This window comes from Dioscorea cayenensis, chromosome 6 (assembly GCF_009730915.1).
Source record: "Dioscorea cayenensis subsp. rotundata cultivar TDr96_F1 chromosome 6, TDr96_F1_v2_PseudoChromosome.rev07_lg8_w22 25.fasta, whole genome shotgun sequence".
Classification (NCBI taxonomy): domain Eukaryota; kingdom Viridiplantae; phylum Streptophyta; class Magnoliopsida; order Dioscoreales; family Dioscoreaceae; genus Dioscorea; species Dioscorea cayenensis.
In genome coordinates, this window is record NC_052476.1 from 1701753 (window position 1) to 1762910 (window position 61158).

General features: G+C 34.5%; 5 protein-coding genes across 5 annotated transcripts; 2 read left to right on the forward strand and 3 right to left on the reverse strand.

The window, feature by feature from the left end:
- Window positions 1-1874: 1874 nt before the first annotated feature.
- Window positions 1875-2704, forward strand: LOC120263958. The gene is made up of 3 exons (XM_039271937.1): window positions 1875-1895; window positions 1961-2033; window positions 2108-2704. The coding sequence occupies exons 2-3, from the start codon at window positions 2009-2011 to the stop codon at window positions 2662-2664; spliced, it is 582 nt and encodes a 193-aa protein (XP_039127871.1). The 5' UTR covers window positions 1875-1895; window positions 1961-2008; the 3' UTR covers window positions 2665-2704.
- A 287-nt stretch (window positions 2705-2991) lies between these two features.
- Window positions 2992-4020, reverse strand: LOC120263641. Its single transcript, XM_039271608.1, has 2 exons — window positions 3724-4020; window positions 2992-3570 (listed from the first exon to the last, which is right to left on the reverse strand). The coding sequence occupies exons 1-2, from the start codon at window positions 4018-4020 to the stop codon at window positions 2992-2994; spliced, it is 876 nt and encodes a 291-aa protein (XP_039127542.1).
- A 7065-nt stretch (window positions 4021-11085) lies between these two features.
- On the forward strand, window positions 11086-13643 carry LOC120263039. The gene is made up of 6 exons (XM_039270962.1): window positions 11086-11222; window positions 11365-11482; window positions 12351-12468; window positions 12909-12979; window positions 13068-13154; window positions 13243-13643. Exons 2-6 carry the CDS (start codon window positions 11378-11380, stop codon window positions 13483-13485), a joined length of 624 nt encoding a protein of 207 aa, XP_039126896.1. The 5' UTR covers window positions 11086-11222; window positions 11365-11377; the 3' UTR covers window positions 13486-13643.
- A 191-nt stretch (window positions 13644-13834) lies between these two features.
- On the reverse strand, window positions 13835-17140 carry LOC120264009 (mRNA turnover protein 4 homolog). Its single transcript, XM_039272000.1, has 8 exons — window positions 17050-17140; window positions 16794-16959; window positions 16524-16614; window positions 16373-16431; window positions 15435-15495; window positions 14666-14756; window positions 14467-14543; window positions 13835-14207 (listed from the first exon to the last, which is right to left on the reverse strand). Exons 1-8 carry the CDS (start codon window positions 17075-17077, stop codon window positions 14091-14093), a joined length of 690 nt encoding a protein of 229 aa, XP_039127934.1. The 5' UTR covers window positions 17078-17140; the 3' UTR covers window positions 13835-14090.
- Window positions 17141-40510: 23370 nt separating this feature from the next.
- On the reverse strand, window positions 40511-44389 carry LOC120263910 (transcription factor TGA2.3-like). Its single transcript, XM_039271887.1, has 11 exons — window positions 44085-44389; window positions 43921-43997; window positions 43729-43811; window positions 43465-43638; window positions 43310-43366; window positions 43159-43218; window positions 42069-42146; window positions 41910-41967; window positions 41483-41754; window positions 41156-41404; window positions 40511-41062 (listed from the first exon to the last, which is right to left on the reverse strand). The coding sequence occupies exons 1-11, from the start codon at window positions 44108-44110 to the stop codon at window positions 40916-40918; spliced, it is 1281 nt and encodes a 426-aa protein (XP_039127821.1). The 5' UTR covers window positions 44111-44389; the 3' UTR covers window positions 40511-40915.
- Window positions 44390-61158: the final 16769 nt, after the last annotated feature.

Genomic DNA, 61158 nt, shown 5'->3' on the forward strand with positions numbered 1-61158 from the left:
GCGGCGAAACCGGAGAGGTATGCTGATCTTTTGTTTCAGATTTGTTTCTTTCTTCTCTGTTTAATGGTTTGTACTTCTCATCCTTGATTTTCTCTAAATATTCCTTTTTTCATTGATTTTGTATAATTTCTATTGTGATTTGCTACCTTTTATGTTACTGTGAGGTTTTTTCATTGATTTTGTATATCCAAAAATACCAGTTTTTATCTAAACACGATCAAATGTCGAATTAATAGTTTTGAGGTGTATGGGTTTGTTTCAGATGCAGTTGCTAAGCACTGTTATCTTTACGTTTTATGTACAGTAATTTCTATACTATAGGTCTTCCATCCATTGCCATATGCTAAATCATTGTCAGTCTATCCTTTTGTTTTGTTCATTTGATTGAAGCCTTGGCAAATGAGATGTGTAGTTGTCTTCTAAAATATGTTGTTTTGTGGAAATATAGAAGAGTTATTTGCAATATTAAGGATTTGATGGCCTGTTTCTACCTTTGTTTTACATTTTATTTTACAGAAGAAGAAAGTTGTTTCTTACTTGATTTCATATCGGCAATTAGTTAAAACTTGCTCTTTTTTTTTCCTGAAAGCTTTGGGAATCTGTTTTATGGTTCTAATTCCACGTCACGCTGAGCCAACTCCTGATAATAAATCGGCTTTATGGATCCAAACATTTACCAAATGAATTAAATTTTTTAGCTTCTTGAAGTACATGCGCAACAATTGTGCTTCTTAAACTCAAAACTTTAATTTTAGATTTGTTTTGCATAAATTTGTGTACCATAAACTCATGTGGTTAACCTTTGCTTGTTGCTAGGTACATCAAGGATTTAGCTATCTTTCAATGGAACTTTCATTACTTTTTATTTTGTTTATTCTTTATCTCTGCTATTCATTGTTTATAACTAGACAGAGGTCGTCTAGTAGTGGTCATCTTATAGTTCATGATTTGCTAAATACTAAATTAATCAGTTAAACTCCGGCTTTTTAGTTGCTTTCGCCTTATGCTAGCTTAAAAAATATGTTTAATTAATCAATATCATGTTGGTATGCATTTAAACTGATGCACTGATAATTTGCTGCAGTTATATACTTCTTTAAAGATGAAGACAATACCTTTTATCCCACAGTTCAAGTCCTTTATCTTAATGAACTCTTCCATGCTTATAATATTAACTTAGTAACATGTTTGCATGTGAGCAGTGTTGTAGCTCCATAAAATTATCTTTTTCTTATCTTAATGAACTCTTCCATGCTTATAATATAAACTGCATAAATTTATTGGCTGCAGGTGATGCAGCCACAAATTTATCTTTTTCTTATCTTTGAACTTGTCCAAGGAGACTGGGAGAATATGCTATCATTGAATTATTATAAGTTATTTTGGACATTGATGTACTTGAATTTTCACAACTCTTTCATATCAGTGACAACAAGGAGCTACAGATAATTTTCATTAGTACATTGTATGCCATTTGAATTCATAAATCAATCATATAGCAACCATATGCAATTTCACAATTTCATTTTTCTCTTTACAGTGCTTGATCAGTTATGGCAAGTGAAGGTGTGGCAAGTGAAGGAAGACATGAAGCTAGGGCACAGTGGAATGAAATTCACAAGGCTCACCTAGTAAAGTTATTAGGTGAGTATAATACTCCTGCATACCGTTCACAAAATGGATGGACCAAAGAAGCATGGAACAAGATGGTACGTGACATGATAGCCAAGTTTTCCAATCCAAGCATCACCACAAGCCAAGTCAAAACATTAGAGCAAGAGTTGAAAAAAACATACAAGCTTCCAAAAGGGTTTTCTGAATTAAGTGGGTTCGGATGGGATTATGAAAGACATATTGTGTCCGTTCTTGATGATGTCTGGGCACCACTACTAGAGGTATGTACATACATAATGACTAGTTTCATTAATTACAACCATCTGATTTGAAAAGAATCAAACAGAGGAATAGAGATGCAAGGAAGTGGCATACTAGACCGTTTCCATATTTTATGGCATTGCAGGAGGTTTATGAGGGTAAGCATATATTTTCTAATATTTTACATTTATAAACTTGTACTTCACTAACAACTTATATATTTAAAATGTAGGGAGATATGCTGAAGGCAAACGATCTCGTGGTATAGAAGATTATGAAGATATCTCCCAATCACCAGTGCACACCCCAACTCCAAGTGTTTTTACTCCAAACGATTCAAGGCAACAATCACCTACACACGAGACTGAGGATGATGATATCATGCAAGTGGAACCGCCTAGTTCTCAACCACGGAATCCTCACACTCAAAGTTCAAGCAATGAAATTCTACGGGGACTAAGAGATCAAGATGGACACAGAAGAAAAAGGGAACGAAAAGGGAAAAAGCCGCAAGATTCATCATTCAATATGGATAAATACATTGCATTTCGAGAGCGCGAGAACAAAGAATATCTTGAAGTTCTCAAGGGCACTCAAGTTGTGGAGAAACACACAATAGAAGATTGCATGAAGGTGTTTAATGAAATGAGTGGCATTTTCACTGAAGAAGAAATGTTCAAAGCTACCCAAATTTTCATTAAAGATAAGAGTTATCGTGAACTCTTCTTATGTCTTCAAGAAGATCATAAAGTGCCATGGCTCAAAATGATGTTCTCTAAAATTGAGTAGAAGATGATTATGAACTTGTTATCCTGAACTTGAATGTTTTCATAAGCACAATTTTTTTCACATGAACTTGTTTTGATTATGAACTTGTAATCTTGAACTTGTTAAAGTTGTTATGGAGAGCTTTTGATTATGTGTAATTTTGATTGTAGGTCTTTTTTTTTTTTGTTTGGCATGAATTTGTTAGTAAATATCCTTTTGTCTTGTAATATACTCTATAATGCTATTTCATTATAGGCAATGGTTTCGAACAAGACACAAGATTCATTAATCCAAAGTGCTCTGCGATACAATAGATAAGAAACAATTTTATGAAAAACACACCTATGGTCAAGCTCGGCGGTAGCTACAATAATCATTCCACATTTGCATTGCTATTTCATCTCTTTTACGAGCACCTGCAGTTCGCTCAAAGTTCATGGTTTCAACATCCTCTCCGTATGACTCATCTCCATTAGGAACAATAGTTTCTTCGGCTTCATTATCGAAATCCTCAACAGCATCTGTACCGTTATGTATACGGATGAAGTTATGCAACATACAAGCAGCAACCACTATATCAGTTTGAGATTCTATTTGGTGGAAAGTTGCTACTTTAAGGATTGGGAACCTCATCTTCAAAATGCCGATAATGCGTTCAACATGATTCTGTAATGACGCATGTCGCAAATTAAATAGTTCTTTATAATTGCTCGGTCTAGTTTGCGCTCGACCTTGTTCCTGCAAATGATAACGGACACCTCTATATGGAGCAATAAAGTTCGGAGTATTAGCATATCCAGCGTCTACTAGATAATATTTACCCCGTGGGACTTCAAAACCTTGTTCAATCGAACGTTGGAGAATCCTAGCGTCGGAAGCAGAACCTTCCCAACCATAACATTCTGTGATAACGTTTGCTTCCTGTTTCTGTAAGGATCTTGCTTATCCAAAGAAATCGTGATTGGAATATGTGTTCCATCAATAGCACCAACACAATCCTAAAAAATAAACAAACATATAAACATTTATAAAGTCGAAAAAAAGTTCACAATAAACTTCATAATATTTAGATTTGTCTACCTTGAAATATGGGAAAAATTTTCGGGTATTCTGAATAACCGGTGATGTCAGTGTCGATGGAGGTTCTATATATTCACGAGCAAGTCGATTAACAGCTTTAAGTACTTTACTAAAATATCGACTAACCGTTTCTGCAGAATGTTGAAATCGCTCTTGCACATCACGGTTACTAGCATTATGAGCTAGAGTATACATGAACATTGCTAGTTGCTCCTCGACTGTTGTCCGTTTTGAGTTGCAGAGGAGGGATTTTTCTCTTAAACGATTAACCAGTGCTTGAAATATATAAGGCTCCATACGAAATTCTCTTTTGCAACGTTCCTCATGACCTTGAAGAATTTCTTGTACATATGCATCACCTGTAAGAATGGATGTGTGATGTTCTACATTTCTGGAAGGTGCTGGACATTCTCTTGACCAATTGTTGAGCATGAGTAGATCATCTTCTTCATTTCTTTTCCTCCAAAGATTTAAGGAATCCATGGTGAAACAATGGTTACAACACTGAATTTTTTTTTTCAGTTATGTGTATAATGCAAAGGAATCATGTTGTGTATAAATAGGGAAAAATGATAACGGCTATAATTATAACGACTATATTTACAACGGCTATATTTACAACGGTTATTTTTCAAAATTTAATTACCAACGGTTATAATCCAATGGTTATATTTATTATGTAATAATTATTTATTATGCAAAACAAACACTCATTATATAAGAAAAAAATATGTAATAATTTTTGTAATATTTTTTTATTTTGTTACCCAAACACCCATTCTGTAGGAATAAAATATGTCATAATTTCTGTAGTAATCACTTGCATTTCCTGCATAATAAAATTATGCCATATTTTTTTATTTTGCATCCAAACAGACCCTAAGTGATGATTTTCCGTCTCTGTCCTCATTGGGAAATCAAGGAGGTGGAAGCCCTCGTCTCAGTCCATTGGGATCCCCACCTCTCCCCAACTTTGTTGTTATTCTTTAAAAAATTCTAATAATCTAAATATACATACCAAGCTAAATAGAACAAAAAGTGATACTTATCAATAATTAATTGTTAGATATAATGGCAATGCTTTGTTGTTTTTCCTTGTTAAGTTCTTAACCCATATATTTTATATGTACATATACCATAAATTATATATATATATATATATATATATATATATGCTATTTAAAACAAATATTTTAGTGTAGGGACTTTTCTCCACCATGCCCATCTCCATTCCCACCCCATGCCCATCCCTATATATGGCCAAGGTATTGGTATGTTGAAACTTTGAATTCAGGGTTTAGCTAAGAAAGAACTTGTATCAATAATAAAATATAAAAAATATATATTACAATGATTAATAACGACAATTTCTTTCAAAATATAATCAAAATATTATAAAAAGCATAATAAATTAAATTTGTTATTTAAATTTGTACCATATTCTAATAAATATATACTAATTAAAACAAAATTTTCAAAAATGCATAGTTAACTGAACATCATAATTATTTAAGCATTCATATAGCCCTAACATGATTTAAAAAAAAAAAAAAAAAACTATTTTACCTTTTCATTCTAAGACTCTGTTTGATGGACATAATAGAATATGGGTAGATAGGATAAATGAACTGGATAGAAGTCGAAAAGGATATGGGCATGATAAGCTTAATTATATCCCATCCTATGTTTAATGTGCACCATATAGGCTATTGAATAGCATTTTGTTATCCTATTTTACGTTTGAAGTTGACTAGATAATATATGATATGAATTGTATATAAATAGACAAAACAACCCTTTATAATGACCTTAATCTCTACATGTAGCAAAATAAATAAATCATATCGAAATCAATTAGATTAAAAAAAATCGTCTGATTAGAGAAACTAAAGATAAAACATGATTGAAGAAGAGATTTAGATGAAAAGCAACCTGTTCAAGAACGAGATAGACGAATAAACCCGCTTCGAATGTGAGAAGACCTACTTAAAATAGTGAAATTAGGGCTTTATCTAATTGTTGACAAGTTTCTTGTCTTAATCCTCGGGTTCAAAGATGAAAGGGATATAATGAAATCCTATGTAAGGGGGAATCAAATAAAAAGACAAAAAGGATAAATTTAATTTTTTATTCTATCCTACCCGTTTTCATCTTGACTCTCCTATGATAGGATAAAGCGGATTTATAGGATAAGACTATCATATCCTATTGGCTCACCAAACAAAAGATAATGGCAAAATGCAGTAGTTTATCTTTTATAATATCTTTATCCTCTCCACCAAATGCGCCTTAAAAAATCAAATAAATAAATAAATATCATAATTATTTTTGTATCTTCCCATTATGATTAGATTTGTGTAAACATTAATTCCACAAGCTATATATATATATATTTTTTTTTGCCAATGATGTTGTGCTACCATCACTTTTAATGGTTTTAATTTTGAGCGAAATGTTCGGTGAGACAAATGCCTCAAAGTTATCTACAAATTTGACCATGTCAAATAAATTCTCAAACTTTATTAAAATTAAAAAAAAGTTTTTATTCAAGTTGAGCAAAATTTTGGTTTAATATTACCTAATATATATATAATCTCAAATTGTTTGATTGGGAGAATAGTATTTATCACAGCCCTAGAGTTTTTATTCACAAATTAAATAAGGAGTTAATATGTTTTTTTAATCTTTCACGAAGCTCGGTGACCATAGTAACTCATCAAGGAGTGAGCTCACCTCTCATGAGTTCAAGGGTGGGATTAAAGCAAGTCTACCCAATGTTTTGAAAATTGGACCGGAGAGCGAACTGGTCTTGTATTTGGGCTAGAGGTCAATCGGTTCGATCGGATGATACATTCTGGTCGGACCGGATGATGTCATTATATATATATAATATACATGAACAACTTTTGTTTCTTTGTTTCAACATAACAAAACATTATAATAACATCATACTAAGAAAACATATAAAAAAAAATACATCTTATAATAAATGTTTTAAAAATAAGAAAACTTAACTACAACAATATAGTAACAAAACATATAAAAAAATACATCTAATAAATGCTTTGAGAAAAAAAGAAAACTTAACAACAACATAGTAATAAAATATAGGTATAATTACCAAAATAGTCCCTGTACTTTTCTCTTTCTTCCCTTTTGGTCCCTCTACTCAGAAATGCTCCCGACTAGTTCCTCTACTTTTGAAAATGTGCCCATTTAGTTTTCAAAACATTGAGTCTACGTAGCCCATTAAGCTCATTTGGTTCAATTGTCACCCTTATAAAAAAAAGTGACTCTAAGTCACATCATGGGCAAGCTGTGTTCTACGAGGATAAGAAGTTTGCTCGTAGCGAAGGTGAACTCAATCTTGCAATCTATCTCTGCCAATGGTAAGGTAAAACTTTAAAAAAATAATTATAAACAATCACGAGAGACTTTAATGTAGTTAAAATTTCAAAGAGCTTTGCAGTCAAGTGCAACTCTCTTAACTAGTAAGGACTCATTTCATACTTGTGTTATGCTCGTACTATGCACTTGAGAAATAAATGCCATAGATGATGCTAATTAATGGTTTGAAACCCAATTTGACTTAATTCAACTAGGCCCGATCATGTCACTGGGTCAGTACATGTGAAAGCCTGGCACAAGGAATTGATACGATTGAACCTGGTTTGACGGTCAAGTCAAACCGGGTACTTATGTATAATTTTTTTTATTTTTAAATGTTATGTTTTTGCTTGAATTTTTATTTTAAATTATATTAGACCATCGTAAGAGGCTATGGTATTTTACTTATATATATTAATTTTTATACTATTGTTTTTTTAAAAATTATATTAATTTATAATGCATCTTGTATATTTATATACAATTAAAATTATAAATATATATATATATATATATATATATATATATTATATTTATGATAGGGTCAACCATTGCTTTACATTGACTTGTGATTGAAGAAACTTCCCGAGTTGCACCTGGGCGGGGCTGGTTTCAAAATGTTAACATTAACAATAATACTCACGCAAGAAAGAAAATTGTCTTTAGTGCTTTTGATAATAATGTTTTAAAAGAACAAATGTAATTTAAAATTTGAAAAGTTGTCTATTGATTCTTCCATTATTATTGAGATATATGGAAGGATTTTCCTACTTTGATGACCAAATTAAAAGTTTGAAAATTAAAAAATAATTCTTATTCTATGGAAATTTTATATTCCTACAATTATTTATTAGATCATGTCTTATCTCAAGCCCAAATTAGGCAAGCTAGACCAAGTAAGCTCAAACCAAGACATGATTAAACCCTATGGTACAAGGTGTAAGAGAATTTTTTTTAATTTGTTGGAAGAATAATACTTACTTATAACAACACAAGGTGTAATAGTAAGCCCAAATTAGGCCACAAAATTAACCATACTAGCTCATTACTATGATTAAACCCTATGGCAGGTAAGCTCACCCTTCCCTGAGCTCCAATGGCCACAAAGCAATATGAGTAGATTAAAACACAAAAAAAAACTCTTACATCTTCGGTGATTGGAAGTAAGTACTATTCTTCCAACAAAACAATTTAGAATATTTTTTTTTATATACTTTCATAAAAATTTAACTGGTAATTACCAAAAAACCCATATAAGTTTGCTTAATGCACAGTTGGTCCCTCAAATTTTTGGTTTCCCCAAAAGACCCTTCCATTTCAAATTTTCCCTTTTTTAAACCATTCAAGCAATGATGGGACAGGAACAGAGTTAATTTGGTGTGTGAATTGATGATAATGCCCTTGCCTTGGAAATGATTGACAACTACCCCATGTGAGAAATGATAAGCATACCCATAGAGTAACCAATTAAGGGGTTCGGCTGAAAAACCAGAAAATAAATTGCGTATTTCCTGTGTAATCCCGAGAAAACTCAATAATTTGGTGTGTGAATTGACGATAATGCCCTTCATCTGTTCAAGAGAGCATCCGAGACTGTTTCCCTTATCCTTGAAGCGTCTGAATCCTAGACAACATCTGTTCGGTGAGTTGTCCATTCGACCATATCTCTACAGGAGAACTTCCGCCTCACAACGGCGTACAAGTTTGAAGAGTCATCTTAGTCCATTTAAGGTAGGGATGCAAGTTGGGAAGAGACAAAGAAGATCAGCAGATCTATTTTCTTTTTATTTTGGGTAGCATGTCCATTTAATTTGTGAAAGTAACCACATACTCAAAAGATTTTTCGACTTGTGGTTTAATTTTGGTTGTTTCCCTATCTTTTAGGTTTAGGTTTTTGTTTCCCCAATGTATGTTCCGTACAAAGAAAGAAAATGATGGGTTAAAGAAGAGCCTTTCTTTGGCTATGTCTGTTGTTCTACAATTTATGTGTGTATGTGTGTTCGATGGTGTTGTCTAACGGGAATATTGATGTTCTTTTCACATTAATTTGGCATGGTTGTTGTACATGTGTGTTATATGTGTCTGGTTTGCTAGGTTTGAGTCAATTATAGACTTTTCCCACCAGAAAAGACACGCATCAGCTAATTAAACTTTTCTTGTTTAGTATTATGTGTTTCCGCTTAACAAGATAATTTATTATTTAAGATGATTGAATTTTTCTTAATTTCTTCTTATTTTTGTAGGCCTTTCAAATGGCTGTCAACCTGGTTAACATAAGATGCTACCTAGTATCGATAGTGGAAACTATGTTCGAATTGAAGCATCACATAAATAGCAGACACAAGGAAATCATTCGATTAATACCATTGCAGCACTTCCAGAGATAGAACTAGTATTGCAAGAGAAATGATTGCTTGACGCCATGTTACAAGGGTACGACAAGCGCTCCCAAAAATTTAGGATTGGGGAAAGGCTATTGAGTTTTAGGCCGAAAGATGTGGATATCATTCTTGGGTTGCGATGTGATGGAGATGAGGTTGTCTTTCAGAAGAAAAAACCATAAACCATTTTTTAAGAAGAATATTTTTTGAAAACCTATAAATGACACAGAGACTCCATAAAAAAACCTTCTCCAAATTGTTCATAAGAGGGGCGAAGAAGATAATTTTGCAATGGTGCTTATGATGTACCTCATGGGTAATATCCTCTTCCCAAACACATCATACTCAGTACTGAATTGGCTTGTTGATGTGGATGATCTACCTGCATTGCCGCACTACGCATGGGCGCTGGCGACACACAAGTGGCATATGGAAGATATTCCTTAAATGGAGCTCGAGTGCAAGCAAGATGCGCTGGTAAGAAGACGAACACATGCTATCTAAAAGGCTGAGTAGTTACACTAAACATTTGGTTCTATGAGCTCACCGGCACTGGGAACATATTGCGCTCGGCAAGATCCCAAGGATACTATGTTATGGGGCATTGTTTTCATCAATCAAAGGAAATGAGGTAATAAGTCATTGAGAAGTTATGTTATTATGTAACTGAAATGTTTAATTATAGTCATTTTCATTTGTTAGGACTTGTTTTTGTTTAATAAAACCTATTTATATTTAACTAAACAAGTTTTCGTGTAGTAGAATCAGTTTCTATTTAATATCACAAGTTTATGTTTTAAATATCTAGTTTAAATTTTGTAATCAGTTTCTGTTTAATATCACAAGAAGATTTTGTCAAGGCCGCCCACAGCGGTGGTGTCATTGCTCTCTCCCCACCGTCTAGTGTCAACAATGAGAAACCGACCTCCTCAAAGCGGGGTTAATGCCGCTTTCCATCCAGTAGCCCTCCTCCAGCACGTTCTTCTTGATGTCGTTCAAGCCCTCTCACCCATACCCCCTCCCCGAAGAGCAACAAACGATGACATATCCATGCATTTGTTGCAAGCATGCGATATGTTGATAAGAGAGTTTCCCTGGCTTATTGCCTGTGTTAATGCTCTTAAGAGCCAGAATAAGACTGATACAACATCACCACCAAGTAGGGCTGCAAACGAACCAAGCTGGCTGCTCGAGGCTTGGCTCGAAAAAAACTCATTTATTAACCAAACAAACCGAGCTCGAGCTCGATTTTCAAGCTCGAGTAAATAATCAAGCCGAGCTCAAGCCTTAAACAGCTCGGCTCGTTAAGGCTCGTGAGAAGCTCGGTACTATACCATAAATATATTTTTTTTTATTAAATAATAAATATTAAATATATCTTTATTTAAAATTTAAGTCAGGAACATATAGATGTAGACTGCACTAACAATCTCAACAACACTTTAACTCACGTTCAATATTTTTTAAAATATTAAATACTGAGTAAATTAAATAAGTAAAAATAACGTTAAACTTGGCATAGTAACTATGTTATATTTTCTATTTGTAGGGGTACATATGCAATAAAACCCCTTGTCTTTGTTTAAATCTCATTGAACTGAAGATAACTAGTACGAAGCGAAGAGACCTTGTCTCTTCTATCCTCTCACGGCATCGCCGCCATCCCTGCCCTTCTTCTCCTTGAACCGCTCATCGCCGCATCTCGGATCGCCCGCTGCCGGAGAAGTTCCGGTAGGTCATCTCTCCCTTTCACTATCCTGATCTTTACCACTCGGTGACCATGAATCTCCAATCCGATTGAGGGATCTCGGCGTCGGCGGCGAGAACCATGTTGCTTTTCTTGCTCATTATGTGCTTATCTTCTCTTGTTTAGGTGGAGAGCAAAGATGGTCAAACCGAGTTCGGCAGCTGAGGTTATTTATGATCCTTCTTTGTCCCATGCTCGTCAATCCCATTCTAGGGCTTCTGCCGGTGAATTCCAGAACTTTATGGTGACATTGAAAACCCTTCTCTTTTTAAATGTTTGGATTGCAGTTGTGATTGCTCAATCTTGTTTGATTTGAGAAGTTATGTGAAAATTTTGATGCTTTTGTGTTATAATATATAATGAGTACTTCTGCAATGTATAATCCAAGAATTTATGTGAAAATTACATAGTTCAATGATAACAAGATTTGAAAGAGTTTTTTTAGTAGGATTAAGTAGCATGAGATGGATTTTCATTGGTTTAAGCACACATCTAGCATTAGACAATCTTGGAGCGTAGGAATAAGAATGCATTGGAAAGTTGGTGAAAAAATTGATGCTGTAAAATAGTCTTTTATGCTTTTATAACTATTGTCACCGTAGAACATTGTGATGATTGCTTGCTTTCGTATGTGAGTGGTCCTATGTGCTTGAGTTTTGGTCTGTATGATGTGCTTTCTCTGGCTGAACATATTATCTTCTGATCATGTTTATCTTCTTGAAATTGATACTTGGTTTATCATATTAACGCCTTGGTTCTGTTATCATGATTGCTCAAGTCTAAATAAATCAACTTTGTTTGAACAATATTTTCACAGACCCCAATGTAACATGGTCGACAAATTAACTGATGCGTATATCTTTTTTTTTTCCTCACTGAGCATCATAAATTGATGGATAGGTTTGTCTTGATTATCATATTGTTTAAGCGTTGGTTAACATCAGTATGCATTTGGTCCCCTTTGCTTTATCATGAGCCTTCATCAGTTTCTTGTTTAACATTTAACTACTTAACTATAATTATGTGTTGGGTTGGTTGCTTGAGATCCTTTCAGCTTTCTTGTGAAGCATTTTTTCTTTTATCTGTTGTCTGATGGTAATTTTTCTATGCAGTCAGGAAGTATTGGAGCCATGTACCAGAAGCCAAGTAGAAAGCCCATAAATCAAGAACTTGATGTTGAGAATGATGAACTTGACATAAGAAAATTAATGAAGGATGTTGAGTATATAGGTAAGCATTTATGATGTTTTACTTCAAAATCCGTAGAAGTTAAGACAACCTCTATTTCCCTGCATATGTTTCATACTCTACAATTACCTTCAGGTTTTCGTGGTGTGATCATCATGCTGAATCCTATTTTAATTTCTTCTATTTATGATTTTGATTCACAAGTGAAGAGGAAAAGGAATATAACCTCCAATTATTCTGCAAAAACTTATTTCCAAATTGGAACATAAGATGTCTTTCATTTAACAGCATTGGACCTGATCAAGTCAGATAAAAGCAAGATAAAGTTTTAGTATGCATTGACAAAGATAGTGATATGCAAGAAGTGTGGTGCTACTTAAACAATATTTCTTCTGTAGATTGTATTTTATGCTTGTAGGGAACTCTTCCAGCATTTCAAGTTCTGTAGTTTATGGTCTTCTTTTCTTTCTTTTTTCTCCTAGGCTCCTCTAGTATGAGCTGGAAGGAGAGGAAGAAGTTGCAAAATGAGAAAGTAGTTGCTTTAGGTGGAAAGGTATGGGACGACTAAAATCTTCGTTATGGATATTTAAGTTTGTAAATTCATGAGATCATCTCTTTAACGCACTCGTTGATCTTAACAGCCCACCAAGAAACATCGTACACCATTAAGTGTTGCAAAACCTGCTATGAAGAACCAAAAGAAAAGAGAACAAAGGGAAATGGAAGAGGTAATGATCTCAATTCTCATTCTATTTAACTTATCTTTAGTTGCTACATTTTTTAAAACAATGGCACAACAAGGGGCTATTATTTCAGAATTTGCTGCTCGGTCGGTTTATCAAACGTCCCAAGAACAATATGACACAGAAGCGAAGACCAGAGGACAGAGTGCTGAAGTCAAGTATTGGTAATTTCTCCAGAGGAGTGTTGGATGTGAAGGATATGCTAAAACCCACACCATCCAAAGGCCATCATGGTGAATCCAGGTCAAGCATAGAAGGAAAAAAGAAAGGCAAGAGGAAAGGTAAAGGGAAAAAGGGTAAAAGAAAGGGACGTTAAGGTGGTGCCTGTGTCATTTGGTTGCCTGGATTTAGTTTCTAGATTTTTGTAGGTTAAAAATTACATCTTGCTTTCAGCAGAAAAACTATTTTTTTTTTTACAGGAAACTCAGCACATTTATAGGCATTTGCTATTGATTATTACTTTTATCATCTTGATTTTTTCTTGCTCATGGATTGAAGAAATTGAAACATTTTAATGAGGGAAAAAACTAGTAGAGAACACAGCAGTTTTCATCACTTGTCTTAGCCACTTGCCCTTTTTCACAGCCCACAAAGAAATTTGTTGTGTTAATTTATAGTAGTTCAAGAACAAAGTCATTTTGGATACAATATAATACTTTCTGATCTGAAAATTCATAAGTTGTCCATCCTCCCCTCAATCAATAATCATGTAAACCCAAAATCTGGCAGACAAGAAGCCTAGCGGCCGTTTTAGTATGAAGTGCCTCTTGAACAAATAAATAATGATACAGACCAAAATTTTGAGAAACTTGTAGGGTCAGAAACATCAAAACAGCACAATGCCACAACAGCCCACCATCACAACTTGTACGTACTACATAAAACAAACTATCACATTGCACTCAGAAGTAATCAAGTAAACTATGAGGATTCGATGTCGGAAAGATCCAACCCTTCTCGATAGACTTCAAAATCATCAGGGCTCCACCGACAAACAAGATGGAGGCGGAAGGTAGCCATTTTTATGCCAAGCAAACGCTGAAAACAGTGAGAGAAGGTAAATGATTAAATTAAGAGTAATATCCAGTAGAAAACTCTGCAAATTTCCATAGTTTTAACTATAGGAAAGAAACTCTTCCTCATTGGCAGCATTAACTTGAAATTATGAGCACTTTTGTTGAGAAAAACGAAGATAAATACATTCAGCAAAATGTCTAACTGCGTGGAGTGTTTATGCAGTGAAAGCCTAACATGATATAGTCAACTATACAAAGGTCCAACTGACAAAAAGACTTACCAATGTGCGGGCTGATTCAGGAGATAAAGGCTTCCCTTCTTCACACACGACAAAATCAGAAACCAGTTCTATCACTCCTGCAATTAAGAGAATGCAAATTCATTAGATAACCAAACAAATGAACTAAGTCAATTACAAGTTCAGGGCTAAATTACATAATTATGAGTTCTAAGAACTAATTAATGGCAAAACAACCCACCTTTATTCAAGCGAACAGGCAAGCCCTGTTTCCGAAGGAAAGGCTCCATTTCATGCGTGAACTGCTCCAATGGGCCCTCTTTTAGTTCTACCTGAAACAAACAAGAATTGGTTTACGCATCTACTTGACAATAAGCTCAGTGTCTTTATTTAGAAGATAACAATATTATCCTCCATAAAAATTTGCATTTACTTTTTATCTTGTTGTACAAATGTTGAATATGACCAAGAGTTCTAATTCCAATCCTTTCATAGCTATAAGCTTACGAGCACCCTATCTGAATATAATCTTCTCTCTTTCATCCTCAATGGCAAAGGCGCATGGATAAAACAGAAACCATGAAATTTTATGTCCTATGGTTGGATGCAACTATATTTCTGTTGTGTTAACTTTTTATATTCATATAATTCTTCCATAACATGCAATAAAGGACACTGAATTCCAAATGTCAGTATGCCCATTATCTTTAACATATGAAGGAAGCTAACCTATCACTATAATACTTATACTGCATGGACTCATCTATCCTAGCATGCCTACTGAAAACTATTAGAATTTGGTTGTGATTTTGGTTGCGCTCAGTTTGCACAAGATTTCTAAAAGCCCATAGCTCACAAGTCATAGCACTCAAAATGGTAGATGGCTAGAAAATTGAACTTCAATACCAAATGCAATAAAATAAGATAGTTAGCTAAGGACACTCTTGATAACAATAAAAAAGATATAATCGTTAAATAGTATCTTCCAGAATCAACAAACCATCACCTACCGTTTCAGTAGCAAGAGCTCCGGTCCTTGCAAAGTCATGTTCCTCATAACCTTCATATAATCTGTCAAGCCAGGAAGATTAATATTAAACTTCTCCACATCTAGAAGTAGCAATTATTTTACGAAACAGATTTATTTGAGACTAAAGTAAAAATCCATTAGTCTATAGGATAAGAAAAGACATGCCACAGAAGCTTCTGACAAACAGTAAGCAAACATGACGAAAAGTAAATGATTATATGTGGGATGCATGAAGCCAAATTGGCCTTATTTAATTGCTAAAAAGTTGTTCTCCTTTTCCACTTTATAATAGCACTGCACTAGGAAGATGAACAGACCCATTATGCTTCACACTAATATAAGTTTAGGATGGAAAATTCTAAGTGACAATTCCACACCAAAAGTAAATCCCTCCCTGCTAACTATAGACTATGCTCTTTCCACACCCATAATTTCGTTCCAGATTTTTCATATATAAATCAAGGTATTCAATCATCATTCCCTCACCATGAAAACAAAGATCCAAAATAAAACTCACGGAGACATCCCACATACAATATCTTGAATATAAACCTTTATAATTATGACGATTTCCTTTTTTTCCTTTCCTTCCAAAGACATCTGAACTGTCAATCTGGATAATATCACATTCGCCCACGGGTGATCACAAAGATGATTTGATGTTATCAAAATGCTTGAGTAAAAGCATCACACACAAAGTATCCGAGAGAATGATTAAAAGTTCATCAATGCTTCGAGTAATGGCCTGTGGAAAGTAGCTATTTACTTCTATGTTTGAACCAAAAAAAAAATTGTCTTGTCTACATATAAGACATCTAAGAACACAAACGCAACAGGAAGAACAAATCAACAAGAAAAAAGATGCCACACTCAATAATAGTAAGCAGCTCAATATTACAATGAGATGAAAACCATCACCTTTGAACCTCATCTCTGCCCAAGTTTGTAAAAAACAGTCCAGAATCACCTTGAAGGAACTAATACAAATCCAACAACATTGTAAGTTCTCATGATTAAAGCTAAATTACTTCAAACTTATACTTAAATTTAAACACACGCACACAACCACCTTTGAAAGTTTATGGATTCCCGGCTTTCCTTCATCAGCTGCAGACCGCCCCAAAGAAAACTGCATCACTTTGTTTGCTCCAAGAAAGAATCTGCCAACCAAAATCAAAATACAACTAAAATCACCAAATTGATATGTAACACACATACAAATCAAATGGGATAAAACAATTCCAATTCCAATTCCAATTCCAAACAATAATTTGTCAACCTCATGGCATAATTAAACAAACACACTTCAAAACATCAAAACTTAAAAAGGAACTCGTACCTACTGCTGGACTTCATCTGCTCCCTGAACTCCTTAAATCTCTGATTCCTCATGTTCTCGAAAGTGAAAACATACACTGAGCTATAATCCTCCAAAGCCTTCTTTATGGAGCTGACAATGGCCTCCTTGTGCGCCTTTCCCTTCTTCTTCGTCTTCGACAAAGTCACTGCACACCAAACCATCAAATCAAGCATGAAAACATCCATAAACATGCGAATCAAAAGAGAATTGAGGAAGAGAAGGGGATTCAACCTACCAGGTCTATCGCGCTTGGATTTCGGCATCGCGCGAGAGATCTATCGTCTTCGGCGGCGTCCAACCTTCTCTCTCTGCCTCGCCCTTGCCTTGAAGAACCATGTTTTAGGGCTTAGGGTTTATATTGGACCGGTCATGGGCCAGGTGACCCATGAGCTGGCCCAAGCCTAGCTGAGTGAGTTCAAAACTTAGGCCCGATTAGCATCAAACAAGTTTTAGGGGCTGTTTGGTTACCTGTAAGTGAAATTACATGTAAATAAAATTACAGTGTAAGTGAAAATCCTGCATTTTAATTTACATCATGTCTGTTTGGTTTGATGTAATTAGAAATGCTGCATTTACTTTTTTTTTGTTTGGTATGATGTAAGTTAAAAGATATGGTTACCATGTAAGTGAAGGGGTGAGATTACCCCTATTATTATTATTATTTTACTAATTAATAATAATTAATCAATTAATTAATTACTTAATTAATATTTTTCATAAAATAATTTCGTCCTAAATGATTAATTTCATTAAATTTATTTTGGAAACTAATCAGTTGATTTAATAAATTACTGATTACATTTAAACAATACATAAATTATTTATTATTCATTATTAATTAATTAATACTTTATATATAATAAATAAATAATTAATTTTATTTTGATTGTTCATCCAAAAAAATTAAAAATATGACATTCAACATTTATAATACACATCACCATAATGATACACAAAAAATACAAACATAAAGTCTTGTTTATCCAAAATATGGCATTCACCATTTATAATACACATCAACATAATGATACATACAAATGCAAACATGAAATCTTGTTCATCCAAAATACGGCATTCAACATTCATAGTACACATCAACATAATGATACACAAAAATACAAACATGAAGCCTTGTTCATCCAAAATAAGACATTCAACATTCATAGTACTTGTGTGATTAAAAAACAAAAAAAAATAAAATAAAATAAACACGTAACAAAGACATCATCCCATGATACTTGTGTGATTAAAACAAAACATAACATTGTCCAAAGACATCATCCCAAGTTAAGATAAAACAACATGATATGGTGTTATAACAACTCATGCTCGACGACCACCCCTTAATTGATCAATAAAATCATCCATCCAAAGGCAACGAAGTGACTGAGTCTTGTTCATAAACCCATTTGCTAAAGGAAGATTTTGAAGTAAATAGTCATATGCCCGTCCAAGATCATATTCGGTGTAGTGCTCACTTAAACTCATAATCTCATCAAGCAATTGCTTACTAATAAATTGACTCTTGTCTCCCTCCAATGCATTTGCAATTCTTCCTAATTGATGCTCAACATTTCGCATGATTTCTTCATCCACTTTAGCACTTTTTCCTTGTTTTTTACCATTTTTGGCTTTGGAGGTGGAGCTCGTCGGTGTGTCATTTGTAGGAGGTTGAGTTTGTCCAATGTCGTCAAAATCATAGAAGCCTTGACTTTGGTCATCAAGATTGATTATTGTCGTTTGTAGTGGTGGTTCCATTTGTGTGCCTAGGCTTCTAGAACTTTGAGCACCTGTTCTCGCAAAAGATCCCGTTGCTTGATCATTTCCACATACAATTGCCATCTCTTCATAGTCCTGAATTGGCTTATTAATATAAATCTCTTCCCCGGGGTGGGCCTACAAAGATAAATACGCAATCTCTAATTAAAGTCAATGCACAAATATTGAAAATATATTATAAAAATTCTAAGTCACTACTTACTTGTATATATATTTGGTATTCCTCCTCTCCCATGATTATTTTTTTCTCCACATCATCCCATGATACACCACTTAAATTCTTAATTTTCTTTATTATTACCCATATTTTTCTTACATACCTAAGCCGATTGAAAACATGTGTGTCACTTACGGCTAAATTGAACCTTTCACCCACAGCCCTAGCAACAGCATTTATAGCAACACTTTTAAATCCCTTGTCAGATTTAAGGCCAAGATTTGCTTGCTCAACCAAAGATGCTTTTATAATTTTGATCCAACAGCCTTTTGGGTTAGAAAAAATCTTCCTCTACCATTTTCCAAGGAGAGTTCTATTAAATTCCTTGAGATTGAGAATGCCCTTGCCACCCATGTTTCTGTTAGGATTATGCCCTCGAATGCCAACGAGGATACTTGTATTAGGGCATTTCATTTGTATTATACATTCTTATTTAGTAGGCATTTATTTTGATGTTCATATAAATCTTGTGATGGCATTATAATTAGTTTTGAATATCATAGTCCATGTGTATTAAGTTAAATCTTCTACTCTTTGTGGGATAAAGAGAATAGCACTAGAAGAGTTTGGTACTTATACACTTAAATAGTTCGCAAATCAGAGAATCTTTAATTGGGCGTTAAAGGTCCGTAAGGATTTGTATGACATATACTTTGACAAAGAGTGCTAGTTGAACAATATGGAAAAGTGGGAGCATATGTCATAAATACATCATTGGGAATTGGTGTATTCGAACATGACTCGCAACAATCCAATCACATGGGTTTTACTCTTTGACAGTCAATGATTGGGATTGTTGGTTATGATCATATGAGTGGACCTTAGACTTGAGATATCATGATCACAATGTACTTGTGACGTCTAGTCTGTTATTAGAGTTGTTAAGCTCAGTTCACCTTTTGGTAGGGCGGACCTTGAAATGCGACTATGTCGGCCAGGTAGCAGTTGTGAGTGATCACCAAGAAGGAATTCGTTCTCTCGGAAGTAAACGAGTCAGTATCCTATGCGACTATAAGTATGTGAGATTAGAAGACCTTGGCCAAGGCAGTCAAACTAATCGTGTGGGACACGAAGGGTAGTTTGGTAATCTGACCCCACTATAGTTATTTACATATAATCGAGTTCAGTGAGTTTGACAATTACCATGGCTCTCACTCGGTTGTGATACAAGAACGTAAGGTTTATACACATATGGTAATCATAATCGGAAAGGTTCGTAATGATCTACTCATTCGTGTTTAATTGGGCTACGACGTGGGGTCACGAGGCTGGCTAGGTGTTACCCACGTCCTTTGGTATCCTCCCATTGCCAATCGAAACGAACCTAGGGAGTCACACTTAAAGTGATAAAGAATCAGTCTCGTTTTGAGTACAGGGGTAAAATTGTCAATTTACAATTTTACTTCATGGGATGAGTGAAATTGTAAATTGATCTAGGTTTTTGTCTTAAGTTTAAATTTTGATTTAAATTCGATGGAGTCGAATAGATAATCAAAATTATGAGGACTCAAAGATAAAAGTGGTTTTAGTTAGATTATGACTCATATTTCTAATAGAACTTCTATGGTAATGTTTATCATATTATGGAGGTTCATATTTTGAATAGGACTTCATAATTGAATGATGTTTATCATGTTATGAAGGTTCATATTTCAAATAGAACTCATAATTGAATAATGTTTATCATGTTTTATGAAGTTTCTATAAATATGACTACTCTCCAACTATAGAATTGACTCAATTAATTCTCTAGTGAGAAAATCCCCTAGCTCTCTCTTCCTCTCTAACCCTAGCCGCTATTTGGAGAAGAAGAGGAGATTGTCTCTTAATTCCGGCGTGTGATCTAGAGGCGTGGAACTTTCGTTCGGCGCTAGGAGATCTACGACAATCCGAGAGATAAGTTCGGCGCATCAAAAGAAAGAAAATCATCAAGAGGTAATTTTCTAGGCCTTTTAATTAAATTACAGTGCTCATTAAAACAATTAGAATATATATCACAAATATATTATTGCTTCTGCATGCCTTTTTAATGTTATTTGATTTTTGCGATATTACCCAACAGTTTCGAGGTCGGCAAATTCTTCTCCAGTCAATTAATCGTTTACCTCTTGAATCTGGATCCGTTTCTTTCCAGAGAAAGTCTCTCTGGATCCTATCTAATTCTTGGATCACCCAATTTGGAAGTTTAAACACAGACATCTAGTACACAGGTATAGTGGATAGAATATAATTAATGAGCGTTAAACAATCCCCGAGAGAAAGGTATATTGCTTGCCAAGGAGTAAGTCTAGATCGGACACATCTAATTAGTTTTGTCCAATCTTAGCACCTTGTTCTCCTGCTAGAAAAGGGAACTCCAAGGTAAGTGATTGTAAGACAGTCTCTTCTACAATTCAACACTAATGCAGAAGCCAAGTTTGGTTGAAAACTGTGATTTGTAGAGTAGAGACAACTTTTCGAGAAGTTGATGGTAAGACCTAAAGATCCTTCGAAAAGATAAAGGATTAACTTAATAATATGAAGATCATCATGTCATTCTTTAGAAAAAATGATAAGATCATCTGCATATTGAAGGCGGCAGACGCTTTCAGAATTATTCAAATGGACTCCAATCAATACTCTGGAAATTAGAGCATGATTGAACATTGCACTCAGAGCGTCAGCAGCTAGAGCAAATAGGAGAGGAGAGAGATGGTCTCCTTGTCTTAAGCCTCTTTTACAGTGAATATATCCTTGAGATGTTTCATTTATAAGGACCTGAGCCTTCTCCGTTTTGAGTATCGTATGGATCCCAAAAATCCATTTGGAACCAAATCCCCTGGCAGCAAATATCTCAAGAAGAAAGTCCCAGTCTAAAGAATCGAAAGCTTTAGCAAAATCCACTTTGAGAGCATAACCAAGTACTTTCCGTTTTTGAAGGTTGAAAATCATTTCCTGTGCCACAATAATGTTATCCACAATGCATTGTCCCTTAATGAACCCAGACTGAGATTCATCCACTAAGTCATCGATAACTAGGCTCAGTCTGGCAGCAAGAATTTTAGAAATGATTTTGCAGGCTGAGTCAATTAAACTGATCGAACGATAATTAGATACTTCGATCGGCGCGTTTTTTTTTTAGGCTATAAGAACAATGTTGACCCTTGGCCCAATTTAGGCATTCAAGATGGATTGAACCCTTATAGAAATCATTACAGAGTTTAATCAGTGAATCCTTTATGAGGTTCCAATGCTTTTGAAAGAAAGAGATGGAGAATCCATCAGGGCCTCGAGCCTTGTCAGCATTGAGATCAAAGACTGCTTGTTTTATCTCCTCAGAAGTAAAGGGACGTTAAGGGAGGAGAGGTTAATTCTTTCCTTGTGAATGAAAAGGTTTTGTCAGTCTAGTAAGAATCTATTTGCAATAGGGGTACCAATCAGTTTGCAAAGTTGATTAGAGAAAACTTTACCAATTTCTTTATCCCCTTCAATCAGGAAACCGTTATGGTAAATTCTAGGAATAAGTTTTTTGTTTCGCCTTCCATTCGCTAGAAGGTGGAAGAACTTTGTATTAGAGTCTCCTTCTTTGAGCCAGGTGTTTCTAGATCTCTGTTTCCAATAAATTTTTTCTTAATTAAAAATAAAAAAAAAGTTCTTGCTGAATTTGAGATCGACGACTGACCTCATCAATAGAGAAGGGTCTGATCTCATTTATTGAATCGAGTGAATCTAATTTTGCAAGTAAGCTTTTCTTTTGAATGTTAAGATTCCCGTAGTTTTCTTTAGCCCAAATGCGGAATTTATATTCAGGAAAGTTAAGTTTTTTGGATATAATGTAAGCTCTGCATCCTGGGGGGTTCACTTTTGACCACCATTCTAGAAGAAGATTTTCTAGAGAATATTCAAGTGCCAGTGTTTTTCAAATCTAAAGATTCGGGGTCTAGATATATAATCACCAAATTCTACACAAATAGAGGAATGGTCATATCCAAATCTAGGTAAAGCAAATTGGGCGGTCCTAGGGTGAATAGAGGTCTAATTATGAGAGAAAAGAAATCTGTCCAATCTCACCCAGATTGGGTCATCTTGCCTATTAGTCAAAGTAAATCCAACCGTGTAGAGGCAGATCTAAAAGGTTAAGTTCTCCTAAGAAATTTTGAGATAAAACAATATCTTTGGAATTTATTTCTCCTTTGTTCTTGTCTTCTGGCGTAAAAATGGTATTGCAATCTCCACAGATCACCCAGGGATCAGAATGCAAATTATTAATAGATTTGAGTTCATTCTAGAAGACAGGTCTAATGGTTCGGTCATTAGGGCCATAGGCATTGGTGCATGCCCATACCGAATTATCGTCTAGATTAGTGTATTTGATTGTATTGGAAAAAGTTCCTTTGTGTAATAAAGTATTACGAACTTGGGTGTGATCCCATGCTATAATGATACCTCCTGCTGAGCCTATGGTTGGTATAAACTCAAAAGTATCCAGGCGGGATCCGTTATCGACCTCCAAATAGAACGATGGAGGTCCTGAATTTTTTTTTATTCTTGTAAGCAAATGATATCAACACTGGAAGAATAAATGATGTCTTTGACTAAGTGGCATTTTGAGGGTCTGCCTAGACCACGAACATTCCAACTTAGGATTTTCATTAAAAGGGGGAAAGTCCAGATTCCAGGTCTCAAGGGAGATCCTGGAGGGTTTGAGAAATTTGCAACCCTATCTGCCTCTAGTTTCCGGATCATGTCAATACATTTGAATTTATGATTAGGTGAACCAAGAGCTTTAACTCCACAAACATTGTTATAATTAAGTAATTGAGCATCATACCCGGAAGAAAATACTGAATCAATAGGATTACGCTTACCTTCTCTTGGATCTTTAGGAATCTTTTTCTTTGAAGATCTGGGAGGGTGAGATAAGAATCCTGCTTCTTCACTGCTTCTTCATTCCAACGGCCTGAAGGTTTCTTGGGTCTGTCACTCCTTCTGACTTGCCTAACGACCGTGGAATGCGGAGGCAGATCAAGAATTTGTGTTTCAGGGATTCAGATAGGGTCAATGTTCCTAGAAACAAAAATCTTAGGGTCTTTCCCTTCCCTGAAAAAATCACGCTCCGTGTTTGAGATTGCTTGGATTTTTCAAGTTTCTGCAATATTCTAGGGGCAGTGGGTGCTAGTGACCTTGTCCATTATATCTCTCTTTTTTTGTATTCTTTTCATTAATTGTGTCCTTATCATTTCAGTCATAGTAATAATCCCCTTGATCCTAGCTTCCAATATTTGATTGTTTAAAACTTCACACATGTTGTTCAAAAGGATATCACATTTGAATTGACTTTGGAAATGTGATCTACTCCAATGTTTGGATTAAATCTTTATCATGTATTCAAATGCTCCTATTGACAGTCCTCTAAAATTTTCTATGGCTTTCATATGCTGACATATATGTTGCCCTAGAACAAGACCAAAGTTGGTCCTTCAATGCTTTGCCTATAAATGTTTTCCTAAAGTTGGTGTGAATATGCCTCACACAATATCTATGTTCATTGTAGGGGAATAACTTAGCTATTGTAGGCACTACTTTCTAATATGGGTGGGTTTGTTACACATACACAGTGATAAGGAGACACCATCATCAACATCCAATGCAGATTGACAAGCATAGGAGTTCAATTGAGAAACAAAAAATCAGTTTTAAATGTCTAATTCATAATTAAAGCTATATATAGGAAATTAAATACTAATTGAAAATCAACATGATACTAATACCTAATCAACATGATACAAAATCAGTAGTTAATTAGAAAAAGATCAGTACAAGTATGATACTCATTAATTATGACAGTGGCATAGCATAACCTAATTAATTAACCAGTATTCAAAGTTAGCATTGTATTGATTCCATTATGAAAAATCAGAACCAACATGAGATTAATAATTAGCATAATACAAAATCAGCAGTTGATTAAAAAAGATTAGAATCAGTATGATGAATTAATTACAACAAAACACAATTAGGACATACAACATTATGAATTAATTCTCACCTTCTGCCTATCAGTCATGAAGGCCCATTTGTGGATGTCAACGTGCAATCCCTAGATTTTGTGCAAGTAGCTGGAGGAACCAGGTCAAGTTCTCTTTGTTCTTTATGTTGACTACAACCCAAGCAATGGGATAAATGCAATTATTTGTAACTATCCCAATAGTTGTCATAAGGATGGAGTATTGCAGGCAGAGGGAGATTGCAGGTTGCGAGAACGTCCCAAAAGCGATCACCGACATCGCCACAATGAGGGGATGGAGGGAGGAGTTAGAGGGGTGGAGGAATGTGAGTGGCAGAGGCTTTCAACCTCCGAGAGGAGCTATACGAGAGCTTGCTTGGTGTCGGTAGCCATGGATGGGGGATGCACCCAGCAGAGTTTATGAGGATTGTTTGGGAAAATTGAGGGTTTTTGTTTGTTTAAAATGGAAAATAACTAAATTGTTGATATATATACACTAAAGTGGATGAATGGATTTCTCTGACTACTACATAAGCAAAGGGTGCAAAAAATTTGGCAGCGACTTGTTTGTGTAACTAAATTAAAAAAATGTGATAGAACTGAGTTAAATTGAAATTTGGTTATCGATTTGAAACAAGACTAAAAGTAATGTGATAAAAAAAACCACATATATATATATATATATATATATATATATATATATATATATATATATATATATATATATATATATATATATATATATATATATATATGTGGATGAGTTAATTATTTATTTATTCAGGGCCGGGTGAAATTGCACTAAGGGGCTGTTTGGTAACCTGCAAGTAGCTGCAACTAGCTGTATTGCAAGTGGAGTTACATGTAAAACATTGTTTGGTTACCTGTGAAAAGCATTTTACATGTAAAATATTTTGCACTTGATTGTACTATTGCAGGATTTCAACTTACGACTACTTTTTCCCGTAAGTTAAAAATCTCGCAAAAATAATAGTTAAAAGCTACCTTCAAGAAAACAAAATAACTTTCCCTTTTTCTTGAATAGCCCCCACCGATCCTCACCGCTCCGTGCTTCTCTTCTTGCTCTGTGCTCAGGTTGGGATCCACCACCAACGACGACAAGGTACTTCTCCTCCCCACCGATTCTTTTTCTTTATTTCGTTCTGGCTTTCGGATGGCTCGGAGATCGATGGAGGTGTGATTAATGGTTGGAGTTCTTCTTCAGGTTGAGATCTGACAGCGGTGGAAGCAGCGACAGCAACGGAGCAGTGAAAGGTGAGGTTTTTTATTTTTTATTTTTTTGTGGGTTTGGATTTGTTTTGATCTTTTGGTGGTGTTTTGTTTGTATTCAAATCTAAGCAGAATTTGAAGTGTGAACGGTAGGCGTTGCTCTGAATTTTTTTTCCTGGTATTCAAAATTTATGGCCTTTCATATGTTAATATCTTTATTAATGAAGCATTAAATTTCATGCCTTTTCCCTGGTATATGAGGTTCAACTAACTTATTTGGTTTATCAAATCTAAGCATCCAATAAAAAATCTAGCGTACCATAAGCTTTGCAGTTTGCATAGAACGGATCTGTAATTTTCCTTCTCTACAAGGTTTATTTATTTTCCTTCTCTCCAAATATACTAAACTTTGTAGTGATGACTTCTATTCTGTCAGTGGAAGCTACTTGGAATTTTATTTTTTAAGAGTTATGATTAGATATATATTTTTTAAAACATAGTTGTTGTGTGCTATTTGTGCAGACCCACCAATAGGTTACATAGAAAAAAGCAGAGAAGATGGGCTTGTATATCTATGTTGTAAAAAAAGCATACCCACAAATGGAACCCACAAAAAAAACACTTCATTTTATTATGCATTTTACTAGTGGGAATTATTTGCTAACCGTAAATCATCTTGTATTATTTTGCACATAAATCATCCCACTATTCTTTCATCGAGATTTGTCATACTTGGATATGTTGATTCTTTCCTTGCATGGTGATATTTATATTTTTTTGGTAATTATTTTAATTATCTTACTTATTGACTATTGCAATATGACTTATAGATGGAGTCAATGTCTGAAGATGAATATGCCGCAATTTCTTCCACTTTATTTGCCACCATCTTTGCGTTAATGTGGTTTAGGAGAAGAAACCTTAGTTTGCCATGGGAGCCTTATTACAATAGAGATGCACAACGAGCAAATTATATTTCAAGAATAATAAATAGCTCCGATGAGGCTAGTATATCTATGTTGAGAATGAAAAGAGCATCATTTTTTGGATTGTGTGATCTTTTAAAAGCAAAAGGATTGCTATACAATACTTTACATGTAAGTGTGGAAGAGCAAGTGACTATGTTTCTTCACATAGTTGGTCATAATGTGAGAAATAGGGTCATTGGAGTTAATTTTCTAAGATCGGGGGAAACGGTTAGCCGATATTTCAATCATGTCTTGTATGCTATTGGAGAACTTCGGGGTGAATTAATCCAACCACCTAATATAGCCACAAGTCCAATCATCACCCAAGATCCAAGGTTTATGCCATACTTTAAGGTAAGAAATATAGATTTAACTCTAAATAATTTTTTAACTAATAGATGCAAGGTGTTAATAATTTTTCATTAATTAATAGGATTGCATTGGAGCACTTGATGGTACACATATTCACGCATCTGTTCCACACGATATTGTAGCTCGTTTCCGTGGAAGAAAGCCTTACCCTAGTCAAAATGTAATTTTGTCATAGGCAAATACTACCTAGTAGACGCCGGATACTCCACCCGACCCGGTTTTATATCACCATTTCGTGGTGTCCGATACCATCTCAAGGAGTTTAGTGCACGAACTCCATCAAATAGCAAGGAGTTGTTTAATTATAGGCATTCCTCTTTGCGCACTTCAGTGGAACGAGCCTTTGGTGCCTTAAAAAAATCGGTTCAAAAATTCTAACAGACTAGACCATTTTTTTCCCATTTCAAACACAAGTGGATATTTTTCATTGCGTGTTGCATACTTCATAATTACATTTTTACAAAGAGGTAATGATATATATGTACCAAATATTGAAGATTGGGAACCAAACACAAATGTACGTGAGGTGAGAACGCAAGCCCAAGCTCGTGAAGAAACAAGGGAATGGTGTGCAATACGAGAAACAATTATGAATGATATGTGGATTAATAGATAAATCTAACTTCCTATGTTTTTTTAAGCAAAAATTGGGCTTACGGAATGCTATATGCTTTCCAAATTTTGTTGTTTAATTATACAAAACAAATCATGTGGTGCAACTTGTTTATGTGTTGTTTTTCGTTTGTGATCTTATTCAATGTTTCCTTACATTTTTTTGAAAATGAGTTTGTTATACCTTGCCCATTATTGAATAAGATCAATTTTGATATAATTACCTCAATGCTAATTATGTGATACAGATGGAGTCTCAAAACTTAACACAAGAAAGCCATGACTCTGTTGGAAGGAAAACATCAACTAATTTCCGATGGACAGCTATCATGACATCTTTCATCAAGGAACTGGTTTCAAAATGCACAAAGAAATAAATCCTTCTTCTGGGCAGGATTACTCACTACACTGAACCCTTTTCAAGCTTGCATTTCCAAATCTGTTAGAAGTGGAGCCAATACTTCTCTTTGGTCAGACAGATGGTTAGATGGTAGCTTACTTAATAACTCCTGGCCAAACCTGTTTCAAGAGTGCTTATTTGCAAGGATTACTTTAAGAAAATTTATTCTCTCTGATTCTCCATTATCCCTATTCTGATCAGCTACTATAGATGATATAACCCCACTTTTGAACATTATTCCGAGTTGCAATAACCTTAAGAAAGATTGCATTCTTTGGTCTTTGGATAAAAGAGGCATTTTCTCAGTTAAATCTTTCTACTACTTCCTAATGGATGGTGGGATCCGATGTCCACTCTATCGCAATTATGGAAAATTCATTGCCCTAGCAAAATCACATTATTTTGTTGATTTGCACTAGAAGACAAAATTATGACTCTCTCAAACCTTTTCAAAAAAGGGTGCAACCAAAAATGCCACATATATTTGTGTCCTTTGTCACAAAGCCACTGAAACTGTGGACCACCTTTTTCTTAACTTTGACTTTGCCAAGAAACTTTGGTCATTCTTTTTCCAAGCTATTGTCCTTCAATTATTCTTGTCTTTGATCTCCAGTATCTGGACCTCTTGGCTCACAACGCTTGTTTCAGATCAACAACTCCAGACCGATCTTTGTGGCAGAGCCATTTTCTAGTAAATTTAGCTAGAACGAAATAATCGTATTTTTAATTCAATTGCTTCACCTATTCAAAGAAATTTTTTTTTTTAAATTGCAAACTTACTTCTTCTTTGTTTTCCACAAGTCCAAAGTCCCAGCAACAATCTTTTATGGAAGCATCTCAAAAGATCAAGTGCTCCCTCAACTTTATGAGAGCTAGAGGAGCAGATATTACAGGCGAAAAAGAGATCACCCATACCCAGGAGTAATTCCCTTACCCACTTTTGGCTCAGAATGGCCTTTGCTACTATCGTCAGTATTCGCCATTCCAGCTAGCTTTTCCTTCTCTGTTGATTTTATCCTGTTTTTCATTTTAGTCTTTTTTTTCTAGTCACTTCTAGTAAGAGATTGTTGTTTCCTCTTTTTTGTGTTCTTGTTCTCTTGTTATGTTCTTTTTTTCTGTACTCTTTTTTTAATAAAGCAGTGATTTATCTACTTTTATCAAAAAAATACTAATAAATATAGATAATACATTAGATATCCTCGTTTATAAACAACCTGATAAAAAATAATAATAACACAAACAAAAAAGAATTTATATTTGTAATATTCTCATTTATTTTGTTATTCAATATATTAATAATTAAAAAAAAAAGAGTGCTTGCTGCCAATGCCTATGCCAACTCACATGACTAGGCCGAAGATAAAACTTATTGATGGAAAAGAAAAAAGAAGAAGATAACATTTTCATTGAATAGAAAAACGTACTAGCTGCTAAATAGTAAATACAAGATGTACTATTTGATTACTTAGCTTAAAAAAGCTTTCATTTAAAGAAAAAGAAAAATAATATTAATTAAAACAGCATAGCTCCTCCTTAAAGATTCTTGGTGCGAGCGGTCTTACCCATTCACGAACCTTAACATTAAACTTCCGGAAAAAGAACCCATTGAGCTTCAAAGAAACCTTGTAATACATCCTGCAAATAAAAATAAAAATAGTATTAAAATCAAAAGTGAATAGAAGAGAACTCAAATTAACGTGAAAAGATCATATAAGCATTTTAACCTGGACTGGAGAAGGTGATGGATCCATGAACATAATATGGTGACTATGCATATTGTTGAGATGCCTTGAATTTAATTGTGATGGTAACCCTATCCGAATTATGACTTGACCCAAGTTTAAGGAGTTAACCCTAAATTAAAAAATTCAATGAAGATTTGTGATGTGGTTTTTGGCTTGGGCCTGACCAACAGACTGGACAGATTAACTGATCCATTATGGTTATATTATTTTATTTTAATTCGGATATATATAGGGTTTTTCTGAATTGTCTATAGAAGAATAAGAAATCTCTATCTCTTTGCCAGTGAACGTAAGTCACATAGACCGAACCACGTAAATCCCTGTGTGTTATTTTTTTTTTTTTTCTCTATATTATTGTTGTGTTTCGCATAATATATATATATATAGAAATAGGGATTTGAATTAGAAATACTTTTTAATATAAAAACATATTTGGTCTCTACTTTTTAATATAAAAACATATTTGGTCTCTGTTGGCAGGCTGCAAATTAACAACCACCCAGGCTCACTCTTCCCAATCAGGCACACTCGTTGCCAGGTTTTGTTATCACTCTCGTTGCAAGGCATAGAGAGTTTTTTTTTTTCCAAAACAATTCAGAAAACTATCGGGTTTTAGGTACAAAAGAAGCATATTATTATTTATATAATTTATTATGTATCAATGAGACTAAAATATGCTTATGAATGTCTCGTTGCCTTGCTAATCTTGTTTAGATTTAATTTAATTATTGTGTACGTTTTTTTAATACGGTATTGATACGGGATTAAAGCTCTCCCAAGCCTAGCTGAGTTCAAAACTTAGGCCCAATTAGCATCACACAAGTTTTAATGCAATTTGACCCGGCCCTGAATAAATAAATAATTAACTCATCCACACTGGTTGATCACCTACTTTAGTCTTGTTTATCCACTTTATTCAAAAACCCTACTTTTAGTCTTGTTTCAAATCGATCATCAAATTTCAATTTAATTAACTTCTGTCAAAGTTTTTTTAATTTAATTACACATGCAAGTCACTGTCAATTTTTTGCACCCTTTGCTTATGTAGCAGTCAAAGAAATCCATTCATTCACTTTAGTGTATATATATATATATATATATCAACAATTTAGTTACTTTCCGTTTTAAACAAACAAAAACCCTCAATTTTCCCTAACAATCCTCATAAACTCCGTTGGGTGCATCCCCCATCCATGGCTACTGACACCAAGCAAGCTCTAGGAGAGCTCCTCTCGGAGGTTGAAAGCCTCCACCACTCACATTCCTCCAACCCTCTATCTAACTTCTCTCTCCATCCCCTCACTGACAATTTGGATGACCTTTTTAACACATCATAGTTGACTTACCTAAAAGAAAAAAAAAGTCAAAAGTTAAGTAACCATAATAAAAAATAAAAAATAAAAAATAAATCCTCTAAAGAATTATATGTATATATAACCTAATAAAGCTGTTATAGTTTGATAATTCTCCTAAATTGCTTGTGCTCCTTAATAAAATCACATATCCCCATATACACCATTAAAATACATTATAAACTATACAAAAAAAAAAAAGATTTTTTATAATAAAAAATAGAATTTTATTTAAATTCCTAATCCACCCCTTGTAATATTAACTTTTATTCAGATTTGGAGAACAAAACTAGTTTGAACTTTTTAAAATATATATGTAAACAATAATAATTTAATAATCATTAAAAATTTTGGAGGTATATAGTATATACGCAGATTTTTTTTTTGTTTGTCATTTAACTTGCGCTAATATATTTTGGGTATAGAGTATATATATAGATAGATTAGAGAGTGCATATAGAAGAAGTCCATATATATTTAAAAATTTAGTTGGTGATGCATTTCCTTCAATTAATACACTATCATGTAGAAGATATTACCTGATACAAATATACAATAGAGGAGATCTTCTTTAGTGCGGAAATAAATAAACTCCAATATAATGGCAAAGATCCTGTTTCCTAATATAATACATAGATATTTAATTCCCAACATAAGAAATAAATCATCCCTAATATATTGTAGGAAATATTTATAAAAAACAATCACTTAAGAGTTTCCATACATCGGTCAACTATGCTCTATTAAAAAAAAAAGGATTTTATTAAAAAAATCACTAAACGCCAAAAGTAAAGCTTCAAAAATCAACTCGATCTAATTAACTACTATAGAGAGAGACCTTGATGCCTAATATATGCCTCGTCATCAACATTATTCTTCATGTTGCGGCATATCTTCCTTCGCCATTTTTTGATGCAATTGTTCTTTTTTAGCTTTAATTATGCTGCCAAGATACTTTGACACTATGTTTATGCTGTCTTTTGCAAAACTTTTTAATATTATATTGGCTTCCAATTTTTCTCGCCCTTCTTCTATTATTAAGTTGCCTTTTCCTTTCTCTTGCTCGTCTTCTAATATAAAGCTGACTTTCCGTATCTCTTGCCCTTCTTTCAATAATATTGCATTGAATTCCATCTTACTTCGCTCTTCTTCAAACTCGCCTTTGAATACTATGGCTTCACATTGCTCATTTAGTTTGTCTGACCATTTCCTTGTAGTAAACTTTTGACGTTGTAAAAACCTAGAGAGTACATGAAGCATTTTGATGAAAGTTTTGCTTCTTTGGTGATCAAAGTGGATTGATATCTATCTATATATATATATATAGATATATATAGATGGATAGATGGATAGATGGATATTTAATTTACAGTTTTGATTCTTTACATTTGTTTCTTATTAGCAAATCTTATCTCTTGGAGCATTTCAAATATTTATATATATTATGAAGAATATTTTTATATAAAAACTTATATGTATATATCTAACATAATGAAGTGTTTTTTCCTGATATAACCTAGAAAATTTTCCAAATTATGTATGCTCCTTAATAATATCACATGTCATGTATAACATTTAAAATACATTTTAAATTTGATTTGTTTGCAACTTTGTTATATACTCTTCTACAGATATAAATCATGAAAATATATTATACATTATATAAATATTAATATTCTATAATAACAAAAATAGTTTTTTTAGAAAGACAACAAACATCAGAACCCAGGACGTGTACGTGTGGAGAGCACGACCCATGTGCCCTCACCTTGAGTAGGACATGAAATTCGATCCATGGTCTTCTCTGGGAAACAAACGTCTTAAACAAACAGAATTTTACTTAATATATAAAGTATCTATGTTAAGATAATTTTTATTTAGGCATAATGAATAAAACTAACTTAAATCTTTTGAAATATATATGTAAATTATTAACTTAATATTATAACCAGCAGAGGCTTTTAGAGGTATATACTATATAAATGAAATAGATAAAGAGATTCTTAGGTTTTTTTAGTTATTGAATATGTAATAATATAATGGTATATACATGGGTTGGAAGGGTACATATAAAAATATTTTATAGAGAGTGTTTATATATATATATATATATTGAAATGAAAAAAAGTTAAAAACTGCAACCCTAACGCCACCAACACTTGCATTTTATGTTCCAATAACTCGAAAATAGTGTAACACCTTTTCCTGGAGTGTAATTTCTCGAGGGCCTATATGGTCATTTTTCAGACAAATAATTGATCTTCGCCCTCCCAATATTTGGTCCAATTGGTTATCCTCTTTAACTTCTTCTCGTAGGAACCTGTGGTATCTTTGTTCTAGAGTCATCATCTGGAATATTTGGCTTGAACAAAACAATCAGTCCCAGCCTGTTGCAACTTTATATTATTGATTTCTCTGTTTTTCTCATCTCTGATGAGGAGACTCACTTGTTTCACTAAATAATAATAATAAGAAGAAGAAGAAAAAGTTCCAAAGAAAAAACCAAAAACTATAGTTTCATCTTGCTGCCTTATCCTATCTTCCTTCCATCCCATGATTTTGGTCCAAACTGTTCTTGTGCTTCGTCCATACATTTAAAAACTAAGTTTTCAAAATCCTTTCTCACCTCCTCTCGCTTATCATCCGCAAAGCCTTCCAATATTAAGTTGGCTTCCATTTTCTCTGGTTCTTCTATTATAAACTTGGCTTCCATTTTCTCTAGTCCTTCTTCTAATATTAAGTTGGCTTCTGCTAACTTCTTTGAACCTTCTTCTTCTATTATTAAGTTGCCTTTCGCTTTCTCTAGACCCCCTTCCTTGTTGCTTTTCAATACAAATTTGAGTTTCTCTCGCCCTCCTCCTGCTTTTAATGGAAGATGCTCTTCGCATTGCCTTGCAACAGCTATTAATTGACGTTCCACAAGTGTAACGAGGATGCGAAACATACTCATGTTTGATTCTTGGTGATCAATCTTAGATATGACACTAAATGAAGAGGATTGTTATATATATATATCTAGATAGACATATGGATATATAGATATTGATTAGTTATACATGTTGTTGATAAATAGATATCACTTTATAGTAATGATAATTTTTTATGATATTGTCGATAGATATTATCCTTATATAACGTGTTACAAATATTTAAATTTAACTAATCTGTTTTAATTAGTTCCGTATTTTAAAATTATCCTTATAGAAACAATCTCAATTTTCCTTTCTAGTTTAAAACAACTAAAGTTATATTTTATTTTACAAAATTTATTTTAAATTTTGTTATTGTTTTTTTTTGGTTAAAAATGGATAAACAATTATTATTAAAAAAAAAACAGTACAACAACCAAAAAGCCTCCACTAGTAGTGGAAGATAAACATAAAACGAACCCACCCTAACATCAAAAAAAAAAAACCAACAACCTCTTGAGAGAGAGGATAGAAGTCATAACCTCCAAAGATAGACTAAAACTCAAAATTGCTAGCATGATCTTAGAAGGGCCACCAAATTAAATCATCAGGGTTGCTAGCTCCCTCTGAATAAGCCCCAAGGAACTCCAAAATGTGCTTAACTACTGTGATAGAGTCTTCTAATTTTATACTTTTAGCATATGTCATTTCATGAGGTATGTTGACTATCCCTTTCTTCCTTGAAAATCTAGGTAAAAGGACCAGGAAACCTGTCTTCCATCCTGACGATGTCCTCTTTTGTCCTCTTTTGTCGTTCACTTCTTCTAGCACTATGATGATAGTCCTGGACCAATGATCAATGCCCTCTAACAAGGAGTTTAAATCCTTAAATTTTGTTACCGTCTGTTTTAGGAATTTTTGGGAAAGAGGAGCGGGGCGAATCCACTAGAGACCCATGGACGTGTACAAGCCTCGGTGGAATAAATAGGGACGGGGCTGCCCGTACACAACAACTATTCACAACTCCCAGAAATTTACCAAGAATCGAACTCTGACAACCCGTGTACCAATAGACCCGAGGTCGTTGGCATTTTTTTAGGAATCATTGACCAAATTCCCATATTAACATGCCGCTTAAAACTAGGAATAAGGTCCCGGTTTAGTAAAGGTTTCCCAACATCAAAATAAGAAACCAATGAAACATCTGCCAATAGATTAGAAATACTGTTTTGGAAAAAAAAAAACACAAGTATTATCATGGTTATTGGGTTCATTAATGTGGGCCACGCTCTAAATTGGCTGTAAAATTGAAGAGGATTCAAGTGTGCATGTCTGGTTATATGGCACTAGCTTGGTTTCATGTGAGCTTGCTTTCTGATTACAAGTTGGCTCAATCTGGTCCAATTCATCCATTAGGTTTAGACTAGAGATGCAAGTGAGGCGGGGATCCCCGAAACATCCCCCGCAGAGCTGGGAGCGGGAAAAAAATTCCTCCCCGCCCCGCTCCCCGATTCCTCAAGCCCCGCTGGATTCCCCAACAAAAAATAATATATTATAAATTTTTAGTTTATTTATTAAAGATTATTTCAACATCAATATAATATTATATATAATCAATAAATATTTATTTGTTAATATTTATTTGTAATTTTAATTTAGTCTTAAACTTTATGTTATTTGTATAACTTAATTTGTACCTTAATGTTGTTGTTTCATCATATTAGAAGAAATATTTTGTGTGAATTTTTGTTTTATATATGATGTGTATGATGTAAAAAAAAAACTTTGGTTGAGAATTTTTATTTTATTTCATGATACATTATAATTTTTTTTTCAATTGTATATAGCATCTTTAGCTTTAGAAATATTATAGTTATTTACAGGAAATTCTTCTTTGTATTTTTTTAGTTTAGTGTTTAAGTATAACCCAAATGAAATTTTTTGATGGCTTTTGATTATAATTTTTGTATCAATGTTTTGGGCGGGGCAGGGATCCCCGCGGGGAAGTGAGCGGGAGAAATTTTTTTCATCAAGAAATTTTAAACCGGGGAATCCCAGCCCCGTGGAGAGTGGGGATGGGGACGGTTCCATTCCTAGTTTAGACTTGATTTGGTTGTCTGAATTAAAGTGTCGAACCCTAAGATACAAATCGATTTGATGCTTAAGTCACCTTGCCTTGTGTGAACCATCTTAAATTCAATATCCCTAGGCAAAGCGAGTCACATCAAGTCCGAGTCTGTGTTAGCAACCTCTTGTGGAGCAACATGGAGAGTTGGGTTAACAACACGCACTTAACTTGTTCCTCCCATAAAGGCTTTGCAAGCACTGAATGTACATCTTCGTCGGTGATGATGGCTTTCAATTTTGATTCTTAAGGGATTTTCATGCGCGCGAGAGAGTGCAACTGCCCGGAAAGTAACATGCACTCCCCTATCGTATTATCGTACTCTATTTTTTTTTTTTTTTGGCACAGGACGATAAACGTCACGGTCTCCCCACTGAGAGAAGTCAAGAACAGACGCCAGAGCATCGCTCCACAGAACTCTCACCCAAGCACAAAGCATCGCGTGGAGTAAGGCTCGAACACGCGATCTCCATGAAACTCTTGGTGACCGGGTACCACTAGGCCATTAGACCGGTGGTATTATCATACTCTATTTGAAAGGTAAAGCGCACCAGCTTTAGTCAGAAATTTAAAAAAGGGGTGTTGCTCTTTCTCAACACTGCCTGAGGAGTAACGGCATGCCATCTACCCTGATAAAATGGGGAATTAGAATTACCAACCTCCACCTCATTTACTTGGGAGGACAAAGATTGTGCGGATGAGATATTAATCACCCACCTTCACCAGAGCTTCACCTTTTCAGAATCTAGGTATTTCATGCATGTGTCTAGTGGAGCATCAACATTGCACAACACGCCCCGGAAAAGATTTATAAATCCTTTTAAATTTATATATAATAATTATATAAAATATTATGTTTATTTATGATTATACTCGTAGATATATGGATTTTTATTTTAAAAATATTTATAACACTAACTTTATGTAAAAATTATGTAAATATATAATATTATTTTAGTTTATAATTATTTTCCTAAAAATAATTAAAAATAGAAGGATGGTGTAAATTTGACAAATTCCCTATTTCTGTACTCATTGAAAACACACATGCTATGTATAACCGTTAAAAATTTGATTTGTTTATATATATATATATATATATATATATATATATATATATATATATATATGCATAAAATTTCTATAAGTGAAGAAAAAAAATCTGTAATATAGTGTAGAAGATTTCATAAAGAAATTATATTAAAATAACAAATTTTTTTTAAATATCATTTCTGATATTTTTTTTCTTTTAATAAAAGAGGCAAAACTCTTAGGTTAGTCAGGGGACATGCCCACACGCCCTCAATTTTGGTTATTGAGATCCGCACTTTGCTAACCGCCTGGATGGTCTTGTGACTCTTGTCTTATCTTATTTAATACTGATTCAATTTAAATATCTTTTTAAAGAAAAATTTTCAAATAGAAATATATTATCTTATCTGAGATATTAAATATAATTTATACATATATTTCAGTTGTTAATTCAATTTGGGATATTAATATATTTTTAAAATAATCTTTAAAATACAGAGATGAGTTAATTTATTTTACAAGTTATAATATATTAAAGTTAACTTTTGCTAATTATTAATTATTTAATTAGATCTAAGATTATTTTTTAAAAATAACTTTTAAAAGCATGGAGATAGGTTATCTTATTTCATACTATATTGCAATTAAATTGTATTGTTATTGTTATTTCAAATGTAATAAAATAAGTTTTTAAACTATGATGTAAGTTCTTTTTTTTATAATATTTTAAATTATATTTCTGTCAATTAATAAATTATTTATATAAGAAGTAAATAAGATGTCTATATAAGTTTTTATTTTCTTTTAAATTCAATTTTTGAGATTATTATTTTGGAAAATATAAATTACAAGATTATAAAAAATCATTCTATTATCCCTCCTGTGCAATGTATAACTCTAGTTATATCATTATAACATTAACAATAATTCTAAAATCATATTCTACAAAGTTAACTTGTTTATAAATAAAGCTATCTTTCACAGTTTCTATAAATATATCAAATATTTATAGATTTAAAATTGTTTGAAATTTTTAAAATAACTTTAAACTTTAAAAATATTTATTTAGAAATGAAAAATAATTCAATTTATAATTATAAAATACCAAAATACTGAAAAATAGAATTAAATAAATTTTATATATTTGTAAGATATTATATGATGATAATATTATGGTAGATATGTAGAAATCCATTTATTTATATAAATATATATAAATAGGTAGGTATCTATCTATATGTTTATATCACTCTCTGTGTAACAATTTTCCTTTTGTTGCTACATCTTAGAACATCTATAATTAAATATAATGGCTTTTAAACTTTCCATCAATAAGCGCTCTTTGTTTACTGTTATCCTCATCCCTGGTGAAGATATCAGCTCCTCTTATTATTGTTTGCCAGTTCGATTTTTTTCTTTCTGTACTTGGTACTTTTTGTTCTTTTTTTCTAATAAATCCATAATTTATTCACTTTATTAAAAAAATAATAATAATAAACGCTCTCATTGAGCGCTCAACTAGTGGGTTCAATGAAAATTTTTTATTTAAAAAATATTTTTTTTTAATTCAAATAAAAGCATGTGGCCATCATATATTTATTTTTAAAATATAAACGTACGGATGCAACGACTAATAATTTTTTAAAATTTTTTTGTCCTTAATTTATTGGAGAAATAATGCTTAGCAATTTGGATGTTAAAAATATGTGTTTTTAATATTTTCTTCAGCATGGAGTATGGACAATAGTTAGTGAATGGTGAAACGTTGCAGAGCAGCAGAGCAGCAAGCGTGATCGATCCTACGGCTACAAATTCATGTTGCTTGAAACTACACCGTTCGATCAAAAGAACGTGCATGCATGGCGACGTGCACAAGAGACGACAAATGGTACCTCGCTACTGCAGAAGCTTCTGTTCTGATGAGCTGTGGATTAATGCATGCATGCATGCCTGCCTGCCTGCCGTTGGATTTATTCGATTGGGATTCATCCAGCCCTCAATCGCACATCTCACAAAATTAATCATTAAAATTGTATAAGGATTATATATTTGTAGAGTACTAATAAATATAGATAATACATTATCCTCGTTTATAAACAACCTGATAAAAAATAATAATAATAACACAAATAAAAAAGGATTTAATTTTCCTTACCACAATTGTAGTAGAAGTGGTGGTAGATGAAACTCTAGAAAGTTTGGCTGGAACCGGAAAGCAGTTAATGAGTCATGAAAAGGATAAGCAAATAGAATAACCATCGACCTTTGACATAATTCACATATATTGCCATATTTGTGATTGATCCCTCATGAAAAATGAAGCTTTTATTTATTTATTTATTTATTATTCCTTTTTTAGGTTCTGGCATATGTGGCAGATAAACATTGTTCTGTATTGATTAACAGAAAAGAAGTTGTTTAGCTGTTTTGTAGGATTACTGCAGGTCATGATCATCATGAGAAATTTAAAAGTTGAAGAAATTTGCATCAAAGGTTAGGACAATGGCAGAAGAAACAGATCCATAATATACCAACTCACCATTTATACATTATTTAAAGATGTAAATATCAAAATAATCCATTTATTTTTTGTTTTCTGTCTTTTAGTCTCTCAAATATAAAATCCGTCCTTTTGATCTTTGTATTTGTACATTTTCATCTTTTAGTTTTAAAATCCACTTTTTTGATCCTCGTATTTACACATTTTCATCTTTTTTGGTCTCTTTAATTCATCAACTGAAATGATCAAAAGGATAAATCCGTCAATTAGAAGAACCAAAAAGACAAAAATATGAAAATACAAGTACCAAAAAAACAGATTTTATATTAGAAGGCAAAAAAGACAAAAAACATAAAATAAAAAGACCATTTTGATATTTTGACCTTATTTAAATTAATTGATTCAAACCAAGGACACAGACATTGGAATTAGAATCATATAACTTGATGTATTCAGTATGCAGGTTAGGAAATATTCTTGGCTCATGTAAAAATTATGGTATAAAGTTTGGACCAACCAATCAATGAAGAAGCATAATTGCATCGCCACACACTAGTCATATAGACATACATGCCAGAGTAAAATGAACAAAACTAAATTCAAACCGCACATCATTGGACACTATTTAACCACTTGTAAAATAAAAAAAGACCACAAAAATAAGTTAAGAAAATTCCTAGTTGACAGAAATATCCAGAACTGTATGTCACAAGCGCACGGGATGCACTTAAGGCACTTTGCTTTGAAACTCATTGCTTTAAGACTTGTGCACATTAAACAGTCAACAGCAGTATTGTTGGAGTAACAATAACATCATTCAGACCTATCCATGAATCCCACCCACATATCAATGAATGATGGATGCTGCCATCTATTAATCCCTTGGCCTTGCTAACCAGAGAGAGCTAAGTGCTCGTAACCGCGAAAAGTAGTCATTGATAGCCAAGAGGGCACGGGCAGCTTGACGGGTTGTTAGTATTCGATGCATTTGCTGTAAGGTTTGAAGCCGCAAAAGATCAGCCTACAAAACATTAAGCAATTATTTCACATTGTTTAGAAAATATGGCTTGATCTTGTGATTTGAAAAGCCTAATTAAGGAGCTAAATATTATACCTGTCGAAGAAAGTTCTCGAGTGTGCCTAACTTGCCCATTGCAATGGCCATTTGACTCATGTAGTTTGTAACATTATCGGAACTGCTAGACGGAGTGAGAGATGTTGAAGCAAGGGTCTCGGCAAGAGATTGCTGCAAAGCTTCCATTCCTTGTGATAAGGCATCTTCTGCTTGTTGGGATGACTGCTGAAGGTTGCATATTCCCATTAATTGTTGTTCTGTTAAAGGTTCAAGGTGATTTGCTAGTATCTGCATGTTTTGAGATATCAGAACATTGGGATTTCACAATTTAGAAGAATTGACAATGAGAAAAGTACTGATACTGACCTTTAAAAGTTCGGAGGAGCGGAAACCTCCCAACCACATGAAACATCTCTCTGCAGGGGTTGTCCACATTCCTGACAGCATGTGAAAGACATCACATTTTGTACCAATGTTTTTGAGCTTGAAGACTTCATCATAATGTGTCATTACAGCATCCACAAGGAGCCTCAACCCTTCATCACCCACACGAGAATTTAGAGCAGACCTCAGTTCACTAATCTGGCGTTGGTGTTCATCAAGCCATCGAGCATATTCCATATCAAATGCTAAGACCCCTACAAGTTTTCATAGAAGTTCCTTCAATGTCATTAAGTCCAATTATGTATCAAAAGTGATGATGGATATCATCCACATCACATATGAAATCGAGCCCCCCAATACATGAAAACTGACATTTTACAACTGTAAAAGAAGAAAGTCAGAAACAAACCATTTGCTCCCATTGGATGCCCATAATCATTTGAGCACCCATTGGCAACAAAAACACCCTGCATTACATGGAAACGAACATGTTATAGACAGACGATAGGGTACTCAAAATCATCAATACGACAGATCAAATTCATAAACAAGAATTTGTCTATTGCACCTGTGATCGTGCTCTTTGAAGTTCCTGCTCAAGTTGCATCAATTTCAATCTACTACTTTCCAATTGTTGAACATAAGCCTAAATCAAAATATCTAAATCATTACCCAAAAAAAAAAAAAATCTGTTTTAAACACAAGAAATTCCAACAAAATTCTAAAAACAGAATGTGTTCAGTCAATTTATAGACACCTAATTCAAATGAGAGGTCAACTGTTTCAACTAGTATAACTAGGGCTTAATATTAACCTATACATCCTTAAAATTTGAGCAAACAATTCAGTCCGACAGGTTTAGGTTCTTTAAGTAGAGTTCATAAATGGATCTATGGCCCATCAGCCCCAAAAGGAGATGTCATCTGTTTCAACCAATAACTAGGGATTATTAAACTATGCATACTTAAAATTTGTGCAAACCATTCAGCCAGATAGGTTCAGGTTCTTGAGTAGAGTTCATAAATGATTGCATGGCCCATCAGCACTACACAATTTATCTAGCAAAGTAAATGAGCTCTTGATTGACCCGTCAGAAGGCAAGTTGACGAGCAAAATCAGTAATTGACATCAATACGACATGGCGAGCAACATTTGAAAATGGCTCATAGCCAACAAGTTCAGGCATAATAATAACTGGCAATTAAAATTGTCTGGCATCTTCCTTGTGCTTACAAAAGTAATTGTTACTATAGTACTTTTACAGAATTGAACTCACCTTTTAAATATGCACGGTAACAAAAAGCATGTTCACAAATCCATAACAATTGGATGGTGAAAAAAAAAAATCTAGCAACTTATCTCTAACTACAAGAGTAAAGAATCTTTTTTTACGACTCTCACAGAACAGCAGTGAACTTTTTACACTTTGGCATCAACTTATGTGAAGAATATGAGCAAACCAAACTTGATGAACACATTCATGAATGACCACAATTTTGACGGCTATTCCAGACATAATTAATAAGATATGCAACTCTATTTGTAGCCTTGACAAGGCATCAAGAATACAACAGCCTCTTGATATGCATAAAGGATAAACTTTTGTGTGATATTCAAATAAGATTTAAGAAAATGCAATGGTTGAAATTGGAACCTACCTTTTTCCTCATTCTACTTCTTCGGGCAGCCTCTCGATTTTGCGCAAGCCTGCGAAGGTTCTGCAAGAAAAACCATGACGTTGAGCCTTATACAACAATGCAATTCAAACACAATAACTAAAACCGGCAGCATTGGGATGCCAAACAGAACCTTTTGATCCCCTGTTCTCTCCTTCTGGACACCGGAACCATCTCTCCCACTCCCAAACTAAAAAACAAACACAAATAAATGTATATCAATCCAATTTCCTTGAAAAAAAAATTAAACTTTCTTGTTAAAAAGAACAATCAAACAAACAAACAAACCATTAATGGGTTCTTTTCTTCAGTCTCCACATCAGTGGAGGTATCAGTCCGAGGACTAGCAACAAGCACGCCAGAATCACCCCAATTATCATATCCCCCTCTCGGAAAGCAAAACCTCGCAGCCTCCACCTCCTGCCCAGCCGACGAAGCAACCATGTCCAAAGGCACCACATTCTATCAATCAAGACCAAAAAAACTCTCATAAAGCCACAATCTTTCTTTCCACAAACTAAACCAGAAGAAAAACCCAACACAAGCCATTACCGCCTGAGCTAACCCTCCAAACTGCAATGGCGGAGAAGCAATCGCGCTAAGATTACTAGAAGCCCTAGGGCTAAGCAAAGGACCTTCAAAACAAGCAAAAAATACATTAAAAAAAAAAACAAAAAATTCAAATCATCAAACACCATGAAAGCATGATCTCAAATTCACAAAAACAAAAACAAAAACACCAACTTCGACTGAGATCATGAAAAGCCGCCACCGCCGCCGCGTCTCCAAGCTGCGCATCCCCAAAGCTCCCGTCCAATCCACTGAAAACAAACAGTAAAAGTCTCAAAACAAAACATCAACTTTCCACACCATTAGGTGAAGCAAATGAAGTGAGAACACAGCAGTACCGTAAGAATCGCGAGGAGGAGTACATGAAGAAGAAGAAGAAGAAGAGGAAGAAAGGAGAAGAAGGAGAAAGAGAAGAAGAAAAAGGGATCGAGAAGCACGGACATTGTTGGGGAAGAGGGGAGCTGCTCCTAGTCTAAGAATCATGGAGCAATACACACATACACACACACAGATACACATCAATCAATCTCTCAATCCAATCTATCAATTCGATGGCAGAAGGGTTTTCTGTGTCTTTCTCTCTCGTTCCGTAAATTTGCATGAATAAATCTCGGAACCCGCAGAAGTGTGCAATAATGGCGGATGCTCAACATTGAACTACAACAACAACTTCCACTTCCAACACCACCTTCAAAACTCTTTTTTTATTATTATTATTATTATTATTATTATATATATTTACGTAAATATGAACTCTTTTTTATTTATTTATTTAAATTTTTTTATTTTTTTATTTTTTTATTTTTATTTACGTAAATATGAGAATTAAAAAAATCTTAAATAAAGAGTAATATAGTTTTTTTTTATTTAAGAAGATCAAAGATTGTTTTTTATTAAATATAAATTTAAAATGGAGAGGTTTTTTTTTTTTTGTAACTTAAGTGATGTAGGGTGGGCATATGATTGAAATCTTGTGTTGTATCAGTATTGTTTATGTGTATTATGCAGTGGATTTTTAGTACTTAATTACTTTTTTTATTCTTTTTTATTTGTCATAAATAATTGAATCTCACATACTAATAAATTTAGTTATTTCATAAATTTTTATAAAAAATTTGTTCTTTTTCTAAAATTACCCCTAATTTATATTTTTCATATTTCTCTCTCATATTTAATTTAAATAAAAAAATTTGAATAAACTGTTAAGGGTAATTTAAAAAAATAATAATAAATACTTTTTTGATATTATAAAATGATAAATAAAAAAGAACATTGGTTCATGATAGATAAAAAAGAATGGAAAGGAGTATATTATTTATTTATAAATTTTAATATATTACTACTCCATTTTGAGTGTAAAGATATTATTAAACTTTGTAACTGTTGCACGTCTCTATTAATGGCTTATATCATTTTTGTTAAAAAGTAATGGAAAACATAATTTTAGAAGAGAAACAGCTTAAAAAAATTATAAATATCCTTTGCTTTCTTAAAATCTACTCAATGCATACATGAAAGTGATGAAACGACAAATTTTGAGAGTTTTTCAACAATTAAAAAATGAATTATTTGAAGATAATAAAAAGGTTACTATAATAATTGAATGAAAAATCTGGTTATGACAACTGAAATGATTAGCATAAAAATTAAAGCGCAAAATTCAGGTAGCAACAATAAATTTTACAATCAGTGAGGGATTGAAAAGGAACCCAAAAATAAAAAATAAAAATAAAAAAATAAATAAATAGCGATCAAATCGGATGGGTGCGAAGGGTGTCAGCATATCGGTACGGAATTACTGGGGGAGGGGGGATGATATAATTACGCCCGTTTTATTCTTAAATGTACTCCCGTCGGCTTTATTTAAAGGCTTTTGCTTACACTGGTGGGCGCGATGGGCGAGGAGAAGGAGGTGGTGCTTCAGTTCATTTGGATGCCATTATGATGGTGGCGTGCTCGCCACGTCCACACTTCCAGAGTATATCCATCTCTTCCCGCTCCCCAAAAACACTTATAACGGGCCTATTGGGTTTTTGTTTTATTTATTTAAATTGATGAAAACTGAATTTAATTGATATTAATAAAATTTAAATATAGTTATTTTCTAGGTGATAATAGTTATTTATTAATATTAATATTTTAAAATTATTTGTAGTATTCGTCATACCTTTACTTGTCTAGCGAATAATTACTGTGCATTACAAACCATGTATTAGAGTTGTATACGTGAGGAGTTGAACTTTACAATATTTGGTAAATATGAACATCACAAGCGTATAATGAAACTAAACCTATGATATCGCTTAAAGTATAAAAAAGATCTCGTGTAAAATATATAAAAAACAAGAGCTATAGGACGATCGTGAAGAGTAGACTTGATCCTCAAGATGAAAGGCTGGCTAATGAACTAAACAGACTTAATCTACAGTTGCAACCTCAGTCATGTTAGAGCGAAAGGGATTTTTTTAAAAGTTTGGATTTTCTACAAAAACATATGAATAGAAGTTTTCTTTTACAATAAAAAATTCATGTCCTCGACAAGCATAAGATGAGATTCAAACTCACGTCTTCAATAAGAAAAAATATTTTATGTATAGAAGGCAATGCCAAAAAAAATTAAATTATAATTTACTTAAACAGTTAAATATAGTAGTTGATGTTAAATTCTCTTGGTTTACACAGTAAATTTTGGATTTTATGTAAACAATTGGGAGTTTGAACTTTGAATTTACCATGTTTTTTTTTTAAATACGGTGTAATTTGATTGATATAAAAAACACATAAATACTATAAATATATTATTATTATTATTATTTTCAATGCTGATAAAAAAGTAAAAAGGGCGGGACCTCGGTTTTGGGTGTCACGTGAAGAGGGGGAGGGGTGCAGCGCGTGCGCGGTCTTTGGGGGCTGAGCCCGGGAAAAAGTTAAAAATTGGAGGTATCACGTGCCGCGAGATGCTGGTGTGATGCCAAGGACCATTAAAAGTGGGTTTTCTTTTGTCACCAATCAAACTCCAACACATAACTGCACTTCTGTGGGCCCCCATTCTACTTTCTTTTTGAACTTGCTTTTATTTATTTATTTATTTATTTATAAGAGCTACTCCCTCCGTTCCTTGCTCTTATGTGGAGTATTTATTTATTTATTTATTTATTAGAGCTGCTCTCTTCGTCTTTCTTCGTTATTATGTTTTAGAGTTTTTTATATTTTTTTATCTGTCATATTAAAAATTTTATACAGTATTAAATAATTTTTTAAAAAATTATTTTTTAATTTAATATACTTATATAATTTTCAATAAATCATAATTAATTAAACATTAAATTATATACTCTACTGGTAGGTTTTAAATATAGGTAATCAATTGATTTAACCAATTTTTTTAAATCGGTGTGAATTAGATAAATGTGATAATAAAAAAAAAAGTATTATTTATGAAAATTATATTTACACTCTAATATTATTTTAAAATAGTTATTTTCTAAAGAGTTGCTCAAAGAGTCTAGTTGTTGAACTTACTCTCTATTTGTGTGTACTTGCTCCATTTTTTATTAATAGTCACGTTCCAAAATATTTTTTTAATTATTTATTATTTTTAAAAAAATTATAAGCATTAAAATTCTTTTTAAAAGATATGTACATTAATAAAAATAAATAACTCTTATAAAAATAAAAGTATTTTCCTATGAAATTTTATTAAATCTTAAAAATTTTAATAACTGTTTTAATATTTGTGCAAAGTTCAAAAATAACAATTAATATTAAATAAAAAGAGTTATTCTTTTGAAATTTGTTTGTCACATTTTAAAAAAAAGGTCAAAGAGTTAGATTAACACTCTCGCTTAAATAAAATGTTTTAGTTCATATTTCAGTATACGTAAAGAAAAAAAATCTGTGGACTTTAGTGCTTTACTGATTAAAACTTGTGCTCTTTTAAAAAATTATTATTATTATTATTATTATTATTATTATTATTATTTAAGTGGTTGGTGTCCCTTGTGGTGCAGGAGAAAGTTTCAATCATTTGATTATTCATATTTCCAAAAAATTTATCATTTTATTTTCAAATATTTGCAAAAAATATAAGTAAACAATCTATAGTATATAATGTTTACATAATTAAATTGTTATACTGTTGGATTTAATTGGGTTCTTAAATTTTGTTGACAGAAGAATTAAAGTGTGTTTAAGAGATTTTTTTTTTCTACAAATTAATTTGATAAAAAATAATTTATATAAATTAACTGTGCTTTTAAATTTGTTTTGAACATTAGTTAACTATCAACCAAACAACTAACTCATAATCAAGTCCAGATTCAAACAAATATAAAAAAATAATAATAATCATAAATTTAGTTTTTTATTGCTAAATTTAGAAGTTTTACATAAAAAGATCAAATAATTTTAATCTATCACTCTTAGCAAATATCTAGCTTTATTGATAGGAGAGAACATGATAGATTGGAAGAGTCTCTTATTTTTTAAGTGCAAACTTCAATCTTTCATTGTCTTCTATAATTAGCTATGGTTGTATAGCTAGAGGTAAATGATTATGTTTTCGCAATTAATTATTTAACAATACGACATATTAAACGCCATAATTAAGATTATATTTCTAACTGTTCACATTAGAGTTTTATTTATATCTCTGGCAAACATGATAGATGATGATTATTTTATAATCATATTTGTGTATCGATTTTGGTATTTTGGTTTATGAATTTTTGTAATTATATGATATTTGTTATTAGAAGCCATGCTTGAATTTTGATTATTAAATTTATATGTTAGCATGAATTTACTACTATCCGATATACAAACCCTAATCTCATGTATCTCTACTATACAAGTTTATGAAATTAGTAAGTTTATATCTAATCCACAAATTTAAGAATCAAAATTCAAGCATGATTACTAATGACAAATACCATGCCATCACAAATATCTATAAACCAAAATAGATACACAGATATAATTATAAAATACTTATCATCTATGGTAGGCAGAGGTATAAATAAAGCTATGATGCCAAACATTAGAAATATAATCTTAACTTTAATTACGATATTTAAGATATCGTATTGTTAAGTAATTAATTATGGAAACATGATCATTTACCTCTAGCCATAGCGAATTATAGAAGATGATGAAAGATATCGTATTGTTAAATAATTAATTATGGAAGCATGATCATTTACCTCTAGCCATAGCGAATTATAAAAGAAGATGAGAGACTTTAATCTATACTTAAAAAATAAATGACTCTTCCAATCTAGAACGAGTCAATGAAGTTAGGTATTTACTAAAAACAATAGATCAAACCCTAGTGTTGTTATGTATATAACTTTTCCATCAAATGATTCATTATCCAAAGTGCTAATCATGATTAACATAGGATTTAATGTTATAAAATCATGAACCACTTTATTTGATTTTTAATTCAAATTAAATTAATATTATTATGAAGTTAATTTTAAGTGACATTCAAACTAATATATAAACTTAAAAGATATAAAAAATAAAAAAGCTTTTGGTCCAATAATATTGTTCTCACTGTATAAGATGTTTTATAGAAATTTTCAATGCTTAAGCTTTGAAACACGTCAAATGTGGTGGTGCCAAAAAGAGTTCTCTATTGTGGGAGCAAGTTTATAATCCAATCTCCCACACCAATAGGATGAATGTGCACGAACCAAATGATCAATTTTTAGTGATGCATGTGATGCACCCTTGACACATAACATATCCGCTTTATCAATATATATTGATCTAATTTATTTACTTTTTTTTATGTATCATTTTTATATTAAAAATATTATAAGTTTTTTTCGCTTGGCAAGTAAGTCCAAGTGTATTTTTTTTTTAATTTACGACATTGATTAAAATGAATGGCTTATCTATATTTATTATAAAAAAAATCTTCATTGCAGTTTCTTCCAGAAGAGTGCAACAGACTTGAGCATAGAAAACAACTCTTATGTTTTATCATTATTTTATTAGAGATTGGATTTGTTTAGTTGACCAATGAAAATTACGGAATAATTAATCTGATTTTAAGTTTTAAGTTTTTTTATCTTTGTATATTCCTGGTAGCTCTTTTAATTAAAAAAAATTATACACTGTTTATATGGTTTTCTTTTAATTCCTAATTCCATTAGGAATTTATTATTAAAATAAAAAATAATAATAAGATATTTAAAAAAAATGAAAATGAATAAAAGAGAGGGAAAAAGAGGGAGTTTAAAGTTTTAAAAAGAAATTTAAATTCAGAAGAAGAAGTGATAAGAATTGGATTTTTGAATTTAAATTTTTTTAAAAAAATTCTCACGATTGAAGATTTTACAGGGGGTGTTGAGGATTTTTGGGGAGACAGATGCAAAAGAAGGAGAAAAAAAGAACGAGAAAAAGGAAGAGGAAGAGAATGTATATATATATATATATATATATATTCGTTTGAAGTTTAAAAATATATATATATATATATATATATGAATAATAATAAAAAAAGGGAGGGAAATTCAAAAATAAATAAATAAATAAAAATAATAATAAATACAAAAAGGAGATTATGGATAGGGATCGAAATTTTTGAATTCAAAATTTAAAAAAAGAAAAAAGAAAAAAAGAAAAAATCTCTCCCGGGAGTTGGAGATTCTTCGGGGTGTTGAGATTTTCGGGATGAAAAAGGACAAGGGGAGGCCGAGGAAAAAGAGAAAAGAAAAAGAAAAACAAAAAATACAAAGAGCTCTAAAAAAAGTGGGAAGGAAAAAAGGAGAAAGGAGAAGGAAGAAGAAAAGGAAGACGGGGAGAGGAAGGTGTGAAGAGTCGAGAGAGGGTTTGACGGATGAAATAGACAGGTTTAGAAAACAATCGGGATTATTTCGGACAAAGAAAAAAGAGTACTAATATTTGTTTTTAATACTTCCCATCTAAATAATAAAAAGGGAAAAATAATGAAGTGTCTTATTTTTGCATGATGAACATGATCATACATTTATATTCAACAGGGCCCCACTTTTTAATTTTTCTTTTGAATGCATGTCATGCATGTATATGCTGCCCATGATCCATTTCTCATGCATTAAGAAGAAAAAAATGCAATGGGTCCCACCTTTTTGAATAATGAATGCATGTCATGCATGTATATGCTGCCCATGATCCATCTCTCATGCATTAAGAAGGAAAAATGCAATGGGTCCCACCATTTTGTGATTCTTTCATGCATTAAAAAAAAACACACATGCACGTACATGCATCATGATCCAAGTTAGCATGAATCTCTTTTCTTCTCTCCCGGGTTTTCTCTCTCTCGTGCTCTCTCCCCTCTCTCTCTTTTCTCTCTCTCTCTCTCTCTCTCTTTATTTTATCATTATCTTCTCCATAAAAACCCCGGATCTGATCGGCGATGGGCGCCGCCGAGGTCAAGGGGAAGTGCGCTGTCGACCTCAGGATGGGTTCCATCACAAGGAACAAGGTTCAGAACAAGAATAAGTAATGCCGGTCTTTTTCCGGCGATTACCGAAGGAGACAACCGGCAACTGTACCAGCGTCCCTGTGTTCGTCAACACCTTGTACAACCTCGTCACCGACGTCTACGAGTGGGGATATGGGGCCAAAGCTTCCACTTTTCCTTTTCCATCCCTAACCTCTCACCGCGACGCTGTGCGCATCCATGAAAAAAACACGCCGACGATCTCATCAACGCGCATCCGGGCCTCAAAGTCCTCAACATTGAGTGCGAAGTCAGTGGTCTGATGCGTGCAGTCACAGCCCACCTCCGCGCCAACATCACGAGAACCATCATTAACGAGTACCAAGTTGCTCCTGTGTGCACTCACAACCAAAAAGCCGGTCTTGACTTAATCTGCGATCTGGTGTGCAATAGCCTCTTTTCGATGCCCTCCGTCTTCTCTCTCTCTCCCTCACTGTGTTTGTGCCAGAAACCATTTTCAATCGGTGATGGTTGTATGGCCTCATAGAGTCTATAAGAAGCTGTATATTCCTATAGAAGAGAACCCAGAATATAAGCTTCTCGGCTTTATTATTGATCCTCGTGAGAACACTCAAAGGAGAATGGATAAGAAAATGGACGTTAGGATCCTTATCCGAAGTAAAGGTTCTGCAAAAGATGAGAGATTGAGAAAGTACGAGAGGCCCGGTCTATGAAGAGAGACACAAGAGTTTGCATGTCTGTGTAGATGCAGAGGCACAGGATTCTTTGGGTGCATCTGTAAAGATGGTTGAGAGTCTCCTAATTCCTGTTGAAGATGAAGCTAATGAGTACAAGCATTCTAGGTTATTGGAGCTGGCTAAGTTGAGACAGAGAGTAATCTATGCAAAGAGTAACTAGGCCAATTCCTTGTGTGGTGTTTGTGAGGCTGGAGATGAAGGTGTGTCTCCATTCAAAAGTCCTTCGCCTCCTATTCCAAAGAGGCCATGCTAAGTCAGTATAGTGTTGAATTCTTTATTGGAAGAAAGACGGCAAGAATAAGAAAGTGATTGATAAGGTTAATAACCATGTTATTTCTCTTCCATGCACTGGGATGATAGTAGACTGATAGAATAGTATTCATCATTTTTGGTACGTGTGATCAAGGACAAACAAACAAGCTTGAGCAGAGGATAATTGCATCCACTTTTAAAGTGCTATTATACAAAATGAATGGCTGCAAGCTCGAAAGGAAGGCATTGTCTGTTCATGTTGCAGGCTACCTGCTTTTTATTCTCACTAGCAGCTTACATATGGTTCTCCTTAGAGAAAACAATGATATTTTGTTTTGAAAAATAGAGGAAGAGTTTATTGGTGAGGGGGCATTTCTGGTAAAAAGAGGCTGAGAGAAAAAAATGGTATATATGAAGGGTGAGTAAAAAGAAAAGATGGATGAAAGAAGGATGTATATAATATGAAAAGAGTGAGTGAAAAAGAGAAAGAGAGAAGATATATGAAAAAATGAAGGGTGAATTTGAAAAAAAAGAGAGAAGACAAAAATATGGAAAAATGAAGAGGTGAATTTAGAGAGAAGACAAAAATATGGAAAAAATGGAAGGGTGAATTTGAGAAAAAGAGAGAAGGAAAAATATGGAAAAATGGAAGGGTGAGTAAAATGAGAGAAGAAAGGAAAATATGGGAAAATGAAAGGATGGGTTAAAAAGAAGAGAGAGTAAAAATGAAAAAAGTAAAGGATGAATTTGAGGTGAGTATTTTTGGTAATTTTATTCTTGTAAGGCCTCTATATAAAAATTTTTATGAAGTTTCTCTCGATTCAGCAATACTGAAGCTGCAGACTTCTTGTAGGGTATGAGGAATTTATGGAATTTCTGCAGTTTCCACACGTAGCTTTGAGCTTTGGGAACGAGATTTCTATTAGACATATTCGATGGCAATATTCTTGACTCTCGATTCATAGTGAGAACTTTGACTGGCGGGATTTACATAGGAATTTCTCTCAGTTCGCATCTGAAGCTTTGAAGCTCTTGCGGAGTGTGAAATTTTTTTCATGAAATTTCTTTCATTCCATCTCAGAGTCTTGACTTCCCAGGGTAATGTGAAATTTTTTTTCATAAATTTCTCTCATTCCACGAGAAGCTTTGAGCTCTTGGGATGGAAATTTTTAGTGAAATTTCTCTCCACGCTTGAAGTCTCGACTTCTAGGGTAATCTGAGAAATCATAAATTTCTCATTCCATCTTGAGTCTCGGACTTTCTGAGTGTAACGGGAAATATAATTTTCTCTCTAATTCCACCTCGAAAGTCTTGACATTTCTTGGGGTGAGGAGAAATTTATTTCATGAAAGAAAATCAAACCATTTCTTCAAGCTCACTTTGAGGTCTTTTGACACTCAGTTGGAGTAAAAATGAAATGAAAAGAAAAGTATTTCCCTTGAGGTGATAAAAATGAATATAGATTCGCAAAAATATCTCTCAGTCAACACTCATAGAAGAGTTGACAAAAGATTTTTCTTGAAACTCACTTGGATGTCTTTGACACCCGTTGGAGTGAAAAGGAGACGTAATATGGAAAAATCTTTTCTTGAAATGAAAGGGAAGAGTAAAAATGAAAAATTTCACGGAGAGAAAAATGGATGATGAATAGAATGAAAATTTTTCACATATAAAAATGTTTCCGTCAGCATTCGATTGAAAAAGTTGAGTTAGCGAAGATTTTCATAAGCACCATTATGAGGTCTCTTTCAGATGAGTATAGGAGGTCCAGTTTTAAAATCAAGTCAAAATTATTAAGTTAATGGCAACCATGTTAAAAGGTCACGACTTATCAAATGGTAAAGGCTCAGCGTTGAAGGCTCAGAGACCTAAATCGTCAAGTAAAGCGACAAATGCAACTCACGAGTTTTAAAGCACCAAGAAGCAGACTTGAGGGAGTTTCACGAGTCCAGAGGCGGAGATTTTACAGGCATGAGCCAAGTCTTCGATGATAAAAAGAAGCGAAAAGTAATCAAGTGAGGCGAGCTACGTGAAGATCAGAGTGGTGCTGACTTGGACTAAATCTATGTTTCGAGACATAGACCTATATATAGATTGGGAGAGCTACATCCACAAAGACTAAAAAGGATCTTCGACACACTTTCGATTATAGGAGTTAAGAGCGCCTCGACTAAAAATAAATTTTTAAGAGCATGATAGAAATAGCTCTTTCTATCTCTTGTTAAGCTCTCTTGAGAATAGCTCTCTGTCTTTTGTATTCTGTCATGATCATGTATTTGCATGCATCTTTGAAATTGAATATAGTATCATGTTTATTCGGTCACTTCTATTCACACTTGTTTACATGTCGGAGGTTCCCATGACATTGATCGCGGGTAATTAATATTAGGGGCTTGCCCCTAATAGGAGATTATGAACCCATGATCATGTAGAAATATATATTAAATTTTGATTTGTGATCCATGCTTTTCAACCAGGTCGATCCCAATTAAAGGCGGGTGGAAGAAAGGAGCATGAGTCGGCTGCGCCGGTGGGGGACTAACTCCTCCTCCCATCTTTGAAACAAAGTGTGAATGAGAAAGTAGTAGATATCACCATTGTTGTGTCAACGATGTTTTTCCTTTGTGAGGTTTTCATGATGGCACCAACAAACAACACCAACAATCTTTTGATTTGCATCATGCACCATTTTCCTGGTGAAGGCGCTCAGTGAAGCTTCCATATGCCACATGTGCTATACCCGCATATCATGGAGGTGAGATCAGAATTGGGACATTCGAGAATATGTCAACTTCATGCCAAGCCCACGCGTCATCCTGGCTGAGGTTCAAGTCCACGCTTTGTCATCAAGGGGACGACGGCCGAATGTTATACCACTGCTTCGAGGTCATAGAGGATGTCGTTCTATCGCTAAAGCATCTGTTTTTGACCGACTCCACCTATCGAGAAGTTCATGAGCATTAAGGGAAGAGAGGGACGAAGAAGAACCTTCATTCACAATCACGGTGAAGGAGAAAAGAGTGGTATCTTCAAAGAAGCCCAAGGCTACTCTCAACAAAATCCTTTATGATGGGGCGCCAGGTCGACTAAGAGGAGAGACACCCTCACCCCAAGAGAGAGGCGGGTTTTGTCTCGTTCCAAGGCTAGGGGATGGAACTTCAGAGTTCGTTTACCAACTCTTTCACACAGCCGAGGAATGGTGAGGAGAACTCCTGGCTGGGTGAGCCGGTCTTCGCGTGAGTGGCGTGATGAAAGGGGCAGGCCACCGAGGTCCTCTGATTCCAAGAGCACTTTTTCCAAGAAAAGTTTATGATAACTCTCACCTCCTCTGGGAGGCGTACAAAGCGAAAGGGATGACACAGAGAGTTCTATCTAAGGAGAAAAGAACTTACTTTCAAAATCGTGAGCTCAGCATTTGATGGGCTTTACACTATCTTAGAAGAGCCAAAACTACAGAGGACCACGCCCCTCTGCGCTCGTCGTTCAAGGTTCAGAGTGGATAAAGGAAACCGGATGAAGGAAATGGAGGATCTAGAAGTACACCTGCTCCCGTGCGTATGTGATTCTTGAAGATTCATGAACACCCACTGAACCGGGCGTCCTTCACTAGAGATGAGAAAGAAGCAACGCGGTTGAGTACAAGTGGCATGCAACAAGATGATTTTGATCAAGTATTACAAGAAAGGGCACAGAAAGGGCGACATCCGCTTTACATGAGCGGTGGGTTTGAAAACTCCTCCTAGGAGGAATAATGATTCAAGTGAAGAAGAAGATGACAACCTTATTTTTACATCAAACAAAGATCATGTTTGCAAGATTAAAAAGCAATTGGATCGGAGAGAAAAGATCACATATCTATGATGCGGGGCTGTTAGCGTCTTTAAGCGGTCGTGATCTCGTTTGAGTGATCAAGTCGAGAATATGCTCCATGATAATTCAAGGGTTCATAGGCAAGCACCATCCGTTACAAGTTGTCCGAGAGAGGAAGATGATGAAGAAGAAGTTCTTGGGTTGCATGAGCAAGTGAACATCAGCGCGGTCTAGGAGCTGATGATTTCTCGAGGAAAGAGTACATAAAGATAGTTCTTTGCACGAATTAAAAACAAGCCAAGGGTGCTAGCTGAAAAGTGATGGGTGAGCAAGCCCTACTCAAGCTTTTCATGATCAAGTGGCTTATCCTAAGGGATACAATGTTCCCAAGTTCAAAGCGGTTTAATGGCTTAGGGAACCACGACCAACATTTAGCTCATTTTATAGACATGATGGGGACACAAGCAACAACCATCTTTGTTGTTAAGACAATTCTTTCGCTAGTTTAAGCGGTGTGGCTTTTTGAATGGTATGCAAACCACCACTGAATCCATTCGGACATGGCAACGGATGAAGGACTCCTTTAGGGTCCGGTTCGATGTAGAGTTACTTGATAAAATCACTATAGTGATTTTGGCTAACACAAAGCGAACAAGGATGAGAAAGTCATAGATTATGTGATGAGATGGCGCAGACTTGAGCATCAAGTGTGAAGCGACCACTTGATCGGATACTGGCGATTGGGGCTATTGGTGGGGAATATTGATAATGGATGGCATCCATTTCTACCAGCTCATCGATATTCATACCTTCAAGACTTAATATCTCAAGTCGAAATTGGAAAGAACTAGTCAAGGGTAGTATGCTGCAATGCAACCCACCAAAGTAGACAAAGAAAAGCCAAGAAAACCAGACGGTGTTAAGCATGTAGCCTTTGCAACTGATAAGGTGAAGGAGAGCACCACATCGACAGAATTATGATAGCTAAAACACCATCACTTGGGGAGTGGAAGTGAACCACCCAAACCTATAAGTTCTCTTCAGAGAGGATGAGCAAGAAGTATTCCTTTAGAAGAGACAAAGTGATGAAGATATTCAAAGATGCATTGAAAAGTGGGTTTGCGGTTTGACTGACTCTCGACCACGGGAAAAGAAGCGAGACAAGAAGGATCACCCAAATAGTCCAGTCCACGGAATATTGGGTCGTTCGATTGAGCGCTATGTATTTAAAAGATTGGATTGAAGCGCGGTATCAAGAAGGGAAAGATTACTTTATCTAAAAATGTGTTGCTCGATCAACCAACGAGCATACCAACTATGTGCCGGTTCTGAGCTCTAGAAGAAACTTTGTGGAGGCAAGATCTTGGGGGGCATGTCGAGAGGCATGCAAGGCGAGGAGGATTTCAAGTTCCCAAGGGCCGCTCCTCTTGGAGTTCAGAGGCTTATGGGAAATTTTCATCTCAAAGTCAAGAAAAATGTTGAAAGAAGTTGGGAGGCTCCCTCGTATCAAGTGGCGGAGAGCTCGAGGGCATAAGAAGCCCAAGCAAAAAGCCAAGGAGAACAAAAGATCAAGAACAAGAAAAGAAGCGGGAAGCAAGTGAAGCCTCTTTGGAATTCCATATACGAAGTCAATTAATGAGGAATATATTGACTCCTTGGAAGATTATCGACAAAAGGAGAGAGCCCTAATTACATTAGGTGATTATTTTCTGATGAGTCAAGGGCTACTCTCGAGACTGTAGGCGAGTCTCGAGATGAAGAGCCCATGGTTGGAGACTTGTCGAGTTATTACCATATGATGAAGAAGAAGCTTGGGAGGATGTTGATGATGAAGATGAACTTGAGCCTCCACTATCCGAGATGAGGATGATTACGTGACACGGCGGGCTTATATGATAGACATGGGAAACCACATGTGAGTAAAAAAGCAGGAGAAACAAAGCTTTTTAAGGAAAGGGTTCGAATGGCGAATCGCGTACGAGGAAGCTTCAACACAATCTTGTCAAAGCAAACCGATTATCCAAAGGAGGAGGAATCAAGAAGAGCACCTAAGTATAAAATACTTAGAAAGGTGATGCCATATGAAGAGATTCCATCTTTTATCAAAGAGGTGTACATGACCTCACTCATCGAAAAGCCACATATTCGAGGATGGTGATGCCCTATGGAATGATTCTGGGATCATGAAACACCGTGAATCTTTCTTTTTGTCAAGAGAGGACACATCTTCACCATAGTGAAGATCGAAGAGTGACTATATAGAGGAAGGAAGCACCTCATCTTCATGAAACAAAGGTGAGGTGATGGGAGCTTCTCCATAAGAAGAGATAAAATTCAGGACAACTATTTCGTAGGAAAATGGTGGAGGAAGGGTTAGTGCTTCTAAAGGAGAAAAGGGATGTTACTATAAACATGGTATCGCCCCAAGTATTGTCCTTTTCATCATTTTCGATGGGGCATCACATTGGAAGATTACGTGAATGGTTTCGGGTGAGCCCGGGTTACGTAAGTACTCAAAGTCGGTACTTTCGTAAGCCCTGCTCGACGAGTGTTTTGAGATGTCGTGTACATGCTATGCCTTGACAATCAAAGGAAAGAGCATGATAGTGCGTCCACGAAGATGGGGAGTGAGGAGCCTCGAATGATTAACAACGTCGGCGAAGGCTTCTCGAGCAAGCACGCGGGCACCTAAAGATAAAGGGAAAGAGAAAGCGATCGATGTTAATGAAGATATTGTGCAACCACGCGAAGACTTCTCGCCGAAGACACAAGATTACAATATTATCACGCATACTTGAAGAAGATTCCAGCTCAGCCCAAAGTGTTTTTGACGTCACCGGTGATGATGTCGCGCGCGAGCTCGAGAGACATCGATCATCCATCTTCATGAAAACCGCAAGAGTATCAAGCTTTATTTTTAACTGAAACTCCTTATACGATGAGGAAACTCACGCATTTGGTTCTCGCTGATTGATTTCTCGAGGAGAAGCGACTTCGTTGCTGACAAAGAGAGAGCACCTGATAGGCCCCTTATAATAAGCATCGGGTCTTGCGATGGGACAAGGGGTCGATACCGTCCTTATCATTCAGTCCAGGGCCTCATCAAATGAATCGGTGACCAGCTAAAGACTTTGCATGCCTTGGCGCGTTGGAGACATATCACCCTGTCAATCGAAAAGATTGCGGGTGTACAGAGGCTTTTAACCGACGATAGTCAGCAGCCCTCTAGTCGATTACTCTCCCTTTTAAAGATCGGGAGGCCGCGCTGATGTGAAGTTTTCATGTTATCACGATGCTTTCCTATAGAGAGCATTGCTGGGAGTACACCATGGCTACGCATGAAAATTATGTGGTTCCTTCCACTTTGCACCAATCTTTGAAGCCACATGAAGGATGATGATGTGGCCATCACCGCATAGATGTGAGATTCCGACCGCTTTGGTGCGCATGAAATCAACCATGAGGACGCAAGGTATTTTGTGGAAACACCAAAAGGGTGCAAGCTTTCACAGCCCAGATGATCGCTCTTATGAAAGGTTACTAAAACTGCAAGCTCACTCGCGAAGAGAACTCGTTTCGCTTTGCTGAGAGCGCACTTTGGAGTGACAACATGTAGTCTTCGAAGAAGAAAAGAGATCGCGAAGATGTAACAAATCGCTTCACTCAACTGCTTGTCGTCCTTGAGAGGAGCCGATAGCTGCAGGAGTGATGGTTCACGGCCGGAGAAGAGGCTTTCATTTACCGAGCAATTAAAAGCAGGAAGATGATGATGATGATGAAGTTCAGGTTGAAAGCTCTCAGACAAGTTACAAGAATCTTACCCAAGTGCCTTTACAAAAGCTCTCGATGAAGTGCGATGTTAACCTCGCAGAGCGGCTCATTCGTATCTTCTACGTGCCTTCTACGCCACGAAGAGGAGAGAGGGACTCTCTTCTATAAAGTCCAGTCGCGATCCGATGACGAAAGATATCTCAGTGAACAAAGCTGATGGAAGATAGAAGAACCATGTCTGAGGATTCCAAACTACTCCTCCTAAGCTAAGAAAGTTGATAAAAGCAGGTCGTTAGTTTCGAAGCATCTCAGAGATGGCGAATATTCTATTTGAGGAGCTTTAGGCGATCCTTTCGTCAAGATCATGGTCTGCAAGGCAAGGCTCGCGCAAGAGTCTTGCCTCAAGATGAGCAATGTGAATGCTGCTATTGCGTCAAATATTGAAGGGTTCGGCATCTGAGATGAAGATCCAGATCAAGCAGTCGTCAGATGACCACGCATGAAAGATATAAATCGAAAGGATGCACGCAGACTTGAAGATGGAGGTCAAGCTTCACAATTGATGTAGAGTTGGTAGAAATCAACTCTGGGAAGTGAGGACGATCCTAGACCCACTTTTCTAAGTGCAGTAAACTTAGCTCAAGAAGAAAGAAGCCATCCAAACACATTCTTGTGGAGTATATCGACTGTATTTGCATGGAGTTGGTAAGGAGACGCCAGGACTCTGACACGCAGCAAAGAAGTGCATAAGCTCAGCTGATTGACCCGAAGTTTTCCACCGATTAGAAACAAGCACCAAGGAAGATGAAGTTTGATCCGAGGAGGAGGCGTTATCGAAGAAACCAAAGAAGTGTCAGCAAGCCGTGGTTTCATACGGGAGAAAAGTACTCTAATTGAGCTGCCGACATAGTGCCCGCTCTCGAGAAGAAAGCATGGGCAGATCGGAACATGTGTGAATTTCGAGTGGACTTAAACAAAGCATGTCCCAAAAGATGATTTTCCACACTACACTGTGGAAATCAAGATTGAGTAACACTTCCTCTTATGAGATGTTTCTTTCTCATGGATGGTTTCTCCTGGGTGCAACCAAATTAAGATGGACCCAGAGAGGACGAAAGCATATCAAGCGCTCCGACACACCAATAGGCATCTATCGCTATAAAGGATTATGCCATTTGGACTAAAGAAGTCACGCGCAACATATCAAAAGAGCTATGGCGCAGATTTTGATGATTTGATTCTTTCACAAGTCGAGTGACTAATAGATGAGTTTGGTGGTGAAAGACACGAATCAAAGGTCAACACCTTAATAACGACTTAAGAAGCGGTGTTCAGCAGACAGGGAAATATAACTTGAAAGATGAACCCTATGAAATGTGCATTTGG

Bases quoted from the DNA above. Each gene is read 5' to 3' on its own strand.
- LOC120263958 (XM_039271937.1), top strand. From the start codon at position 2,009: ATGGCATTGCAGGAGGTTTATGAGG. The intron at 2,034-2,107 runs GTAAGCATATAT...TTTAAAATGTAG, and splicing joins ATTGCAGGAGGTTTATGAGG to GGAGATATGCTGAAGGCAAA.
- LOC120263641 (XM_039271608.1), bottom strand. From the start codon at position 4,020: ATGGAGCCTTATATATTTCAAGCACTGGTTAATCGTTTAAGAGAAAAA. The intron at 3,571-3,723 runs GTAGACAAATCT...AGATCCTTACAG, and splicing joins AATTTTTCCCATATTTCAAG to AAACAGGAAGCAAACGTTAT.
- LOC120263039 (XM_039270962.1), top strand. From the start codon at position 11,378: ATGGTCAAACCGAGTTCGGCAGCTGAGGTTATTTATGATCCTTCTTTG. The intron at 12,469-12,908 runs GTAAGCATTTAT...TTTTTCTCCTAG, and splicing joins GAAGGATGTTGAGTATATAG to GCTCCTCTAGTATGAGCTGG. The intron at 12,980-13,067 runs GTATGGGACGAC...TGATCTTAACAG, and splicing joins TAGTTGCTTTAGGTGGAAAG to CCCACCAAGAAACATCGTAC.
- LOC120264009 (XM_039272000.1), bottom strand. From the start codon at position 17,077: ATGCCGAAATCCAAGCGCGATAGACCTG. The intron at 16,960-17,049 runs GTAGGTTGAATC...TTTGGTGTGCAG, and splicing joins ATCCAAGCGCGATAGACCTG to TGACTTTGTCGAAGACGAAG. The intron at 14,544-14,665 runs GTGGGTTGTTTT...TCTTAATTGCAG, and splicing joins GCCTGTTCGCTTGAATAAAG to GAGTGATAGAACTGGTTTCT.
- LOC120263910 (XM_039271887.1), bottom strand. From the start codon at position 44,110: ATGTACTCCTCCTCGCGATTCTTACG. The intron at 41,755-41,909 runs GTTTGTTTCTGA...GAAAACTTGTAG, and splicing joins GCATCCAATGGGAGCAAATG to GGGTCTTAGCATTTGATATG. The intron at 41,405-41,482 runs GTCAGTATCAGT...CAAAACATGCAG, and splicing joins GCTCCTCCGAACTTTTAAAG to ATACTAGCAAATCACCTTGA.